At 41.1% G+C, this 65,085-nt stretch overlaps 1 protein-coding gene, 1 long non-coding RNA gene and 1 other non-coding gene across 6 annotated transcripts; 1 reads left to right on the forward strand and 2 right to left on the reverse strand.

Annotated features, from left to right (window-relative positions):
• Positions 1–3,296: 3,296 nt before the first annotated feature.
• On the reverse strand, positions 3,297–6,115 carry LOC101932065 (uncharacterized). The gene is made up of 4 exons (XR_256126.4): positions 5,973–6,115; positions 4,738–4,809; positions 4,172–4,244; positions 3,297–3,615 (listed from the first exon to the last, which is right to left on the reverse strand). It is a non-coding gene; the product is annotated as an uncharacterized LOC101932065 (long non-coding RNA).
• LOC112059145 (small nucleolar RNA SNORA26) lies at positions 4,447–4,564 on the reverse strand. Its single transcript, XR_002888365.1, has one exon. It is a non-coding gene; the product is annotated as a small nucleolar RNA SNORA26 (small nucleolar RNA).
• Positions 6,116–22,804: 16,689 nt separating the features above from the next.
• On the forward strand, positions 22,805–56,561 carry USP46 (ubiquitin specific peptidase 46). 4 transcript variants are annotated; one of them, XM_065596894.1, is made up of 11 exons: positions 22,805–22,924; positions 23,252–23,321; positions 24,468–24,589; positions 36,380–36,460; positions 37,363–37,576; positions 38,884–39,113; positions 44,347–44,423; positions 49,951–50,034; positions 50,687–50,884; positions 52,399–52,477; positions 53,970–56,561. In XM_065596894.1, exons 3-11 carry the CDS (start codon positions 24,509–24,511, stop codon positions 54,069–54,071), a joined length of 1,146 nt encoding a protein of 381 aa, XP_065452966.1. In that variant the 5' UTR covers positions 22,805–22,924; positions 23,252–23,321; positions 24,468–24,508; the 3' UTR covers positions 54,072–56,561. The 4 variants fall into 4 exon arrangements, with proteins under 4 accessions (XP_065452966.1, XP_023957249.2, XP_005299144.2 ...); XM_024101481.3 differs by lacking the exon at positions 24,468–24,589 and having other exon boundaries at positions 22,807–22,924; XM_005299087.5 differs by lacking the exon at positions 22,805–22,924 and having other exon boundaries at positions 23,065–23,321.
• Positions 56,562–65,085: the final 8,524 nt, after the last annotated feature.

Here is a 65,085-nt window from a genome sequence, read left to right on the forward strand (position 1 = left end):
TTTGTATTTTTCTTGTTGATCAAAAGGCAATATCAAGTATACTGCCAGATTAAGCAAAAACCTCTGGCATGGATGAACTACCATTTAGGGTACCTCCTTTAAAAAGTTCTTTTTTAAAGATTAAGAGCATTGTTAATGAGGCTAAAGAAATGCAATTCCTTAATCTACCCTTTTTGTTTTTGATCAGTGATTCTCAAACTGGTGGTAACAACCACTGATTTAAAGAAAGTGGGCCAGCTGACAGTGGCTTTCATTCATTAGTGGGCTGCCAGCACACACAAAAATTAATGGATGTTAAACTATCATTTTCTCAATGTCTATTTGATTGACAATTAGCTCCTAAAACTGGACTTGGAGAAACACCTGCTAAATAAATTTCACAGCAATCTTGTATGTTTAGTCAATTCCACTCAAAGCAGGAGCTGATGCTTGAGCAGTCAGTCAGTGCTAACCTAAATTTGCAGTTACCAACCAGATTCAAAACAGGAGACAAGCAGAGTGCAGAGGAAAGAGGGGGAGGTGCAGTAATGACCTCAGGTGCACAAACTATACTTACTGGCTGTTTTCAAAATCTGATACCTGCACATCAACTGGTCACTGGTGCACTATACAGCTGCAAGGATCTGCCTGCAGAATCACAGCCTACATAGTCCAACAGTTTTTATGTTTCCTCTCATTGATTGCATTTGCTCCAGCTACTTATTCCTGGATGTCACAATATCTGTGTAATATAATACTTTGTTGCACTACATGTTAAAGGTGCCATAAAAATATAATTAATCCCAATTAGTTAATCACAGGGGGGTTATAATTTTTTTTTTTTTAATAGGAATAAGTGATTGACTCCTTTTGTTTGTGTAAATGTACCTAAAAATAAAATAAAAAGTGTGTTCATTCCATTATTTTTAATACAATATTTTTGGCAGCTTTCCATGAATCTCAATTACTCCAAGATTAAATGAGTAAATTGTCTAAGACACTGGCTGTTCACTGAAGTCATCTGTTTTTTCCAATCAATTTGTATTATACTTTTAAACATCACCACTTCAAAACCTCAATCTATGCAGAGCACTTCTTACAAAATATAAACCTTATGGATGTAACATGGAAGGGGGCCTCTAACTACTTTATACCATAATTCTATTAATTTATTGTAAAGTAATAATTTTCCAGAACACTAAAAGTGCTCACTATATAATTGACATTTCTATTTGATGTTTAAAATCTAAAACTAATTTTGGTTTTACTTCAAAATACTGTACAACTTGTCAACCATTTCTAAAAGCTGTGAATTAAAAAACTAGTTTCCATGTAAACTAATGTATTGCAGTTGGCAGATATTTTCTGTGTATATAGAAAGTAGCCAGTTTCATTTAACTTACATGTGCATTAGTTCCAAGAATAGGTAGTCAATACTACATTTGCACTTATGATTTTGGAGCAACAAAGTTGTAGGTGACTACATTCTCTGAATAGTTCTCTGGGTTAAAAAGGAATATTTGTCTACTCTTATCCTTACAATCCCCTGTAGAAGGAATATGCTTTGAAACAAAGGTTTGCCTTGAATCTGCAATATTACTATTCCTCTGCACACCCTTCTCATGCCACATCATCTGCATTTGACATTAGTAATTACAGAAAAGTTAAGGGTTAGCTAGCAATAGAGTGGAGCTTACTGAGAAACACTGGTTATAAGTATTCCATTAGTGTATAGAAATTTGTACATTAGTGCAGTAGCAATAAAGTCCTATAGCAAGAGCAGAAAAGGTTCAAAGGAGGCAGATAACTGGGGGGGAAATGCTTTCACCACAGTAAAAGAATAAACATTTGTAAAAGGTGAAGACTGTGGTCTTGGTAGGTAAATAAAGGGAGAGGAATATATGTTTTAAAATACTTGCATTTTAAATCTATATACATTCAGTTAGTATCTTAGAGTTTAACATTTAAAGGCATTTTTTCCAAAGTCCAACTCCTTGCATGATTATTGGATCTTATGCTATAAAAGACACTAATCCAAACTGGTAAAACCCAATATTAGATCTTCTAGAGCTCCTTTTTTAGTTCTCATTATAGCACAATATGACAGCACTAGCTAACATGCTGAAGACTTGCTCCAAAAAGCTGCCAGCAATGCTGTAGGGAAGAGGTCTGGATTTTGGGCCCACAAACTTAAAAATTAAACTTATTTTTTGAGCATTTAGGTCTTAATTCTCAAGTGTTAGTTTGGTGATTCTACTCCACTGCTTTCAACAGTTTAGATCTTTTTCTAGTATGGTCTCCATCTACTAATTGTCCTATTTTTCACATGAAAAAACATTTTATGTACTATTCAAGATAATTTCATCTTTTCTTTTTGCATATAATCTAGGATGTAATGTAGACTTGAAAAAAAGATGCACTATCCCCTCTTTAAGAGTTTATTCATCAGGTGCAGACTCATCTCAAACAAATACCATATAAGTTAAAGTGAAACACATGCCCAATAGAAAAAAAGTATATAATCTAGCCAAGTCCTCAAACTGTACTGCACACAACACATCTGAGATGAATTTTTTTATGCATCATTGTCCACTGAATTACCTAGATTGGGTAGTATAATTGCAAGGCCCTGAGATGAAGGCAGAATACAATCACATGCTCCACCCACTTCTTCATACAGTGGGAGAGTAGGCTTGTAACACACTGTTCTATTGCCTGCCACTACAAAGAACAGCTGGATTGAAGTAAGGAAGTTCTTCAGCTGGTGATTGGAATAAGTTTAAGGACAGCACTATGCAAATATTTCTCTATTTTTGACTTCAATTATTTCTGTAATCTAACTATGTACAAGTCTGTACGAAACCACTCTTATGAAAACATTATGGTGGCTTCAGTTTTAGAAAACTAACTGCACAGAAGGCAACTAAGGTTTGTGTGTCTTTCTACCCTGAAACCAAGTGTAGTTTTATTGTCTTATGGTAAATTATGCTTTTTTGTAAATTGTTTTATGTTGACTAAATGGGATCTCCCACGTCATTAATTGGTGGAGTCTGCCCCACCTGATAAATGACTCCTGCTTCAATCTGTAGACCACAAGTGACCTGTTTGTCTCAGTGTGTAAGCAGCCTATTGACTGGATTGTGACCCAGATATGCAAGGCATAAGCAGAAGTACTCATGCCTCAGAAGGTCTGTGTCATCTGCAATGACGTGTAGGGATAGGAATTGTATCTCCTAATGTTTCAGATTCATCCACTTCCTCCTCTTCATGCTTCAAATCCTCTGCTGCATTTGCATGCAAAAAAAGGGCCAGGTACATTGTACTACAAAATTCTTTATTAGTTGAATATAGTATAAAAATTCCCCAAATATGTTATTCAAAGTAAATTCAAAGATGAATGACACTAGTTTTATTCCATTTCAGAACTTAAACATAAACTGGGTCAAAACTTTAACCATGCAAACTGAAGCTACCAACTGTTGTGCTGTCCTAGCCATTACTTATCTTATTGTTTTGAGACATGATACATTACAGAAAACAATTAAATGACCATGGATGAAATCAGTAATCACTACTACACTTTCATCAAAGCAGGAGCTGCAAGTTTGAATCTTATGTTTTGTTCATTTTTTCCCCCTGTTAAAAAAAAGAAAAGAAGAGTTTCATCACCAGCAAAATAATAAATGCAATATATTTGTCATGCCTCCAATATGCCTCAAGCTTTCCTCAGCCATTTCCAATTAAAGTTGGTCAGCTAAATCACTGTAAGCCAGGTTTCAATTTTAGTGTCCACACTAGGATTTAAACTATAAAAGGCATGTTAAAGTTGAGCTAAATCAGCAAAACTTGTAATGTAGATGACAACCAGAACCAAGAATGAAAGTCAAGCTATTAAGTTTATAGCTTATTTTATGCCAATAAATTGAATTGAGTAGTCATGTGTCACTAATTCACTTCAGACCTATAATTCCACTATCAGCTATTACTAGTAAACATTCATTGCAGAAGAAAGTTATTATGCAGAGGACTCCCAGACAATTTTACACTGAAATGTTTATTCTCTTGACACAGTTAAGTTTCCATGGAAGCCCCTTGGAAGGTCAGCTAGGTACACAAATTTAGAATTTACTTCAACTGGTGAAAAATATGTACCCACCCACCTCAGTCTGATGCTCCTATTTATATTACATACCTGGGAATTTGTCACTCTTCAAGGAGATTCATGTCAAAGTGTCTTGCAAGTTCTATGAAGTACATCTAGGCATCTGATAATTATAAATACATTCTTGAGGACTCTGAAACCAGGAAAAGCTTCATGTGATCACAAGTAATTCCCTAACACCATAAAGTAAAACTAAGTATGGTAATCTGATGCTAGCACCAATGGTTCAAGTCAATGAACCTGAAGAAAACATACAATTCCCTTTTTGAATAAATTTGTAACACATTAAATTGATTTCCTCATGAGTTTGTTCCTCCCGACAGGATCCAGAGAAGAGTTTTAATCTCACCTCTGGGTTTGAGAGAGAATTACTATACCCCTCTGTGTTGGCCACTTAAAGCACAGTCTGCCTTAAGAGGGCAAAGCAAAAAAGGGGAAATATTACTGATCACAAAATTCCTTTAACATATTATTCTCAAACTCACTGTAATTTAGTGATTTGTAGGTAATTCATAAAAATTCCTCTAATTTATCATCCAACTACCACAAAGTTGGAATCAAGGCAAACTAACTTTCATTCAATTAGAATTGCTTACTTCTCAGCAGAGGCACTTCTTCATTCCTAAGAGGTGTCTTCATGAGCATTTCAGTCAGGTGTGACCATTTATCTGCACAATATTTTTAAAGGACATGTTACTATGCAATGTTTAAAAAAATACTTAAAATTCAACATTTTCAATAGACAAGCAACATAAGATCACTTAAATTAGTGAGATCAAGTGGCCATAATTTGGGGTTTTATTCTATAAAATCCCTTGTATACAATCCAACTACTAATAATCAAGTCAGATTCTAAAGCAAAAAAGTCAATGGTTCAAGTTTAGGGAAATAAATATTTGCTTTCCTAAACTGGCAGCCATTTAACCCATGGTCGGCCCTAGTAAGTTAAATAAATATAATATAAAAAGCCATGTTTCTGCAATAGATTATTATTAAAAATACTAATAAAATAAGCAAAGATGATAGTTTTGTATTTATCTCACTTAATATGGCTATTTAATATCTAAAAAGTGAAAGTTCACCTTTAAAAAACATAGTAACTTTTCACTGGATTCTTAGATACATATTGTAACAGTATACATGAGGTACTCAAGCAGTGTAAAGATTAAAGCACATGGCAACAGTTACACACAATCAACACTATTAAACGTGACACGATTTTAAACTAGTAAAAAAAATCTAGTAGAAATGTTTCCAACTTTTAAAAGAGTTCCAATAGCGAGCTTTGCCTAAGAATGTCTCTGCAGTGGGATGTTTAAGACACAGCCTTTGGGCAAATGGACAAGAACCAGTAAATGAAACGGGTTACTCCATTTTCATTGTCCACATGGAGACAAATGCCATTTGTTAAACAAACATTACTTGTGCAAGTTGCTCCCCCGCCCCCACATGATTTTCGAGGATTTGCAACATAGTAATTTAACGCACGTTGAGCAATGTATGGATCAAAAGAGACAGGATTAGACCTCATTAAAAATGCCAAATACTTTGCCAAAGCAGTTGCTCCGCAACGTGTTAAATGAATTGTTCGAGGAGCCAAGTGCGGGGCTAGATCAGTCTATGAAGATTTTGAGTTGGTTACGTTACTATCGCCAGTGCTGACGAAGCGAAGACAGCGGACCTGCGGTGCCAAGCAGGGCCGTTACCCCCCCCCCCCCGAGCGATCAGAGGCGCGCGCAGGTACAGGCCGCAGCGGCCAGCCCGGAGCGGAGCCCTCTAGGTAACGGCCGTGTCACCCGTCAGCCCCTCACGCGAGCGGACCCGCCTCTACCTGCACAAAGCTCCTTATTTCTGCTGCCACGTCGGACATGCTCCCGGAGCGGCCACCCGCGGGGCCAGCCTCACCCGGCTCCCGCATCTACCGGCGATCCGGGGCCGCGGCGGGGCGCAGCAGAAGGGCACAGCGGGAGAGGCGCGAGAGCCGCCGGCGCAGCGACCCGCCCCCCCGCCACCCCACACCCTGCGCGGGCCCAGCTCCCCATGGAGGAGTCAGGCCGCACCGTCCCTGCTGCCCACGCGGCCCGCCGCAACCAGGACCGAGGAACCACCTCCCCCACCAGGGAGGGAAGAGAGGACAGAGAGCGAGTCCCGGCCTCCTCGGAGCTTAAATACCGGCGGGCAGTTACCGCGAGATCTCGCACGCTAGTCCTCGCTCTAGCCTCTCCGCGCGTTGGGGGCGGGGCAACCTTTAGGGGAACAGTCGGTGGCGCGGGGCGACTCCCTGTCCGCGAGTGCGCAACTATTGGTGGGGAGGAGGCACGTGACCTAAGCCAACCAGCGGGGTGATGGGGAGCTGCCGAGTGTTGTTCTCCCTTCAGAGGAAAGTATTTTGAGGTGTCTGCAGCCATGGTGCAGTCTCTTGTGATTGAAGTTTTCACATCCACAATTGCTCAGTTTAGTCCATGGTCAGGTGTATTCGTGGATTTGCTGAAGCTGAGCTCTCACGTTGCAACAGCCACAAGTAACACTTTCTACCATCTCCAGTTAGCTAGGAGACTCCATCTCTTCCTGGCGGACAAGGATCTGGCCTCTGTTGTTCATGCTGTCACTTCTCAGCTGGACTACAACAATGCAATAGATGTGGGCATGAAACCTTTAGCACTTAGAAAACTCAAACTTGCACAACTACGACTAGCCCAAAATGCTGCAGCGCATCTCTTCAGCAACACAGGCTACCATGAGCATATCACACCTGTCCTCCACTCTCTACATAGGCTTCCCATAGAATTTTGAATCAACTTTAAGGTCTCAGTCCTTATCTTCAAAGCACTCTGTGGCCTGGGCCCAGGATGCCTCAAAGGTTATTTAAAGCTCTGAGATGAAGACGGTTGAAAATGTTGTTCCTCTGGCACAAAAGAATAATAAGTAAGGATATGATTTAGGCACAGAGGTCAGGGATTCCATAACTAACGAACCTCCATGACTTCTTTGGCTTCGGCCCCCATCGCAATGGCAGGGCTGGAGCTGTTAGTGGCTGCAGCGGGGGCTGGAGTCCCCTGCGGGTGGTGGGGCTCGGGCTGTCAGTCCTATCCCCCCTGCAGGGCTCGGGCTTCAGTCCTGTCCCCCGGGCGGCAGTCCCTCCCCTGTTATTTTTAGTAAAAGTCATGGACAGGTTGTGGGCTTCCATGAATTTTTGTTTATTGCCCGTGACCTGTCCATGACTTTTACTAAAAATAACTATGACAAAATCTTAACCTTAGTAATAAGAGTAAAGCTTTTCTGTGGGAAACAACCTTCTTCCCTGGGAATTAAGGACTATCATAAAGTGCATCACTTTCTGCTCCATGTGCAAAGCACATTTCTTTGACCTCTAATATAAACACATAGAAACAGGTGTATTAAAAAAAAAAAAACGACACTCTACTCCACACACTTCTCCCTCTGGGGAGAGGATAAGAGAACAAACAACGTGACAGATTTGCAGTCATGTAGCTTAATGCAGTACTGGAAGGCACTCAGATATTACAGTGCTGGTATAAAAACCTAGATAGATTAGAAAGTTACCCATATATGTCCTAATTGCTGACATGAAATGATGACTACAAAGTGCTGCAGAGTTTTATGTATTTTAAAAAAAGTCTTTCAGGTGAGTTGGAACCACCAAGTTGTGCAAGAACTATGTCACTATTTGATATTATTTTCATTATCTCTCCACTTCCTTACTTTGTGATGGTCATTTGTTGCATCTTTTTTCAAATTAGGCCTAGTCGTGGCAGGTGCACCATGTGAGCAAACCTTATGCCCAGATAGATGACTACACCCACATGGATTTACCCACATGGAATAATTTGTAGGACTGGGACATTTAGTTGTAGGAACCTAGTCTATTACATATGTTTGTACAGTATCTAGCACAATGGGACCTGATTTTGATTTGAACCCTTAGATGCTACTGTAATAAAAATATTTCATGAATTTATATCACAATTTGCATGCAACTACAGGGTTATTTTAAAATCATGCTGAAAATAGATCAGGTTCCATTTACAGCCCACATACTGTCAATATATCCTCTTAATTTTGTTTCCAGAATTTATATTCCCTATAATTAGCACATGTAGATTAGAGTTTAAAAAAAAAAACTCTGGAGGAGGAGAAGAGTGCAAACAACATCAGTATGTCCTTTCCAGAGACAAACAGCATTTTGCAGTTTTGTTACAAACTTTAATTTTATGTTATTTTGTTCTTTTCTTGTTTGGTAAATTGCATATTTTGGACTTTGAAGGGTTTGGCTCATCTTTTTGTGCAAAATGCCTAATAATTAGCACTTATAAAGCACATTTTGCATATCTAAGAAACAAACTTGTAAAATTCACCAGTGCTTTTTCTTGCTGAATAAACTACCTGGTGAAGAGACTGTTTTTGCAACAATATGCAAGCTTCCACCTGGTAGAAGCCAGGGAATATTTTTAACTGAGTAGAGGATCACTAAAGATAAATATTATGCAAACAGATGAAGCTGTAGTTCCATATGCGAAAGCTGCCTTGTTGTTATGTTTTGTACAAAATTACTAATTTACATAAGGAACAAAGCTTTATGAAATGTAATTAAGCAGAAAGGTAGAAGCAGAAGTAGGTATATTATGAGATAATCACACCCCTAGGGTATTGCATCAAACTGATTGCAAAGGCTGTTCAAAACAGAATAAACCCAATAACTGCTACTGCCATAAAAATATAAACCCACTTTATTGATTTAGCCAGGCCTGGTTATATTTGATGTTAATATATATGCATCGATTTCATTTTGTAGTATTTCATTTTTTTTAAACCTTGTTATATTTTAACTACAAAAAACTAAGGTGCTTCAGCTTTGTTTTGTTTTCTTACTGAAATATCAGTCTCAATGGGAAAGAATAAAAAGAACAGTTATTTCAAAAGGCTGTCAATATTTCCTAACTACCAGCCAGTGTAATTTTTATGGCACCAGTTAACCAAGGTGGCCATATTCAGAGATGAATTTGGGCCAATATTTCTAACAGTAGAGTTTAATTCCCTGTGCATCATATTCAGCTGTAACTTAGAGATGGTGGTAAGACTTGCTAATTTTTTGTAGCAGTAGCTGGAGAGACACTAGCAGATAACCACCTTTTGTATCTATTCTCTTTTCAGAAAGGCAGTTGAGATTAGGGACTGTCATAAAGTTGACCCTATCTTCCACTGGATTCCCGGTCTGCTCCATGGTGGGACTAAACTCCCAAAAACAATCTGTTGGAAACATCTTATATTTTTCTATCTGCTGTGCCTTTTCTCTTTGTTTTGTCACAGGTGAGGGCAGTTCCTCTGTTTTTATATTAGCCTTTACTCAAATTCCCACTGACTTCAGGAGGACTCAGAACTGAGTAGTATGAGCTATATTATACCAATGATTTTTAAGTAGTCTTTCCCATTGAAATTAATGATGAAATGTATTTAAAAACTGATGGCATAATACAGCCCTGAATAAGGGGCAGTAAAGGATTTGGTCCAGTATTTATATAACATATAAGTTTTCATTTTGATTGTTTTAATTTGGACTAGTAAGAGACTATTAGATACTTCTCTATTTCAAGACAAAAATCTAGTTTTGAGGAAATAAGTGAATGGCTTGTGTTGCTGAAGTGTGCCTCTCCCCCTTCCCTCAACTGATGCTCTGAGTGGTAGGAGCCACACCCAACTTTGGCACAAATTTTGTGAACATTAGTGGTAAAATAATAGGTGGATTTTGGAAAAATCTCACCGAGCAAAAAAAGTCAGCCTCCAATATAAATAACCTTTGTATTCCAAAGAATTCATCTTATGTATGTATTCTTAGTCCTTCTGGTACTTCAGTTAGTATATGTTTCTACGAGGCACTGCATTCCATTCTAGGTGCGGCCGCCACCACTACCCCACCACTGACCGTGGACTCTGAGGATGGGATATTGTCGACGGCCACTTCCTCAGAGATGTTAGCAGACGGGGAAGATGAGGAAGGAGATGAGGATGAGGCAGTCAACAGCGCTTACAACACTGATTTCCCCGACAGCCAGGATCTCTTCATCACCCTCACAGAGATCCCCCCAAAAACCCTGACTATTTTAACTGAAATTACATTGATGTGCCATGCAAGATATGAAACCTGAAAAATTTAAAAAATCCAAACACACATTCAGTGTTGTTAGTGTACTGAGTCAACGTCCACTTTCTCTTACTCTTAAATTTGTAAATATTGTACATCATTTTGGCTGCTAACTCCCAATGAAATGCTCTTTTAACAGCTTGAAAAACAAATCCTTTAGTATGAAAGGGGCTAATTTTGCTTCTTGTTTAGCACACATTTTTAGCCAGGCCAGCTGACCCATTTCTGAACCATGTTTTGTTGTAATAAAAATAAAAACAAATCCTTCTGTGGAAGATTCTACTACTTCTAGAGGAGTGGTTTTCAACCTGTGGTCCACGGACCACTGTGGGGGTCTGCAGACTATGTCCAAGGGGTCCACAAAAGGATGTCGTTACCATGGAACCGTGGTTTTCAACCTGTGGTCTGCAGACCCCTGGGACTATGTCTGAGATTTCCAAAGGTTGAAAACCACTGTTCTAGAGGATAAAGATAGTCTTGTGACTGTAGCACAGGATGAAATCTGGGTTCTTTTCCTGCCATCATCACAGACTTTACTGTGTGATCTTGGACAAGTCATAATCTCTCTGTTCCACACTTTCCCTTGTTGTAAAATAGACTAATATTTGCTACACATGGGTGTTGTGAGATTAATGTAATGTTTGTAAAACACACCTTCCAAATGTCATCTGGAAAGTGTTACATTAGTCCAAAGCATTGTTAGCCCAGTGGGATATTTGCTATTGGCATTTATTTTCATACAGAAAAGAGGCTTCAAGTAGCATTTTTGTTAGTAGTTTTGTAACCAAATGACCAAGATTGATCTAAAGGAAATGCAGAGGTTCATAAATTATATAAGCACTATTGGGTTATAAATAGTTCTTTGTTTTACTACAGAAAGGAAACACAGTTAGTTGTTCGTTATGAAGAGATAGAGCAGTTTGTACTTTGATTTTTAATACAGTGGAAACAGTTGTTCACTGTTCTTTATTTGTACTGTTCCTATACTGTTAAGGAACTAGTTTTGGCTGCTTTCCACACATCACTTTTTTATCATTAAAAAGCCACAAGAATAAATTTTTCTAGATCTGCCAGAAAAAGACCATTCTAGCTGCTATATTGTCTTGCTTTTTTCTTGTTTAAAATTATCTCTAGCTGAAAAGCAATAAAGTCAATGATACCCTGCAGCTAAAGTGGAGCAAGAGCATCTGCATTATTCTCTTATTTTCTTAAATCCACCAATACATAAATAAATAAATAAATACCCTACACTCTGAAATGAGTGTGGGCTGAAATGTCTGTTTACAATTTTTGAGATAGTCAACTAAATCACAATTCTCTCTGAATCATATTACACATGTTGCTATTTAATTTGTCTGCTTATATTTTGTCCATAGGACTCCCTTTGATGTCACTGCAAGTTTGGTGCACAGAATGATTATAGAATATCCAATAGAGATGTGCAATGCAGATAAAAATATACCTTGTAGATTGGAAAGGGGAATTTGATTGGAAGCCTTGGTTTGAGAGGAATTTACAGATATAATGAGGACTTCCATTTTGTGGTATCACTTCTTAGTAAATGATAAACATTTCACTAATTCCTTTCACAGTCGTGCCACCCCATGATTTTTTCTCTGGTACCATCTACAGTCCTATAAATCATTTTTAGATTATCTTTTCATATTTCATTCAAGCCTTCTAGTCCCCTCACCCCATTATTTCTGTTATATAAAGTTTTAAAGGTTGACTTCTTTCATGTTTCTTGCTTTACCTTCGGATAAAACTGGCCCTATCTCAATATAATATCTTTTATTTTGAAATGTTTCATATTAATTTCCATCTTAATTCCTGTTCCTGAAAAGCACCCCTCAGCTGAACACTTCTGATTGGGACGGGAGAAACATGAGGCAGGCTTTGGATTTTTCTTTTGAATGTTAAAAGCTAAATCAAGAGTTGTGCAATGCTGTTTTTCAGGTTTTGCTTTGTTTTTTTAAAGTAGAAAATAAGAGTAAACTAAGGGTATGTCTACACTACGAGAGTAGTTCGATTTTACTTAAATCGAATTTGTGAAACCGATATTACAAAGTCGAACGTGTGTATCCACACTAAGGACAGTAATTCGACTTTGTGAGTCCACACTAATGGGGTAAGCGTCGACATTGGAAGCGGTGCACTGTGGGTAGCTATCCCACAGTTCCCGCAGTCCCTGCTGTCCATTGGAATTCTGGGATGAGCCCCCAATGCCTGCTGGGGCAAAAAATGTGTCGAGGGTGGTTTTGGGTAACTGTCGTCATCCAACCGTCACTCCTGCCCTCCCTCCCTGAAAGCGCCGGCGGGAAATCGCGCACTTTTCTGGTGAGTGACAGTGCAGACACCACAGCACTGCGAGCATGGAGCCCGCTGCCACCATCGCTGCAGTTATGGCCATTGTCAACACCTCGCACCTTATCATCCACCTTTTCCAGAGGCAGATGCTGAGAAATCAGGCGAGGAGGCTACGGCAGCGCGGTGAGGACATTAAGTCTGAGAGGGGCACAGACCTCTCACAAAGCACGGGACCCCGCGCCTTGAACATCATGGTGGCAATGGGTCATGTTGATGCTGTGGAACGGCGATTCTGGGCCCGGGAAACAAGCACGGACTGGTGGGACCGCATAGTGCTGCAGGTCTGGGATGAATCACAGTGGCTGCGAAACTTTTGGATGCGGAAGGGAACTTTCCTGGAACTTTGTGAGTTGCTGTCCCCTGCCCTGAAGCGCAAGGACACCCGGATGCGAGCAGCCCTGACTGTCCAGAAGCGAGTGGCCATAGCCCTCTGGAAGCTTGCAACGCCAGACAGCTACCGGTCAGTTGCGAACCACTTTGGCGTGGGGAAATCTACCATGGGGGTTGCTGTGATGCAAGTAGCCAACACAATCGTTGAGCTACTGCTGTTAAAGGTAGTGACCCTTGGAAACGTGCAGGCCATCATAGATGGCTTCGCCACGATGGGATTCCCAAACTGCGGTGGGGCTATAGATGGAACTCACATCCCTATCCTGGGACCAGACCACCAGGCCAGCCAGTACATTAACAGAAAGGGCTACTTTTCAATGGTGCTGAAAGCACTGGTGGACCATAGGGGACGTTTTACCAACATCAACATCAGATGGCTGGGCAAGGTTTATGACGCTCATGTTTTTAGGAACTCTGGTCTGTTTAGATGGCTGCAGGAAGGTATTTACTTCCCGGACCAGAAAATAACAGTTGGGGATGTGGAGATGCCTATAGTGATCCTCAGGGACCCAGCCTACCCGCTAATGCCCTGGCTCATGAAGCCCTATACAGGCGCCCTGGACACTGAAAAAGAACTCTTCAACTACCGGCTGAGCAAGTGCAGAATGGTGGTGGAGTGTGCTTTTGGACGTCTCAAGGGGAGATGAAGAAGCTTACTGATTCGCTTGGATCTCAGCGAAACCAATATCCCCATTGTTATTGCAGCTTGCTGTGTGCTCCACAATCTCTGTGAGAGCAAGGGGGAGACCTTTATGGCGGGGTGGGAGGTTGAGGCAAATAGCCTGGCTGCTGATTACGCCCAGCGAGACAGCCGTGTGATTAGAAGAGCCCAGCGGGACGCGCTGTGCATCCGGGAGGCTTTGAAAGCTAGGTTCCTCAGTGAGCAGGGTAACCTGTGACTATTAAGTTTGTTTAAAGAGAAGCTGAACCTGCCCCCGTTTCTTTACCCAGTTAATGTTGACTATCCTCTCCAGTTACATACCCCGTTCACCCCGTTCACCCCCTTCCAACACACGTTTAAAAATAAAATAAATGGAACTTTGTTAATGAACACCGTTTTCTTTATTACTTTTTGGGACTCTGTGTGTGGGGGCTATGTGACTTTGTGGTGGGGGAGGACGGTGACAGATCCCCTGCTGCGTGGCTCTGTGATCCAGGCTAAGGACCGCTGCATAAGATCTCTAACCGCCCTCCCATTTCACAAAGTCACATAGGCACCCCCCCACAGAACTTGAAAACCACCTCCCAGACTGACCAGGATGCCTAGTGACTGCAATGTGTGTGTGACCTTCTGCTGAACCTGCCCCCGTGTCTGTACCCTGGTAAAGGTGACTGTCCTCTCCAATTACCAACCCCCTTCCCCGCCTTCAAACACACTTTCCTCTAAAAGAACATGACGGAAACAGTAATTAACAGAAACGTATTTTTTATTAGCAACTACACAGTTAGGGGATGACACTGGGACGGGGGCTTGGGTGAGGTGCTTTTGGAGTGAAGGAAAGGACTTATCAAAACATTGGGAATGAGAGCCGTCTGGTACTTGAGCGGTCTGCAGGGGTGGAGTGACAGTTTTCACGGCCCCTGCCGCCCCTCCTTCTTGGGACTTTGGGTGAGGGGGGAATGGACTTTCTGGCGGGGGAGGGCGGTTAGAGATAGACTGCAGTGGGGCTCTGTCCTCCTGCCTCCGGTCATGCAGAACATCCACAAGGCGCCGGAGCATGTCCGTTTGCTCATTAGTCCAAGCAGCGTTTGAGTCGCCTGCTGGTCTTCCTGCCGCCACCTCTCCTCCCGTTCACTGTGTGATCGCTGGTATTGCGACATGTTCTCCCTCCACTGGGTCTGCTGGCCCGCCTCGGCTCGGGAGCAGCCCATAACATGTCGTCCCGTGTCCTTTTCTTTCTCCGCCTAATCTGCGTCAGCCTCTGGGAGAGGGATGCCGGGGTAGGTCGGGAGACAGTCGCAGCTGTGGGATGGAAAAAAGGGAGTGAATTCCTCACAAAGATAAATTTTTGTGAACAATGAACATAGTCTTTCTCTGTGAACAAGACCATGCACAGCACCTATCACATGCGCACTCAGGACAAGGTCGAATTTTCGGCCTTCGCATTCAGTGCCTGGGGTCTTGCAGTGGAGATCAGACAAGCGGGGCAGGACAGCGGAATTCGGGTAGCAGGCTGACCTGGTAAGTCATAGACTTTTGGCTGCTTAAAACTTAAATTATAGAAGTGCCCTCCTTTCACTTTCAAAGCAATGCTCCTAGCGTTGGCCAGTTCCTGCTGCCGGCAATCCGGCAAGCATGAACTCTGCCCCTGTCGCACCCCCTCGCGGCTGTCCCTGGGAAAGATCCCGCTATGCTGCCCCTCTCTCGTCTCCACCGCGTGGCTGTAAACCGCCGGTTACAGTTATGTAAAGGAGCAGGCAAGCAGTCCCAATACTAACATTCCCCTAATTCAAAGCAGGTCACCATGAGCGACATCACTCTGCTGAGGATTTCTGAAACAGAGAAAGAGCACATGCTGCATGAAAGCCAGCAAAAACCAGGGCCATATGCCGCCATGCTCTGCAAGGCAATGATCCCAGAGTACTTGATGATAGCCTGGCGTGGAAAAGTTTCCTACCACGGAGGACACAATAAGGCCGCTCTCCCCAGGAACTTCATGCAAAGGCTTTCCAATTACCTACAGGACAGCTTCGTGGAGATGTCCCATGAGGATTTCAGCTCTATCCCCGGACATATAGACCTTATTTTCCAGTAGCTGCACTGGCAAGGACTAAAAAGTAGAGCGCCTAGGGCAAAGTAATCATGATAAACCGGACATTGTTAGATTCTTTTGCAGTAGTTGCACTGCCAGGGACTAAAACGTTAAGCGCCTAGGGCAAACTAATCATGAAAAACCCATTGTTAATGTTCCTGTTCTGTTCAAAATAAATGTTTACATGTTTAACACACTTACCGACTGATCCTTCCCCTGATTCAGGGTCCGGGTTAACGCATGGGGAGGGTTGGTAGGGGATCTCTGTGAGGGTGATGAAGAGATCCTAGCTGTCGGGGAAATCAACATTGTAAGCGCTGTCGACTGCCTCGTCCTCCTCATCTCCTTCCTCATCTTCCCTGTCCGCTAACATCTCCGAGGTAGTGGTGGTGGCCGCACCTAGAATGGAATGCAGTGCCTCGTAGAAACGGCATGTCTGGGGCTGGGATCCGGAGCTTCCGTTTGACTCTTTGGTCTTCTGGTACCCTTGTCTCAGCTCCTTGATTTTCACGCGGCACTGCGTTGCATCCCGGCTGTATCCTCTCTCTGTCATGGCTTTTGAGATCTTCTCGTAGATCTTCACATTCCGTTTCTTGGAGCGCAGCTCCGAAAGCACGGACTCATCGCCCCATACAGCGATCAGATCCAAGACTTCCCAATCAGTCCATGCTGGGGCCCTCTTTCTATTCTCAGATTGCATGGTCACCTCTGCTGGAGAGCTCTGCATCGTTGCCAGTGCTGCTGAGCTCGCCACGATGTCCAAACAGGAAATGAGATTCAAACTGGCCAGACAGGAAAAGGAATTCAAATTTTCCCGGGGCTTTTCCTGTGTGGCTGGTCAGAGCATCCAAGCTCGGACTGCTGTCCAGAGCGTCAACAGAGTGGTGCACTGTGGGATAGCTCCTGGAGCTATTAGCGTCAAATTCCATCCACACCTACCCTAATTCAACATAGCCATGTCAAATTTAGCGCTACTCCCCTCCTCGGGGAGGAGTACAGAAATCGAAATTAAGCGACCTCTATGTCGAACTAAATAGCTTAGTTGTGTGGACGGGTGCAGGGTTAATTCGATTTAACGCTGCTAAATTCGACATAACCTCCTAGTGTAGACCAGGCCTAAGCTCAATATGACTGTAATTGCACAGTATCTAGTAGTTTCTGTTCTTAAAGATGTTTGTGGCAATCAGCACTTTATTTGCATGGGTGTGTGTAATAGGGTGCTCCTTTGCTCCTGTCATCTTGCCCCACAGAAATTGCACAGACTCCACTGATTGTGCATTCACAGTACCACTTATTTGAGTTCCCTCCACCAACACCACTACACCATACAACAGTGTATTTATAATAGCCTATGTGCTTTTGGCCCACACATCAGGACTTGAGACTAGCTAGCCCTGTTCCTCTCACTCAGCACTCCCTTCCTGTGTCTCTTGATCCTTCTGAGCGGATGGGCTAATTATTCTTTGTCTCACCCTGCTTTCAAGCCTGACTATCTAATTACCTCAGTCAGCTTGGGGGCAGAGGGGGTTGGGGGAGGAAGGCATGGCCAAAGCATAGAGCATGCAAATGTTCCTGGGCTGCTGAAATGACCCCTAGGTAGCTAGTATGTATTAGAACAGGGGTCGGCAACCTTTCAGAAGTGGTGTGCCGAGTCTTCATTTATTCACTCTAATTTAAGGTTTTGCGTGCCAGTAATACATTTTAACATTTTTAGAAGGTCTCTTTCTATAAGTCTATAATATATAACTAAACTATTGTTGTATGTAAAGTAAATAAGGTTTTTAAAAGGTTGCCTACCCCTGTATTAGAACTTCCCACTGGCTGCTCTAATGTGAGTTGGAGGCTAACTCAGGCCTCAACTGCCCTAGGATTGAGGTGTGGGTGTAGAATGCTACCTCTGCTTCTCCTCCACTTCCCCGTAGCTGTGCCAAGCAGAGCCTGGTGCAACTGAGAATCCAGCCCTCAAAGTTTAATAGACTTCAAGACATGGGGCGAAATTCATCAGTAGTGTAACTCCATGAAGTCAATGGAATTACACTTAAGATGAGTTTGTTTCAGTGTTTCTTTATGGGACGTTCTTTTATAAGGTTAATTTAGTGCTTGTGGAAGGAGGTGGCCTGAAAACCTTGGCCCTTTATCCACAGAGTGGACATTAGAAGCGCAGGTTTCCTCACGCTCACGGATGAAAGGTAGTTCTGTCTCCACAATAACTCAATCCTTGGCCTGGGCTAAGACTGCCAATTTGTGCCAGTTTTGATGGTGACATTTGTAATGTGGGCCCTGTCCACTAGGAACTGGACTAAGGCCAACAACTTATTTTACTTAGGCCACCTAACGGCATTCTGATGGCAAGATTTCATCTTTCAGTCACTATTGACTGGTGTCAGATTTTAATTACAGTACAGACCCATTTATGCGCGGATGTCGGGAGTCACGCCATCACGACCGCAGGTTAACGGACTGCGGGTTAAGAGGGCCATGCTGAAATATCTTAAGATATCTATATATACATTTATAATTATCTAGGATTACATATATATTCACAACATCCCAAATACTGCAGGCCTATCTGTTAACGGTGCTTTGCAAGAATATAAATTCAAATGTGTAATCTAATAAAAACATTATTATTAGTACACAGGGGTGAAAGTAACTCAGGACACTTATGGGGTGGAGGCGGCTCTGGCCCCCTGAAAGGGGCAGGGCCTCGGCCAGAAGGGGTGGGGCTAGGGGTCAGCATCCCCCAGCCAGTCCTTGCAGGCCATCTGGTCCATGCCGCCCGAGGTTCCCGTGATTTAAAGTGCCCGGGGCTCTGGACGCCGCTGCTGCGGTAGCGGCGTCCAGAGCCCTGGGCCCTTTTAAATTGCTGGCCCTTGGGCAGCTGCTCCCTTTGCCCTCCCCCCCCCGCCCGTCGGTGGCTAGGGGGGCAAAAGAGGCAGGGACCTTAAAGCGCTGCAGGGTCCTTTGCCACGGCAGTGCTTTAACGTTGCTGCCCCCTTCTCCCCCTCCCCCGCATCGGCGGTAAAGATGTACAACACGTTTCCGATCCGCACTTCCTGTCGATTTCTATGTCAGTGAGTTAGTGAGCAAATCTGTAGCACTACATAGCAAGTACCTGTACCATGTGTTAATGAGTCTCGCGTGTTAAATAGGTGGCACTGGGAGGCATGGCACTACCGTGCATTAAACAGATTCGCACGTAAATGGGTCGCAAATAAACAGGTCTGTACTGTAATGATCTAAGGTCTGATCTTGCTATGCTTGCAAAGCAAGATCTGGAAAAACTCCTTTTGACTTCAGGGTGTTTTGCCGAAGCAAGGTCTGCAGGGTTTAGGCCTCTACAGATTGAAGGTGCGATACTCCAGTATCAAGCTGTGGTCGAAAAGGCACCCAAGTGCAAATTTGCCATATTTAACTTCCTGATTTTTATTTATTTATCATTGAGGATGAGGTCATAGGAAAAAACACGTCCTCACATCTGCACAGTGATGTTTGCAGTGTATGGTTTCTTTTTTAAAGTTCTCTTTCTTCATTTGAACTACTCCCTCGACAGAGAGGAGGAACAATAAGTTGGCAATAAATTTCTGGTGATAGTTTATACAATGTGTGTTAATTTAAAAAATGGAGAGGAAGGACTATCAGAGTTAAAGCCCAAGATGTGGAGTCTGTATAACTGAATTCCATTCTTGCTTCTCCTACAGACTTAATGTGCGGACTTAGGCAAGTAATTTAGCATCCTGTACCTGTTATCTCATCTGCAATGTTGTTATACCAGTGCTAATCTCCCTCACAGTGTGTTGTGAGCCTTAATTTATTGATGCTTGTAAAGTGATCTGAGATCCTTGGATAGAAGGTGCTATAAAGCATGTGAGTCTGTATATTAGTACTCATATATATATGAATGTGTGTATACATACATGCTCACCAAATGTTAAAATTTGTAAAAGTAAATGTTATAAAAATAGTACAATGAATGTATAATTATTAGGGCTGTCAAGAGAATTAAAAAATCGATCGCGATAAATCGCACGATTAAAAAAATTAATCACGATTAATTGCACTGTTAAACAATAATAGAATACCATTTATTTAAATATTTTTGGATGTTTTCTACATTTTCAAATATATTGATTTCAGTTACAGCACAGAACACAAAGTGTACAGTGCTCATTTTATATTTATTTTTCATTACAAATATTTGTGCTATAAAAAACAAAAGAAATGGTATTTTTCAATTCACCTCATACAAGTGCTGTAATACAATCTCTTTATCATGAAAATTGAACTTATTCTTCTAACAGTGGCCAGTGCCAGGTGCCTCAGAGGGAATGAACAGAACAGGTAATCATTAAGTGATCCATCCTCTGTTGCTCATTCCCAGCTTCTGGGAAACAGAGGCTAGGGACACCTTTCCTGCCCATCCTGGCTAATAGCCATTGATGGACCTACCCTCCATGAATTTATCTAGTTCTTTTTTGAACCCTATTATGGTCTTGGCCTTCACAACATCCTCTGGCAAGGAGTTCCACAGGTTGACTGTGCATTGTATATAGAATTCTGTACAAAAAAACCTGCATTCAAAAATAAAACAATGTAAAACATTAGAGCTTACAAGTCTACTCAGTCCTACTTCTTGTTCACTCAGTCAGTCAAACAAGTTTGTTTACATTTGCAGGAGATAATGCTGCCCGCTTTGTTTACAATGTCACCTGAAACTGAGAATGGGTGTTCACATGGCATTGTTGTAGCCTGCATTGCAAGATATTTATATGCCAGATGCGTTAAAGATTCATATGTCCCTTCACGCTTCAACCACCATTCTAGATGACATACATCCATGCTAATGAGGGGCTCTGCTCGATAACGATCCAAAGCAGTGCAGACCGACGCATGTTCACTTTCATCATCTGAGTCAGATGCCACCAGCAGAGAGGTTGATTTTCTTTTTTGGTGGTTCAGGTTCTGTAGTTTCCACATTGGAGTGTTGCTCTTGTAAAACTTCTGAAAGCATGCTCCACACCTCATCCCTCTCAGATTATGGAAGGCACTTCAGATTCGTAAACCTTGTGTTGAGTGCTGTAGCTATCTTTAGAAATTTCACATTGGTACCTTCTTTGCATTTTGTGAAATCTGCAATTAAAGTGTTCTTAAAACGAACTACCTGTGCTGGGTCATCATCCGAGACTGCTATAACATGAAATATATGGCAGAATGTGGGTAAAACAGAAGACATACTATTCTCCCCCCAAGGAGTTCAGTCACAAATTTAATTAATGCATTATTTTTTAATGAGCATCATCAGCATGGAAGCATGTGCTCTGGAATGGTGGCCGAAGCATGAAGGGGCATATGGATGTTTAGCATATCTGGCATGTAAATACCTTGCAATGCTAGCTACGAAAGTGCCCTGTGAATGCCTGTTCTCACTTTTAGGTGACATTGTAAATAAGAAGCCAGCAGCATTATCTCCCATAAATGTAAACAAACTTGTTTGGCTTAGCGATTGGCTAAACAAGAAGGAGGACTGAATGGACTTGTAGGCTCTAAAGTTTTACATTGTTTTGTTTTTGAGTGCAGTTATGTAACAAAAAAAATCTCCATTTGTATATTGCACTTTCATGATCAAGAGATTGCATTACGGTATTGTATGAGGTGAATTGAAAAATACTATTTGTTTTGTTTATAATTCTTACAGTTCAAATATTTGCAATAAAAATAATAATATAAAGTGAGCACTGTACACTTTGCATTCTGTGTTTCAATTGAAATCAATATATTTAAAAATGTAGAAAACATCCAAAAATATGTAATATATTTCAACTGGTATTCTATTGTTTAGCAGTGCGATTAAAACTGCGATTAATATTTTTGCGTTAATGGCGTGAGTTAACTGCGATTGACAGCCCTAATAATTATCATTATACATCTATATATTGCAATCTGTACATTTCCCCCCTAATCCTTCAAAACATCAGTACATATTACTGTCTCACACACTGTCCAATATCTGTGGACTGTATAGGTCAGCTAAATAGGCTTGGATTGTATTTTCTAAATAGACAGCCAACCTAATTCTCAAATACTGAGGGACAATCTCCACTCATTGATATATTTTGCTTTCCACAACCAAATCTCTGTACAACTTTTCATGAGTGATGTACCAGAGTATTCAGATTCTAATATCTAAATTGTATTGTTAAATATATTCACCTAAAGTTGCATTATTGCTGATTATGTACTCTATGTATCGTATGACTTTTAAAAACTAACTTTATAGTTGTAGATAATCTAAGCACTATACCCAGATGTACAGACACTCTTTTCCCAACCTATGTATTACATATTTTTTTAACATTAGCTTTAATAACATTTTTATTTCTCTTAGCACACATCACAGACAACTCAACTGAAGCAGCAAATAAATCTAAAAAAACCCGACCTTTCCCCAACTATCACCCCTCAGCAGATCTGCCTTGTGCTTTTATGTTGTTACATCATAGATACAAATGGGGACTGGGGCGCTCTTCCCTTTCCTGGGGCTCCCAGCCAGATCTTTTGGTCCCTTTAAATCCAGGGAGAGTTTTGTTTTGCATTTCTCAGAACTAAAGGATCTGGGCAGGGGCGCTGGAACAGTTTGTATAGTGGGGTTGCTGTGAGTCATTGAACCAAACTGTAAATTCTGTATGTGATGGAAACCCCTTCAAGCAGGGGGTGCTGCAGCACCCCTAGTTCCAGCACCTATGGATCTGGGCTCAGGTCCCCTTCAGCCTGTGGCGTGCAGAACGCCCGGAAGCCCCACCTGACCCGCGGACACCCAGCACACAACCGGCGGGGGTAGCCGAGAAGAGAGCGGGGAGCGATCGCCTTCTCCTCCCATGCACCGTATTGGCTGCGGCACCAGCAGCCTCCGCGGGACAAGCGCTGCCGGTTGGTGCCGGTGCACGCCAATTACCAGCGCTGACCTGCCCTTCCCCGGCGCTGTCAAAGTTGATCACCGGGCGCTGGGCTGCAATGGAGCGAAGAGCAGCGACAGCGGCCGCCAGGGAAGGCGGAGGAAGGGGGAGATTAACACGGCCCTGGCTGGCACAGCGGCGCGGCTGATCTCCCCATGCAGTAAAGGGGGAGCGAGCGGAGAGAGGCGGGAGAGGGGGAGGGAGAGATGCTGCTGCAGCAGCTGCCAGTGCAGCGCTGTTAAATCTGCTGGTCAGCCCTTCCGAGGAGCAGCCGCCGCCCGCCGGCGGCTCTTGGGCTTTGAGGCAGGAGCGGGAGGAGTCGAGGCGCTTTCTGCTAGTTGCCTCCTGCTGCAGAGGGGGATTTAGTGGCTGTTTACCCCCCTCCGCGGACTTTTCTCCCAGCCCCCCAGCATAACCTCGGACCCTCCTCCTCCTCCCCTCCCCGCGATCTTCCAACCATGAGCATGTCTGTTTTTACCTTATAAAGATGGCGGTGTGGGATCACTGCAACCTTTAGACTAATGACTGTCAGAAACATCGCCTCCATCTGTAATATGGTAAGTACTTGCTGACCTGCAGGCTGGCTTCAGGGGCGGGGGACACAACTCAACAACCCCCAATGGTGCAACATCAGAATGGGTGGAGGGGAGGGGAGGAGACTCCTTTCCAGGTGCACCGGGGAGTAAAGTTATGGCTATTCCTGTCTAATCCCCTCGCTGGAGGCTGGTGAGATCTGGAAGTGGGTGAAGGCCATGTAAAGATAAGCAAGAGATTTAATTCAAAACAGGGCAGTCGATGGCTTGAAGAGCTTCTACTGATTCCTTGCATTGAATGTAGACATTCATTGTCTCCCCAAGAAGGGAGAGTTCAGAGCTCAGCTGTCCAACCACCGGGCTGCATCTAGGTATGGGAAGGAGTTCAGAACAGTGGAGGGTCTCATCTTTTGTACGTGACACTTAAGCAGGCTGACAAGTTTGCAGTTTGTGTCCCCACCTTGTGGCCCCAATTAAACACTTGAGCCAATATTTCTAAAACTGGATTCCTAAAAGTAGGTTCCTAAATCCATACTGAGGCTCCAAAATAAGTGGCCTGATTTTAAAAGCCACTGAGCACCCAAAGACTCTGACTGAAGTCAGTAGGAGCAGTTGGTGCTCATCTGTTTTGAAAATCAAGCCACTTATTTAGGCTTATAACTGTTGACTTAGGAGCCTAGCCTTAGGCACCCATTTTTGAAAATGGCCAGAGGATCAGAATCTGTGCTGATGGGTATGGTAAGGGATATCCAGTAAATGAGAACTGGCTTTAGCCCAAGATGTTTCTATTATATTTTTGAAACACCCCTCCTCCCCAGGATAGTCTAAAAGTTTAGAAAAATAAATTTAAAACATTAATGTTTCATTTCAGTTTGTGTTGGGTCTTGCTGTTTTCAGCCCCAATAAGATATGACAGGAAGATTTCTTTACACATTTGAATATGGTTTTCATTTTGACTCTACAGACTTTGGGATTTGCTTATTAGACCACATTGCCTTTGGATTTTTAAGATTTGTTTGGTTATAGTTTAAGGGCTCAAAGGTTTTAATGGACCTGCTGCAAAAGAAAGCAATTTATGGGGTAGGTTATAAATGCCCAAAATAAATAGGGTAAGAACACATTTCAACACCCTTTGTTGTTGTAGTTTATGTTTTCCCCCCTTGTTTTCAGGTTCTGCAAGAACAGTTACATGCAGTTGCCAGCTTCCTTCCATGTGGTGCCCCAGCATGCCCTTTGCAGGTGATGTCACACCCACCATTCATCAGCACTGGAGAACGGAGCCTGCCTGTAGGGTAAGGCAGTGGTTCTCAACCTGTGATTCATGATTCCCTTGGGGGTCACAAGCAGTTGTCCAAGGGGGTGAGGGTTGTGAGTCTGCTCCCATTCAGTGTCTCCAGTCTTATGCTGAAGTCGGTTTGATAAGTCACTTGCAACCACTCATTCTCGGATGCTAGGAATGCCCCCCCCCACTTGTTCCAAGGTCCTCATTGCCACCTTTGAAACATCTGTTCTGAGGTGCATTACTGGAGGATTGAATTTAGGTGTCACATTATGAAAAAAGGTTGAGAATCCCTAGGGTAAGATAATCTGAGTTCTTGCCTCCCCTCCCCAATGTGGTTTCCTAAAGTTTTCATTGTTCTTATTTTTTTAACCCTGTGGAATAGGAGGCAAGTATACTGCAAAGACATATATAGGAAACAATACAGTATTTGGGGAGAAAACCTGGAGTTACTTACCTTACCCTATAGGCAGGCTTCAGTTTTCAGTGTTTGATGAATGGTGGGTGCGATCACGCCTAGATTGCATGCTACAGCACTGCATGAAATAAAGCTGGAGATTGTTAGAGGGCTACAAGAGTTTAACATTGACATGATGTCTTAAGAATCCTATGTTTCCCCCCACACCACCTATCCCAATTATTTTAGAGGGATGTATTTGTGCTTTCCCCAAGGTCCAGAAGAACCACAGAGCAAAACCAACTAGGCTTGCATCAGTTTTACTTTGCTATTGCCGCTCTTGTCACTATCAATAGGCAGCTGCACAAGTAACATCTTACGAATGTAGAACTTAAGAGGAAAGGGACACAAGAACAGAAGAAGGGAATGGTCTAGTGAAGCCTCATGTTCAGGACCAAGTTTGGTTTCTTGCTCCCTTCATGATACTGGGGTGGCAACAATGCTTTGTTTCTCCAAGACAACTTTCAGCTGAACAAAGGAGCTCTATCAATGGACTCCAGAGGAAGCTATGTCAACCCCATATGGGAGGGCTGCTGCAATGCGTGGCCTGTTGCAGGGGGAGGCAAGTGGATCATAAAAGGCTTCCAAAAAGAAGGGACAAGAGAAGCAAGAAGTAGGGAGGAGAGAGACTGACACAAATAAAATGGGGGGAAGACAAGAACAAAATGCATTAAATCCAAAGGAGAGAAAAAGGCACTAAGAGTGGGATTGGAGAAGGGTGAATGAAGATTGATTTAAGTCGACCCTAGAAATAGGTTATTATAAATTCCAGCCAGAACTATTAATCCCAGACCATGTCTCAGTGCTTGACACCAAATGGCTCAATTCTTCTTTGGCCTAAGAATTAACCAGTTAAAGGAGAAATATATATGGAGTTCATTTCCTAGTTGAAATGAATTTTAAAAGCTCACTCTGTTCTTTTCCTTTTATCCTTCTAGTTCCCCTTCCATTTGAAGGTGTGTGCACGGACTGCACGGAATGATTACATAAAAACCCTTGCTTAGTTGGTGTTTGCTCACCTACACTGCTATAAATATTTGTCATGTAATGATGGATTATAGGTTTTGGATTGTAGTCCTCTATTGAACAAGGATTTTTTGTTTGGAAATTTGTACGTGCTCATCTCTAGATTAAATGAATACAGTGAGAATTAACAGGTTGAAATTGGCCTGATTTAACTGGGTTAGTCAGAGTCGCAGGAAGAATGCTTGTTATGATTTAGTTGACTGCCTGAGGGTATAGTACAGGGGTCGGCAACGTTCGGCATGCGGCTCGCCAGGGTAAGCACCCTGGCAGGCCGGGCCAGTTTTATTTACCTGCTGACGTGGCAGGTTCGGCCGATCGCGGCCCCCACTGGCCGCAGTTTGCTGTCCCGGGCCAATGGAGGCGGCGAGAAGCCGCAGCCAGCACATCGCTCGCCCGCGCCGCTTCTCGCCGCCCCCATTGGCCCGGGACGGCGAACCGCGGCCAGTGGGGGCCGCGATCGGCCGAACCTGCCACATCAGCAGGTAAATAAAACTGGCCCGGCCCTCCAGGGTGCTTACCCTGGCGAGGCGCGTGCCAACGTTGCCGACCCCTGGTATAGTATGTCAAATTGTAAGTCTGGTCTCCTAGTTATGGCAAGGCATTGTCCTCTTCCAGGAAGGCCAAAACAGGTGTAGGGAAACAAGTGTGTGAAGGAAAATGTTTTAACTTGTTTGAAAAAAATCAAAATCTAGTACTGCATATTCAATAGACAGATGAATCCTCATTTACTGAGCCCAAAGCAAAAAAGTTAGCAACAGTAACTGAGCAGAAGTGACCCAGTGAAAGAACTTAGCAGATATCCCTGTCCACGTGTTAAACAAATAAACCCACAATTTCCAAAACAGACCAATCAAGGCCATGTCCTTTCTCTTTGTCCTGTCCCCACAATTAGAAAAAAAAAATGGTCATCAGTGGTAGGTGAGGTCTTACACCCTGATTTTGCAACTTGTTCTGCACAGGTATACCCCTGCATTCATGTGGGGCTCCAGTGAAGTGAATGGGACTCTTGTGTGACTGGTGGGGTCCAGCTGCTCAGCTCAGTTGTATTGTAGGGGAGTCCAACTCTCTCTTCTTACATGCCTGACAGATGCTGTGAGAAGTTGTTAGTCAAATATGTGTACAATGCTCTAATCATGTTAGGTGATATAAAAGTGTTTATTAGCTATATTGCTTGAGGAAGAATGGTATGATATATTTGAAAAACTCGGTTCTAGGGAATGTCCATGCCTTAATGTTACCCCAGCTGAAGGGAGTCCAGGTAAAATTAGGGACTTTTATTTTTAGTACCTGTATTTACTCATATTGTACCCATATTAAACTTGCATTGTAATCCTCTTCTGTAAAGCTCCTTGAAGGCAGCCAGTGTGACTACAGCATAGAATGTTTGGTCCAAAGGTGAATAAGCATGTTGTAATTTTTAGACTGTTACTGAAATCCACTGCAGTGCGTTTCTCTGTTGATGGCCTTCTGATTCAGCCTGGGACTCTTGAGTTAAGCTCAGACTGCAGTGTAGAGAATGTTACTGTCTTGTGTAAGAACTACATCTAATCATTTATTAAATGTATATATTTATTTATTTTTGTATAGAGTGACCTGACAAGCTCTCTTGTGCTCTCAACAAGAGAAATACACCTTTATGTTGTCCTGCTAAAAGCAGGTTTTATATTTCCTTCCCAACATTTTTCAATAGTGTTTGAAATCACCTGATCTCCATTGAAAGATGATATGTGTCAGTTTAATGCACAGTGATAACATGACACAACTTGTGAGGATCTCTTGTTATACAGCGTATCACAGACATCACATACATTGTAGTTACAGTAGACTCTGACATGTTTGTTTGGTAATCCTATACAATGTATACATATGACTTCAATAACAAGTTACAGTACAAAAAAACCCTTCAAGTTAATTTGGTTCTCTACTCTATATAAGCATGGCTTTAGTTTTTCCAACTCAAGATTTTATCAAGTCTCACAATAACTGGTGTTTTTCTTAAAGTTCCAGGCCAGCTCCAGGAGTTATGTGAACACATGAGAATCTCAGTTTTCATTAAAAAACTAAGCTTCTAGCCCTTGTGGTTGTAGAGAAAAGCTTGAAAACATGAAAAGCTCAAAACCCAGAAGTCAAATTAAAAAAAGAACTCAACATTTTATTATTTTTAAAAGTCTCAGGATTGTTTGAATGATGGGAGTTAGCAATATCAGGATCTTAGCTACAGAGACAAATTTGAAAAATGTTAGATGCTGGAACTATGTACATTCTAGTTATTTCTATAAACACAGGTTCTGAGACAGATTCTGCTCTTTGCAACACAAGTATACTTGAGGTGCAGAAGTTAGCACCATGAGTTTTAAATTGACATCATACTTGATAGTGGTTAAAATTATTATAAAACAAATTATATGATCATTTTAATTTTGGAAATTTCTTCTAACAAGAAAAACTTTGGGCAGTCTGTCACTGTCTAGGCAATAAACTAGCCATCTGAAATTATTTATGGGTAGATTAATGAAGCACTGTAAATATTTAGGTGTGAAAATATAGTTGCAGGCACAATTTAGATTCCAATCTTTAGAAATGTGGTCTCAAATGTGCATAATTTTTATACATATGACTTGTTTCTTCTGATGATCTTTGATCAGCCAAAAGAAATTACATTATTTTTGGTTAGTTGTTTTGCTGCTGCAACTATTATAATACATGCATTTTTATGGCACTTATTATAACATTAGAAAAAAGCAGGATGATATACTTTTAAGGTTGATTAACTTCTTTTCACTATCAGCTATATTCTTTTCTGGATTGTAAATAATATAGTCCACTTTACTCTGTCATGAATTCTGATTCTGAGATAGAAAAACTCCTCATATACTTAGTCTACTGTCACTATTCTGAATTCCATCTCTATAAATGAGAGTACAAATAATTAAGCATCTTTTCTTTCATGCCCAGTTTTCTGGTCTCTCTCATTTTCTCTCTCTCTCTCTCTCTCTCACACACACACACACACACACACACCTTTAAATTAAAGCAATTATTACTTTAAAAGTTTTAATTAATTGAAATATGTATTGACTTCAATAAGAGCTGCATCTGTTCATCATCTATGAGAAATCAAATCACATATTTGCCTCATTTTAGGCAACCACATTTAGAAACTTTGGCCTCAATCTTGACACAACTTTATTTTAAAAACTTACTTTTCCCTCTCCAGCCCCTTCATTTTAGGTAGAGATGTAGTTTGGAGATACTGAAAGGAAAAAAATTGGTAAGTTTTTGAAGGATGCTGGTGAGGAAAAAAATAAGAGACCTTGTATAATTCCATGTTAATAATTTTCACTATCCATACTGGGGGACATGGATCAGCGTTCATGTCACACTCCTTGTCAGTACCCAGCCCAGGCTGGGAATGCTAATGATCCAACCAGTGGATCAAATTTGGTGATGAATCCTTGGTCATGTGCCACCTGAGGCACATTGCGCATATGCTAAGACTGTCCATACTTTTCCTGTGCAGTAGTTCTATGTTGTTCCTGATCAGTTAGTTTAAAATACGGGTGTCAAACTCATTGGGTGACAAGGGCTGAATTACCTTGTCAGTCAGTCTGTCTATTAACTTACCTTTCTGTGCAAGTGCATTCCCACTATGACCACCTTCCCTCCCTGCCCTGTCTTTTGTGAATTTCTTGCCTTTTCCTTATGGACACTTACACTCCTCTTCTTTCTCCACCCCTTTTCCCCACCCAGTTTTGGGGAAGTTGGCTTTCCTCTCTGAGCTTGCTTGCTACCTATCCTCTAGGGTTCTGATGCTGCAGGCTCAGCAGTGGCAGTCGGCAGTGGAGAAGGAGACTCTCCTCTGATCTCAGAGCAGCAGGAAGCAGTGATTGGTAGCTGAGCTCTGATTTTACACATAATCGCTTTCTCCTCCCTATTACATTGCACTGCCATTAGCTGGCAAGGCTGGCTAGCTACACACAGAAAGAAAGGTCTACATCTCTTTCTTTCTTTCTTTTTCTTTCTCCTCCCCTTTTATAGGCTACTGTTTTCAAAATTCTGGGATGAGGGCTGCCTGACCCTGCAGCCATTTCTAGTTTTATTCTCATTTCTCTTTTACCAGTTCTAGTGTCACCCTTCATTTGTTTTAAGCTTTCATGTTCTTCCCCAGGGAAATTCTTGACTTCTAACATGTTTTGCTCACTTTCCCTAGTGAACACTAAGACAAAAAAGTGTCGTTTAGTTCCCAGCCATGTCTGACCCTTAGTTCCTCTCAGTGGCAGTTTCTTTTCATGAATCTCTTGCTCCTTATATATTTATTTGTTAAATGTTTGTTTTCACAGTTCACTTTCATCTGTGTCTTTCATGATCATTTTCTTTTACTTTTCATTTCTCTTGCAGTAGCAACCCTATTACTATTTCTCGTCTTTTCTTTTATTTCTCCATGGTCATTAATATTGAGTTTACAGTTCTAATGTATTATTTTCTCAGAAGAATATCTATTTGTTGGGCTCCCTGAAGTTAACATTAAAAAAAACTTCTAATTTTCCTCTGGATTGACTTCGGTAGAACTATTCATGTCCTTACAGCAAACATGCATGTGCTTAACTTTATCACACTGCAATATCATATCTAATTTGCATCCTCTGTTATCCCTAGTTTCTTTCAGATTCACCGGTTTCCATTTTTTATTTCCCAAAAATATCTGGGTTTTAATTATTTTACCCAAGATATATTAGTTTATATTTTTCAAAAACAAATATTTTGTTATATTTTTAATATCAGATTCTTTATATCATTTTTCTGTCATGACTGGTATTACTCTATTTTAAATGATTCATGAAGAAATCAGACCAGACATAACACAGATCTTACAGTATCTCCGTAGACAGCTGTTCTTTGCCATTTAAGTCAGTGGGAGCTCTGCACATACTTCCATGATCAGAATTCAGTTTTTAGTCTTGTTCTTGAGATTCTCAACTAATTGGCCTCTTGTACTTATGTACAGTAATCACCTAGACTACATTGTCCAAAAGGCTGTATTTTGTGCCTTGGAGATAGCTGATAAAGGTACCCAAAGAGTACATATCAAAAATTTGCCATACTTGGATAGTGTTCCATGGTAGTCTATAAAATAAGGAGTAGAATGAGAAGACTCATAATCAAAATAGGAGGCAACGTAATTACAACTAAATAACTATACAGTTATCCTCAAAAAGAATGGGAGTACTTGTGGCACCTTAGAGACTAACAAATTTATTAGAGCATAAGCTTTCGTGGACTACAGCCCACTTCTTCGGATGCCGAAGAAGTGGGCTGTAGTCCACGAAAGCTTATGCTCTAATAAATTTGTTAGTCTCTAAGGTGCCACAAGTACTCCTGTTCTTTTTGCGGATACAGACTAACACGGCTGCTACTCTGAAACCTGTCCTTATACAGTTATCAAAACTATGCTAGGTATTTGCAAACAAATAAGAAGATTCTCTCTTTGCCTTGCAGAGTTTACAGTCTAATCTGATTTAATCATGATAATCTCTTTGGGTTTTTTGGGGCTGTTGGTTAATGTATGCAATAAACTAAATATTGGTCTTTGCTTCATTATTTCCACAATAATTTTGAGAATGAACAATCATAATTTAGTTAATCTGCTATTCTTTCTTGTTTCATGTGGCCCTCCAGTGCAAAAATCATTATCAGCCATTTGAGTTGAGATGATGATCAGCAAATTCAAGTGCAATAGGGCCAGAGAGAACAACAAACAAGAGAAAAGATTATCAGAAGCTCAGGTTTGAACCACAAGCACAGTCATTGGCTATGGTTCTATTGCAGAAGTCTTGGTTTATACCAAACTGACACAAACTTGGCAAAAGTCTCTAGCTGTGTTCCTTCCATGCTGGTTAATGAGCAGTACATTTCAAAATGCTAAAGGTGAACTCCTGACTCTAGTAAAGTCAATGGCAAAACTCCTATTGACTTCAGTGGGGCCAGGATTTCACCCAGACTACAAACTATAAGGGTACTTCCTCTGTTTCCCAAGAGCTCCACAGCCTGTGTTCTGGTCACCACAGCCCCCTTTAGCATTTCCTTTTGTAACATACTCTTCTTTTAAGCTGTTGAGCCTAAATAGGCTCTGCTCACCAAATCTGTTGCCTCTGAATCCTGTCTGGGAATTAACATCCTAAAATCCAAGTCCAGTGTCTGTCTCTGTAGGGCCTCCTCAGTGCAGGACCCTTGTCTATAATTAGGACTCCCACCATTGCTACTTCTGATGGAACTGAATTAGCATTAGCAATGTTAGGAAAACTTTGTCAAAATTCCTGGTGGAGATACAGCATAGGATTATGTTTACAATGGGAAAATGTATTAGGCATTTTAATTAGTATATTAATAAATATGCTTTTGCTTTGATTATAACCATAGGGTTGCCAACCCTCCCGGATTTTCCTTTAATTAAAGATAAATCTTTAATTAAAGAAATCTCCATGAATTTGTCCAACCAAAGTTGACAACCCTATGTAACCAGGACAGTAATGTTTTAAAAACTTATTAATTGGTCATGGATAACTCTAGGGTAGGTTAAGCACAATGGCTAACATGTTTTTTTAAACATGACTTGTCTATTTCTACACTGGGGTGAAATTATGTTTAACATCATGTTAGTTAAAACATTGGTTAAATGCTTGTAACATGATACATGTTCCTAGTGTAGACATGGCCTAGGTGGGATATGTCAAAACTTTTCCCTTCTTCTCTGAGCTCCATTGCTTATTGGGGAGCCTTCCTATACTGAACATTTACAATGTAAAGTCAGTAAAGTATACTGTTTAGATCTTTCTTCCTCTGTGTGGGAAATGCATCTGCTGTTAAAAATCAGCTCTCTAGACTTTTCAGCAGTTTACAGCCTCCAATCTCTCCATGTAATTTTGATGGTACCTTCTTTGACACCGTAAAGTAATAGCTACCAAGCTGAATTCACCCTTGATGTAAGCTGGCACAACTCTCTGTGAAATCAGTGGATGTTGTGTCAGCTTACCTAACCACTGAATTTGGCCCTCCCTGTTTTATTTTCTCCAAAGATGATATAGAGTATAGTGTATAATTGCTATGTCCAAGGCCTACTTTTGAAATAGAAGGGGGAGCTCCGTGATGAGTGACAAGCTATTACTAAGCCTATGTTGTTTCTGTGAAGTGTGCTTCAGCAACTTCAATGCAAAGAGTTGACATTCGCATCACTCCCCATATTGAAAAGCAATTAGAGTCCAGAGTTTTAAATACAGATTGCACGATACACAGATGGATAGTGCACATTATGGACTTCTTTGGTTTTCAGTGGTGGTTCATCTATTAAATCCTGATTCTTGCAGTTTCTCACAATGTTTAGGAGATATTTTAAATAATAGAAAAGATCTGTCCAAGCCTTTTGGCATTCTCTCAAATAAGAAACCATGGAGTCAGGTCTTTGAGAATTCACAAGTGGTCACTGCACGAGTAATTTATAAGCATAGCATTGGCCCTCCACAGGTTTAATGACACACCCACCATCTTTACACAGTGGGTTACAAAAAAGTGGAATATTACAGGTCATTATTTCCTAAGGCCTTTAGATTTTTTTTATAGGTCAAGAAACTTCCTACAAAGCTAAAAAAATGCCCAGAACTGTCTTTGTCCAGGGGTGATTTGAATGCTAGTCACATAATAAAAGAAAGTCTATTGGACAATTAGCTGAACTTAAACTGCCATTTTTTTCTGAGTCCTTATACCTGTGCTTTGATCTGAGTAACTTATCAACCCAAAGACAGTTTAGTTCCGAAAGAAACAACATTACACTTCTGTATTTGCTCATGAGAACTTTTTTTTTTAAATCAGGCAAAGTTTTAAGACCAACAATGATGGCAGTTTACTTTCCTACTAGCCTTTTGAATATCTTAGATTAATACCTTTTCCTCCCTCTCAGCAACAGCTGTTTTGTGCTTTGCTGTATCAGTGTGTCTTTGGTGAGTAATAGCTCAGAAATGGAGGCTGTCATTCCCAGCAAATACATTAATCCTCACATGGAGTTTGTAATGTATGCAGCATGTCATATTTTCATCTGCCTTGAGATGCAGCCAATAACAATTTCATATGGATGCTTCTTTTGTGTGTTTGTGTGTGTGTGTGTGTGTGTGTGTGTGTGTGTGGTTAAATGTGAGTTTCTGATAGGAGCCTGTCTCGACAGTGAATACGCTGCAGCTACTTCATTCATTTTGATATTTCCTGTGCCAGCTTCTCTTAACACCCCCCAGTATAGGGGGAATACAAAAGCATGTGTGGAATGGGGGGTGGACAAAAGAGGGCCACTTCTCTTGGTCCTCTACTGGTGTAATGTGACTGCATGCTAGTGGCAGAAGTTGGAGTACACCCCCTATTGCTCTAACTTCTGCTGGGACAAGGTGGCTGAAAATCAAGGAACCACAATTGGCTCCCTGTTCCCCCACCCACACACCCTCTACATCTGAGCTCTGCTAGAACGAACTGGAGAACTGAGCCCTATTGTGGCTTGACAAAAATGAAGTAAAGTACTTGGTTTACAGGTGACACATTTGGGAAATATTTACATACTCAAACATGTACTTGCCCCCCGGGAGTTAAGATGAACGGTGTGGGGGGTGGAAGGGTCTGAAAAAGGGATATGAAATGCAAGATATTTGAAACTGTATTGGAAGCTACTAACTTCAAGCAAGTCATTTTACTTGGAAGGTTTCAGGGTCACCAACAGCATCTGTGTCAATTTTAAGACAGCTGATTCATCTGAAAAGAAACAGCTTCTTTCAGTGAATGACAGGAGATGATAATCTAGCATGACAAGGAATTGGCTGATGATGGGAGTAGTAAGAAAATTTAAATCAGACTTAGAAAAAAAAAAGTAACATTAAAAAAATCACTGAAACCTATAACCAGCATATTTAAAGATATTGGCTGAAGAGCTCTCTGAGGCAGTAATATTTATATCGAACAAATCTTGGAACCCTGGGGAAGTTCCAGAGGCCTGGAAAAAAGCTAATGTTGTGCCAGCATTTAAAAAGGGTAAAATGAATGACCCGGATAAATATAGGCTGATTAGCCTGACACTGATCCCAGGCAAAATAGATCCATGTATGTCAGCCTTACAGAATCAGGGTCTGTACTTTGCAAAGCAGTGACTCTGAAAGTAACTTGGGAACCATGGTGGATAACTAGTTGAACATGAGCTCCAAATGCCGTGCAGTGGTTAAGAGACCTAACATAATCCTTGGATTTATAAACCTGGGAATATCGAATAGAAAAAGGGAGATGACATTAATAAGATCACTGCTGGAATAACTGTGTCCAGTTCTGGTGTCCACACTTTCAAAAAAGATGGTGACAAATTAGAAAGGGTTCAGAAAAGAACTACAATCTTAATTAAAAAAATCTGCCTTATAGAGAGACTAGTTTAACTATGAGAGGGTTGAGAAGTGACTGATCAGAATCTTTAAGTGCCTGATATTAGAGGACTGTATCTAATAAAGGATGCTTAATCTAGCAGAAAAAGACACAGTGAGATCTAATGGCTGGAAGCTGAAACTAGACAAATTCAGACTAGAAATAAGGTGCAATTTTTAAACAGTGAGGGTTATGATGTGTTGCAGCAGGTTGCCTAAGGATGGGGTGGATTCTCCATCACTTGAAGCCTAGATGTCAAGACTGGATGTCTTTCTTAAAGATATGCTGTAGTTATGGGCTTGATGCGGATTCACTTGGTGAAATTCCATGGCCTGTGCTATGCAGGTAGAAGAGGCGGTCATAGTGGTTCCTCCTGGCCTTAAAATATTGGCATGTTATATACAGCAGGGAAACAGACTGGGCTTTTTGGATGATAGAATTATCAGTAGATAATGGTAGAGGGAACTATGTGGTTGTCAGTTCCAACTCCCTGTCTCAGAAAGGAAGGATCCTGCACTCTGCTTTTCATTTACTTATCTCAGTTGGAATACAACTAATGAACACTGTTTCCTCTGCCTCTCCCCAAACCACATGAACTCCTTTATGCAGGGAAGGTATGGTGGGGAGGCTATCAATAGAGTGTCCTGCTCACCTTAAATCAACCATTACTTGAGACTACAGGATCAGGCCAGCCAGGCAATTATCTAGAAATGCAAATATCTTTATTGGCCTAAGCAGCTCCCAGGTTGTCCATTCCTAAGGCCAGCTTTAGCTTGATTAATTTTTCCCAAGAAAGGGGAAATGGTTTCCATCTGATGATTATTCATGACTTTATTTTGGAATCTGAAATGGAGGATAATTGGCTTTTTCCCCCCCTTTTAGGGCACCAATGCCTCTGCTCTGGAAAAAGACATTGGTCCAGAGCAGTTTCCAATCAATGAACACTACTTTGGGTTGGTCAATGTAAGTACCATTTCTGTAAGGTGAACCGTATACTATTTTATATTGAGCAATTGTAATGAGAACCATATAGACTCTTTCATGGTTTGATGCTGCTTTAATTTCAATGGCCTCCAGTGCAACACTGATTTAAGGCTAGAATTTGGGAGGGTGCTCCTAGTGTTCCAGGGGAAATTTTAGGTAATATGTTGAAAGTTGACTTAGCTGCAACCAAACATTTTAGGACATCTACCATTTGAGGAGAACAGCTTAGTGAAATCTGAGTAGTTTTAACATTTTATAAACCACTTCTTTCCCTGACCCCAAGTAAAATTAAATAATATCTTTTTCTAGCTATAAAAACCCCACTTTGATATTTACCTTTTTAAATCAGGATGCATGAAGTCAATGGGAATGCAGTATTTACATGGTTAAAATTTGGCATATGCTTAGATGTATCTGTCAAAAAGCGTTATTCACCTTATGGAGAGCGGATGAGCGAAAGCATCCAGTCTAAAGGGTGTTTTTCATGTCCCGAATGAAACCAATTTAAGTTCTGCTCCTATTGCAGTCAACGGGAGTTCTACCATTGATTTCAGTGGGAACAGGAGTGGGCCATTCCAGAGCATATTCGTTTATAGGAACTCTTATCAAAGATACTCTCATTGCAGTGAACACCTTTTAAATAATGCCCTACATTTGGAGCTTTTATTTTTAGTCCTAGTCAGTTAAGAAATTTTAATATTTATACTTTTTTTTTGCTGTGTGACAATCAGTAAATGGCACTGAACCTATATTCAGTCAACAGCTGTGTGGTAATTGATGGGGTATTCTACTGGGGATGCAGATTGCAGAGGCTGTATGAAGTGATTAGTTTATATTACCTTGCACAGTGATTCAGGGCATTTTTGCTTTTACATTTGCAGTTTGGGAACACCTGCTACTGTAACTCTGTGCTGCAGGCATTGTATTTTTGCTGGCCATTTCGGGAGAATGTGTTGGCATACAAGGCCCAACAGAAAAAGAAGGAAAACCTCTTGACATGCCTGGCAGACCTTTTCCACAGTATTGCTACTCAGAAGAAAAAAGTTGGAGTGATTCCACCAAAGAAGTTCATTTCAAGGTTACGAAAGGAGAATGGTGAGTGCAAACTCTGATTCCTTTCAGAGACTCATGTAATGCCTAGGAAAGTAAAAACATTGAACAGTGTGGTCAAATTAATCAAACAATCAGGTTAGATTTGTAATAAGCTTTTAATGCTTTGTTTCCTAAATATTAATTATTTAGTGTATACATATATGTGTGTGTGTTGTAGTTGGCAATAACTATACTAGGATTTGCAGTTAAGGGCCAAATCTTCCATGGGTGCACAGCGGCTCTATTGATATTTCCACTGCATGGAGGGGCAGGCTGTAGAAAGCCAGCAGCAGGCAGTTGGGTCTGGATGAGGGGCTCTGCACATTGCAGAGGAGTGCTCTGCAGTGGCTTTCTATACAGTACCATGGAGATGGATATTTTGGGCAGCTGGAAGAGTGAATGAGGTGTGACCAGTAGGTTTGTGGATAATACAGATCCATTAGCTCAAAACATCCTGGGGTTCAGTATGTGCATGCATGCAGTGAGCTACATCTGCTGCTCCTCCCATTCCCAGAAATAGAGACTTCACAGGAGCAACGGTGCCCACTCCATCTGGGGAGATTCCCCTCTAAGGGCATCAGAAGAGGAGGCAGTCTTGGTAACACAGTTTCATTCTGCATAGGAGCCATATCAGTGGGTGTGGCTCAAGAGACAATGCAAAGGGTCTACATACAGATAGCCCTGTGCCTCTGGTGGAACCCCCTGGGAAGGGATTCACATGTATCTTGGCTGGAGGGGGTTGTAGGAGATAAAAATACATGTATTTGGGGAACAGAAGTTCCTGCTTCTTTGACAGAGAGCGGGATAGGGGCAAACCAAGCTGCTGATGGAAAAATTCAAAGGAAATTCTGAAATGGGAGCATCTCATATAACATCACCACAGAGATGCCTCCCATGAGTTTCCTTCTGGTTTGTGACTGTGCATGTGTGCGCACCATCTGGCCCATTATTTATTGAGCTTTATTGACAGAAACAAAAATTCAGGAAATGTTTTCAGGAGCAATGCACTTACCAAATTACTGTGGGAAAACAATATCCCTTTGAAAAAAAAACCCACATCTTTTTGTGTCAGACTCTCCCACCCTCGATCCTCACCCATGTTTTTTATTGCCCCAATTAAGCACATTCTTAACCTAGTGCACATAGTCAGTGGGATTACTCACAAGCTTAAATTAGGCAGGTTTTAAAGTATGTTCCTGAATTGGGGCTTGTAATTGTATTTGGGAGCAAAACCTGAATTTAGATAAATCCTTTCCTGCATGGAGCAAAGGAACTTTAGAAAGAGACAATTCTTCTTCTCTCCTTTGCAGATCTCTTTGACAACTACATGCAGCAAGATGCACATGAATTTTTAAATTACTTGCTAAACACCATTGCAGACATCCTGCAGGAAGAGAAGAAGCAGGAAAAGCAAAATGGGAAACTAAAAAATGGCAACATGAATGAAGCTGAAGAAAACAATAAACAAGAACTCACCTGGGTGCATGAGATTTTTCAGGGAACACTGACTAACGAAACTAGATGTTTGAACTGTGAAACCGTAAGCATTGGGGTGGTTGATATTTTTACACACTAATAGATATGTATAAATATGTGAATCTATTCTGCCACCTGAGAAATGTGGATATTCCTGTATAACTTCACTTCTTGAAGTGAGTATATTATTTTCCAAAAATACATTTTTGTAAACATAACTTGACTAACCTGTCCCAAACTTTGCAGTTATAATATATGGTTAGATACCTCATCAACTAATCTGATATACCCTTTTCATTCAAGCCATCTTATTTATAAACAGTTAAGTATATATAGATGCTGCTGCAACTGTGGACAACGAATTTGCCTCATTATTCCATGAGTTAGGGATAACTACATAACTCACAAGTGGCAAAGTTAAGATCAAATTGTGCTAATTCATCCCTAAGAATGTCATTAAAATTCAAAGTATTTGCTAACAACACACTGTACATTATCAGGTTCTTTTTCAGTATTTTAAAAGAATGTCAACTTGAAAACTATTCATTTTGAAAAATGAGTACGAGTAGTTCCACCTAGTATACCTGAGAGAGTTCCCTGCCAATTTTTGTTGTTTTTCAATCACACTTTCCTATTTAAAAAATGTTTTTCTCTCCCTTGTTGCTGTGTGAAAGACCCCTGCAAACAACAGGGAAACTGGCTATTCTGGGAGAACAGTTGAAATTGATATAAAGTGCTGTCAAATGCATAGAGGACCAGATTCAGTTGCCCCTGCTCATATAGAGTAGCATTGTACTCCACAAAAAGTCTCCTTGATCTAAATAAGACTACTTGCAGAGTAACAATATCAGAATCTTGCCCAAAGTGAAAAAACAATGGGAAAAATTGAAAAGCAGTGTTTTGTCTAATGTATTTCAGTTATAATAACCCTTGTAACAAACAATAGTAGGTTAAAAAATACCAAAGGCTGGTTTTTAAATTGACAATGTCCCTTTAAACTTTTGAGATGAAATCCTAAATTTATATTCAGTGTTTGTTTACTCAGGGAAATTCCCACTGAAGCCAGGATTTTACCCTAGCTAGCTGAGCAGAACTACTAAATACCTTATTTGTAAAATCTTACAGTGGGTCAGGCCATTGAGAGAAATTTGGGGCCCTGGAACATCATGTTCACTGGGGTCCCACCCCCTCCCATTTCATTTTATTTACACAGATGTTACAGATGTTTTGAAGGGCCCCCTGAGCTTGGGATCCTGGTACAATTGTCCCCCTTACCCTCATCCCTGTTGTCAGCCCTGCAGTTGGTTCTAGGTTTGATGGAAAAATTAAGTTCTGAAGATTCCTGTTGTTGTTATAGGAAGGTTGATCTTATAGCTTCCTATGACTGCAGGAAAAATATATTCATACACTTTTCTAGTTTGTATTATGTAATTTTTTATTTATTTATTGTTTCTCATACTTTTTGGAAAGCAATAGAATGGATTAAAAGATGTGGTACAAGTATATAATCTACAAAGAGTTATTCAGATACAGGCAGTCTTATTCTTATTTATGAATGCAGATTTAATCCACTCTTCCAGTTAATTTTAGTACAGTATACATCACTCTACTTCCAGATCAACAGGTTCCTCCCCCTCTCCCCCCAGTCTCTCTGATGGTTTGAAACTGTACCCATTGAAACCAATGGCAAAATTCCCAGTGACTTCAGTGGTAACAGAATCAAGCCAAAAGACTGAGTATCTATGTGCATTTTTAAAATTTGATAAGCCAGACAGAATTTAGTTTGTTCTTAGTTCCAGCAGCAGAGACAAAATGTTCTCTGAAATTTTGTTCCTCTGTCTTTTGAATTCTAGCTCCGTGTTTATACTACAGGCAATTGTTGAAAAGTCCTGTGGTTTCCTGTCATTTTGCATGGAGTTATGTCACAGAGGGGATTTTTGTTTGAAGAGTTGCTATTAGTTTTATTTGGACATATTTTATGGCTACCCACATCTTTGAGAATATCAAAATTCATCCCCAAACAGTTTCCTATGGGTTCAGGGCTGGCATCAACTGGATTCACCATGTCAGCTGGGTTGGTGGTTACTTTAAAGATGGGCCCAAACCAGAACATTGATTCCAGAACCCCTTGAATTTTGTGGATCTGAATCCGAGCTCAGATCCAACTCTGTGATATGGCTCCACAGCAGAATACAAGCTCCAACCCTCTCCAACTTTGGAGTATTTAATCAGTGTGCACTACTTTTTTTTTTTTTTTTAAATAAACAGGATTTGATTTTCATGAAGTTGGCCAAAATCAGTTCATGTGGCAATCTTGCTTCAAACTCAGTTTCTTTCAGAGCTGCCTAATACATGGCTGCATTTCTGGATTTTGAAGATTTCCCTCAGCCACCAGCCTAAACCTTTTGTACTTATAATGAAATAAGAGGCTAAAGCATGAATATTGGAGACCAATTGAAAAGAGCATATTTTCAATCTTAAACATGTGATATGTGTTTACATACAGAAGAACCTCTGTGGTTGCTGATCTGGGATAAATCAAAGGCCCGGGGGGTCTTTTTCTTATTGCAATAAACTTAGATCCTAGGAAGATTTATTCATGTCTGTCATTCTCAAGACTCTTCTAAGACATATTCTGTGTTAATTAGTGATGGGTCCCAATTAAAACCTAAGGCCTGAACATTCCTGAATTTTGGAGAAGTCTGGGATCTCAATTCAGATTTCTCAGCTGGCAATTCTAAAATAGAATTCTAAAATAGGCTAAACTAAAACCATGGCCCTAAACACCTCCCACTCCAACAATTTCCCCAAATTTGAATCCTGTAATTGACTGAAATCCTTTAAGGTGGCCTATAAGGGACATGAGTAGAGCAGGGCAGAGAACAGAAATTCCATTTTGCAGAGCATTGTGAGATTTCAATTTTTGTTTTCATTTGGCTGGAATGAAAACTGAACATGTAAAATTAAGCGTGAAAGAAAATTACAGGGGAAAAATTGTTTGAGCTTGATCAAAAATGTTAGAGCAATTACAGGATTAATTTCATTTTAATTTTAATTTCACTGTATGGTATAATGCAACATTTAAAAAATTCAAAACAAAGTTGTTTTAAAGGAAAAATTGAAATTTTTCATTAAAAATATTGAAATTAAATGGGACATTTCAATATTATTAGAGCTCCCTCCCTCCCCTTTTTTGTCTGAAATAAAATTTTGATGATATGGACATGATTTTGCAAAGCATTTCACTTTCTATGGAACTGCATTCTCTGAGGGAAAACTATTCTATTGCATTTTTTCCAACCAGATCTAGATGCAAGGCTAAAGATAAAAAATTTGGTACAAAACTAAAAATTTGGTACAAAAGTGCTATGCTTACCTCCCTGATTGTCCCTGAAGATGAAAGAACACAAAACCAAATGGTATCCATTTTGGCGAATATGATATTTCTCCATGCATGCCCATTCTTGATTTATACCAACCACTGCACTTTCATTGCAGTCCTGTCCACAGGGGTGAATATAATTATGTAGATCTTTAGCTGTGTGCATATAATGCGGTATATTATATGTAAAAGACGCAAGTAAACTCTGGTACAATGTGCACTTAAAAAATTTAAAACGGGCAAAACTATTTTCATATTGTTTTAAAATTCACCATAGAACAATGTGTATAAATTATAGGCTCATCTCAAGGGGAAAGAGGTGCAACACCTCAGGCTGGTCTACACTACACAATTAGGTCGACGTAAGGCACTTATGTCGACCTAATTATGTCAGTGTCTACACTACAGCCTTGCTCTCACCAAATGTAAGTGCCCTACTACACTGACATCATAACTCCACCTCCACAAGAGGCATAAGGCTTATGTCAATGTAGTTAGAGCAACACAATGTCTGCGTAGACACTGTGTCCCTTACATGGGCTTGTCAATTTCACGGCAGGAAAACCCCAGGTGGCTTCCCTCAGCTCCCAGTGGGGAATGGGGGCGGGGGGGAGGGGTGGAGCGAGAAGTCCTGGGCAGCTTCCCCCATGCTCTGTGCAGGGAATGGGGGGCAGGATGGGATCCCAGTGGGAGCCTGTGGGGCTGGTCTCTCAGCTCCCGACACTGCCCCTCTTAGGTTGGTGAAAGCGCGCCTGGTGAGCATGCATACCACTGACCCAAGGAGGGTAGTGTAGACATGCACCACCACAGTAATTACTAATATAGGTCGACTTAGGCCTTGGCTACACTTGCAGCTGTACAGCGCTGTGAGGTAAACCTGTCTTCGTACAGCTGAGTAGGGAAAAGCGCTGCAGTCTTTCCACACTGACAGCTGACAGCGCAGTGGTGTGGCCACACTTGCAACATTTGCAGCTGTGTTGGGAGCGGTGCATTATGGGCAGCTATCCCAGCATTCATGTGACTGCAATGTGCTTTTCAAAACGGGGGTGGGGGTGGGGTGGATTGTGACAGGAAGTGTGGAGGGAGAGAGAGTGCTTTTTGGAGAATGTCAGCTCTCTATTTTGCAAGTTCCGAACTCCCAGCCCCCTGCTCATTCATTCACTCACTCAAAGCAAGCTGCAAACTGTTTGCTTTTCTCTGTGGTACGAGCTTTGAAACCGGCACTTCCGCATTCCTGCAGCCAGTCACAACAATGGAGAGGATTGGCCACTTGACAAGGTGATTAGTACAGCGCTGCAAGCGTTTACACTCACACCCGTGAGTCGTAGCCACTCCGCTGCAGCTGTTATTCCTCTTGGAGATGTGGAGTACCTGCAGCGGTGTACCCAGGGAGATACAGCGCTGTAAGTGCCCTGCCAGTTTGGACGGGGAGTGAGTTACAGCTCTGGGGGAGGCTTTACAGCGCTGTAACTTGCAAGTGTAGCCAAGGCCTTAGGTTTGTTGTGTAGACATACCCTTATTCTTTATATTTACATCAGTTATTTTTCACTCTCCTGCTTCTATCACAAGCATCTGAAAACCACAAATGAATTAAAATTTGGCTGCTCCAAAAATATGGTGGTGAAAAGCCAGGCCATTTTAAGGACTAGAGATAGATGGTCACTTGGTCATTGTCAGTGAGTTGGGATAAGTGCCAGAAACAGAACTGAAATGGTGTGAAAGGTTGATTAATGGACTTGCTGACTGACACGGGAACCTATTTATACAAAGCCAGAAATCTGTCTAGAAAATATTAAAAGTAGTTATTTTGTACAATTTGTATTTGTAGTAATTGTTTCAAGTGCAAAATTTGTATATGGGTTTCAGGTGCATTTAGACGTGTGTTTATCTTTTACATATGTATTTTTTGCTACAGGTTAGTAGCAAAGATGAGGATTTTCTTGACCTTTCTGTTGACGTGGAGCAGAACACATCCATTACACACTGTCTGAGGTAAATGAATGGAAGATTCATAAATGCATCTGTTTGGGAAACACTTCTACCCCACTCTTCTAAATCGTGTTTTCTTTCTGATTCTCTCAGTCCAGTAAAGGTTGAAAGTAAAGGTTCTAGGAACATCCCTGAGTGATGAGATGCAAGACAAACTGTGCAGTGTTAACTGAGGTTTTGCTGAGCAAAAGAAAAAGGGAATAATTTGGATGTTCATGATGCAATGGAACCTTTAATAAGAAATATACTTTAAATTCATTTTGTTTGTGTGTGTGTGTGTGTGTGTGTGAGAGAGAGAATACGGTTCCCTATTGGGGTAAGAAATTGATCATCTGGTTCACCTGGAAGAGTTGTTGCTGAATACGAGTTTGCTTCAGTGGGATTTAAGTATGTGTTTAACTTTAAGCCCATGCTCAAGTGCTTTGCTGATTAGGATTTATATACATACTAAAAGTTAAGCATATGGTTTGCTGAATTGGGCCCAGAGACCTTAGAAACAAGGGATTTTAAAAATCTAATTTTCTGCTTTGTAAATTGCAATCTGCTACTCTGCTTGTAATCCTAACATTATAGCGGGAGAGGAATCTTGACTTTTATTTTGCAAGTTCCAATTGTGTAGGGAAGCTGCAGTGCAGCAGAAACTGACAACTTTTTAACCATTATCCCTGAAAGATTTTTAAAAAAATACCATTTCCAGGTTCACATAGACTGACTGTACTGGATGGATTTAAAATATCATGAGTCCTGGCACTGACTACGGTAGATAGGGTATCTATGTTCAAAACAATATGTTATTTTAATTAAATAATATCAGAAGGCCAAAATAGTCTTTCAAGGTCCGAAGTTACTTAGAAGTTTTAAAAATACATTTTAAATGAAGCTTCAGAATCTCAGAGAGACCTCCTTACATAGCACACTACACCTAAAAACACACAGAAAGAGCAGCAACTAGGATATAAACAGCTTCCTGAATCAGATGCAAGTGAACCATTCCACAGAGTACTGGAGATGGGGGATTATTATTGCATTTTGGAATGTTACTTATGCTGTATGTCACGGTTTTGCTCAGTAACTACCATTTCATTTCAAAACTCTGGATTCAGGAGAATTCTCCTTTTCAGTTTCAGGCCAGTTTATTTTAGGGTTTTGTACTGATGCTCACCAACATAATATGTCTGTATCAGTGGAGCTAGTTTGTGACCATAAAGGACTTTGCCTTGGAACACAGGATGTCTTTTTTTCTATTCTTTTAGAACAGTGTTCTTGACCACGAGTAATCACACTGGTATTGGTACTTCAGTCTTTTGTCACTGATACTTTAGGCTCCTGACCTTAGTCACTGGTTTGGGCCCAAATGTGCCACATTGATCATCTCTCTTTCAGCTGTATGCTTTCAAATTCCAATGGCAGTTAGGATTCTCCAAATAGAAGGGTATACAAAGACTGTAAATAGGAGGCAGGCAGCATTGACTTTTGCAGCCAAAATCTGGAAAACTTGTTAGGAACTGTTGTTCTAGAAAACTATCTAATACCTGTATGTGAAAGTACCCTAAACTATACTTCTGAGTGCCTGCCTGTTAGATTTAAACAGAAAATTGTATCACAATCAACCATATGTAAAAAACAAATTGCACAAATCAGTTATACTAGATATTCTAAACAGAGCTTAATATTTTATCTAACCTCTTGGTTGTTAAACTCATAAGAAATGTATTGTTTAAAAGGACCCCTCTTCTTCAAGGCTACATAGTTCTTCAATAAAGGGTACAGTCTGGAACGGAGAGCTTTCCTAATACTGTGATTTGAATCTGCAATCCATTCCTTTCCTCCTACACTTTGCCAGTATCATATGTCTTTCAGCTAGAACAGAAGCTAGGAAGTTTAGTAGCCTGGCTGGACAACCTCCCATACACATACAGTAGTTTACAGTACTGACATAACTAAAACCTTGGCAGCGTACAGTATAACAGCCACATGCTTTAAGTAGCCTTTCCATCCTCCATTGCAGGAACATAATAGCATGAAAATACTCCAAATCTTTTTTGAGAAGGTGGCTACAGATTGTTACCTACAAAACACACAAGGCAGAGAATCCACAATTGTCATCCTTTGTGATGGCCTTTTAGAATCATAGAATCATAGAATATCAGAGTTGGAAGGGACCTCAAGAGGTCATCTAGTCCAACCCCCTGCTCAAAGCAGGACCAATTCCCAGCTAAATCATCCCAGCCAGGGCTTTGTCAAGCCGGGCCTTAAAAACCTCCAAGGAAGGAGACTCCACCACCTCCCTAGGTAACGCATTCCAGTGTTTCACCACCCTCCTAGTGAAATAGTTTTTCCTGATATCCAACCTGGACCTCCCCCACTGCAACTTGAGACCATTGCTCCTTGTTCTGTCATCTGCCACCACTGAGAACAGCCGAGCTCCATCCTCTTTGGAACCCCCCTTCAGGTAGTTGAAGGCTGCTATCAAATCCCCCCTCATTCTTCTCTTCTGGAGACTAAACAATCCCAGTTCCCTCAGCCTCTCCTCATAAGTCATGTGCTCCAGACCCCTAATCATTTTTGTTGCCCTCCGCTGGACTCTTTCCAATTTTTCCACATCCTTCTTGTAGTGTGGGGACCAAAACTGGACACAGTATTCCAGATGAGGACTCACCCATGTCGAATAAAGGGGAACGATCACGTTCCTCGATCTGCTGGCAATGCCCCTACTTATACAGCCCAAAATGCCATTAGCCTTCTTGGCAACAAGAGCACACTGTTGACTCATATCCAGCTTCTCATCCACTGTGACCCCTAGGTCCTTTTCTGCAGAACTGCTACCTAGCCATTCGGTCCCTAGTCTGTAGCAGTGCATGGGATTCTTCCGTCCTAAGTGCAGGACTCTGCACTTGTCCTTGTTGAACCTCATCAGGTTTTTTTCGGCCCAATCCTCTAATTTGTCTAGGTCCCTCTGTATCCGATCCCTACCCTCTAGTGTATCTACCACGCCTCCTAGTTTAGTGTCATCTGCAAACTTGCTGAGAGTGCAGTCCTTCTCCTTGCTGAGAAGGAGCACAACTCCCTCCTTGAGAATAAGAAATAAGAGAAACTCTCTTTTAATTAAACATTTGTAAAGCTAGAACACGGGCCTTCCATAGCTGCATTATTATTCTGTATCACTCATGATAAAATGGACAAATGCCTCTGCAGCCTTTTTCAGCAGGGAACATCAAATTATATTACTAAATTTCACTGCCTGTTTTCTAGGACAATAATTGCTTTTGCTGCATCTTCATGATGTAAATACTGTAATGTTGAAAAGAGGAACAAGTAAATAAGAATTATTCAGTATTTCAATAAAATGTATTTCTTCACCAGTATAGATGAAACTTTTCTAGTTATTTCTGTCTTTGGTCAGATGAAAAGGTCTTTATGTGTTTAAGTGCTCCAAAAAATACATGCCTCCAGCATAATCTTTCTCTCCTGAGTATGAGGTCTGGCAAAGAGCAGGAGAGGAATTCATCTAAGAACAAAATGAATTATGTATCAATTATTTTTATTTCCATTCCAAGTTATAAAGGCCCGTTGACTCAGTCCATTCGATCTCAACTTTCAACTCCAGTCTCTTTGTTATATATTTTTATCCCATTAAAAGATATTATTTATATTGGTTACATGACTAAATAACACCAACACACTTTCTATTTTAGAAGGCACCTTTCTGACCATTGGGTAAATCTTGCAGAGAGACCTATAGGGTTTTTTTAAAAATAATCCAGATGGGCTAATCCAGAAATAGTTTGGGATGGGGTGTGTGTAAGTATCTAAAAATTCCCCTCTGCTCCCAATTAAAACCACACAAACAGAATTCAAAGTCTTTTTTGGGATCAGTGACATGGGGGAGAATTAGGAGTGTCTTGAGTGCTGCAGCTGTTGGGAATACCTTACCCAGTCCTGAAGCTCTTTACTCCTGGGGGAATTCTGCACCACTGTGCACATGCAGAATTCATGTCCCCTGCAGATTTATTTGCTTTCCTGCAGAAAAATGACTTTCTGATGGGGAAGCAAAGGAAAGCCACAAGAGCGGTCACATATCCTTCCCCAGCAGTGTGGGTGCATCGTTTTGGGCACCCAGAGTAGTCAGTAGAGAGGTAAATCACCAAGGGGTGGGGGCTGGGGATGCCCTGGCTTGTGGCTCCTACCCTGCACCAGGCTCAGCTACTAGTCCCAGCTGGGTTGGGAGTGTGGGAGGACAGGACTTCCTCTTTCCGTGCAAGGAGCAGCCTGGCTGGGTCAAACCCACCCCTAGAAACCTCCCCTGGCTGCAGGAAGTTCTGCCTACCCACTTCCTGCCCCCATCTCTCCTCCGCAGAGGGAGGGGTCACTGTATGGGGAGTTGCTCCCCCATCAACCAACCCCACCCCCGACCACCTGCATTGGAACCTTCCTGCACCCAGACCTTTCCACTGAGCCCCACCCTCCTACATCTGGACCCCCACACCCAAACTACCATCCACTGAGCCCCCTGCACTGAGCCCCCACCCCGATGAGCCCCCCACACCTGGACTCCCACCACACAGCCCCACTTTCCCAGATGCCCCCCACCAAGCCCCATCCCCCCATACCCATCCCCTTGCCCTGCTGAACCACCTTCACCTGGACCCCCCGGCAACCTGAAACCCCCACAACAAACTCCTGTGCATCCAGATGCCCCCGCACTCGGACCCCCCACTGAGCTGCCCACACCCAGATTGCCCCACACAGAACCTTTTCAGCCCATACCTGGATCCCCCCACACATTAAGCCCCTCCACAGTTAGATCCTTCCTGCCCACACCTGGTACGCCTGGTGCAGAGGGGCAGTGCCCTGGGGTGTTTCTGGGGCAGGTCCAGCCCTTGCGCTGTCTCAGGGTCCTTGTCCATGTTCCAGGGTGGGGGGAGAGGCAGAGGGTGATCTCCCACCTTGCACAGCCACTGGCCTGTGCTCCCCATTGCCATGCTGTAGCCTCCACATTTATTTATTGACAAATAAAATTTGTGTGCAGAATTTTTACTTTTTTTGGAAGAGAATTCCCTCAGTAGTACCTTATGCACACACATCTTGCATGAACTTCAGTGTGAGTTATATGCACGGGATGGAAGCATGCATGTTGAATTTAATACTGTTGAAAAGTCTTGCTTGGTGAAGTAATTGCCAGAGTGAAGCAAGTAGCAGCACAAAACTCTTAGTACTCACAAAGAAAAGTAATTCTTAACATTCCCCCAGCAAAGCACTTCAACACATGCTCAAGTTTAAGCACCAGTAGTCACACTGAAGTCAATGGGACTACTCAGGTATTTAAGTGCTTTGCTGGGTCAGGGCCTTTATAAGTCTAAGCTGTGATGTAAATAGCATGTTTTAGAAATTGGATGAAACTCCTGTTGATTTCAGTGGGGCCAGTGTTTCACCCATTGTGTCTTATTGGCTTTTCAGTTCATCAGTCCAAGTGTGATATTGGGGGAAGTTTCAAGGAACATTAAGAATTGATAATTATATTTATTTACAGAGACTTCAGCAACACAGAAACATTATGTAGTGAACAGAAGTACTACTGTGAAACTTGCTGCAGTAAACAAGAGGCACAGAAAAGGTGGGTAAAGAACAGTGCAATTCAATCCCTGTTCAGGTAAATTGAGCTCTTAAGGTACGTCTACCCTGCGATAAAAGACCTGTGGCATGGACACAGCTGGCCCAGGTCAGCTGACTTGGGCTCATAGGGCTATAAAATTGCAATGTAGCCATTTGGGCTTGGGCTGGAGCCTGGGCTCTGAAATCCCACAAGGGGGAGGGTCTGAGACTTTGGGGCATGTTTTTTTTTAACCATAGTGTAGACATATCGTTAGTAGAAATTTAAATCACTGCTGAAGTGTAGCGTCACTCACTCTGTTACTGATACGTTAAACTACGGTCCAGTCCTCCAACTTCTGTGTTTGTACAACGTTCCCAGTCTCCTGCCTGTGATACCTTTGTGGCTGCAGTGAACCCCCTCCTGAACTTGTTTGCAGCTTCTTGGCCTCTAGTGGCTGCAAGCCTCTCCAACACACGTACACTCCACATGGCCCTTGAAACCAAGAGGTGGAGCCACAGCTGCTGCACACATCTCTTAGGTCTCCAGTTACTGCTGATGGAATACCTCTGTTTACAAAGTGCATTTATAATGTGCAGGCATAGGATTGCAAGAAAAGAATAACACTGAACTGAGCAGTGCTTCATAATATACACCCTTATTCATGATTTCACAGGATGAGAGTAAAAAAGCTGCCAATGATCCTTGCATTGCACCTCAAGAGATTCAAGTACATGGAGCAGTTACACAGGTACACCAAACTCTCTTATCGTGTGGTATTTCCTCTGGAGCTACGTCTCTTCAACACATCCAGTGATGCAGTCAACTTGGATCGCATGTATGACTTGGTGGCTGTTGTCGTTCACTGTGGCAGGTAAAGTGCATTCAGGTGTACCCAACCTATTATTAGATCAGTAGTATTGCCAATTCCAAACATTCAAAAATCATGTGTCAGGCCTCAAAATATATTGAGATTGGTTTAAAAATCATAAGATTTTAAAAATGCATTTTGGGTTCTTTTGTCTTTGGAGTTTTTTTCCCAGGCTCCTCAGTAGCCAGTCTGCCTGGTGAAGAGTTTACAAACTACTGTAGAGGTGGGGCCCCCGGGAGCCAGGAAGTATACTTGTTTGGGAAACACCAAAAAGGTTCCTGGGAACATTTCATTGTTTCCAAAACAAGATTTAACAGAATTTCAATTCTGCAAAAAAATTTCAACATTTTTACTTTTTGCCCTAATTTAAGACCAAACAATTTCCGAAAACCTCAAATTGTTCATGGATGTCAAATTCCGTTTCCTGACCAGCTCTACTTGAAACAGGTATCATAGGACTACAGAAATGAGACATGGAAAAGGATCAATCAAACTGTCTAATTCAGCTATCTGCCAACACATGTATATCTAGAATGCAGACTCTGGGCCTGATCTTGCAACAAATTTGAACAAACAGACCTTTACTACTGTGCAAAGTCACATTGAAGTCAATGGGATAGCATATGAAAGCCAGGGTCTGCCTGTGCCAAGTTGTTTACATAGTTGAGACCAACTTTAGGTAACCTAAAATTGGATTATTCTAAAATATCTTTTTACAAAAAATATGTATAATTATAGGCCAGCCCAGAATCACAGCAGGAATATCCTGCATTGCCATATGAAATACCTATATCTCAGTCAGATTTTTGTAAATGAAGATGGTGTAAATCCAAGTAATTTAAATTGAGTTACTCTGTTTATATACCAATGTAACAAAGATTAGAATCTGGCCCTCTGTGTCTTACTTCTGTTGGGCTGGAGATATGTGGAGACAGCATATTCAGACTCTAGCAGCAGGCAGTGGTTGTATTTTCTTTTCTTACTAAATGGTGATTGCTTCAGCTGGCTGATTTTAAGGACTGATAATGATTGGTTAGAATGAAGAATCGTAGCTATAATAGGAGTTCTTGGATGTGATGGATTGTCAAGCATGGAAAAAACTGGAAGAATTCTTAAAGCTCAAAAGGAATGTGAACTAATTGTTCTCCCCACCCAGAAGAAGATACATAATTGCATTTCCATGTTTAATATCAGCCTGTTTTCTTCCTATTTAAATTCCATTGAGCAATTTTGAAAATATTTGTCATAGTTTATGTCTGCCACCAACTAATTGTCAATTACCTTTTAGCTAGATTTATAAACTACCATAATGCAGATAATGAGAGGGCATTCAATTTTCAGTTGACCAACTCATTTTAGATAACCCAGTATAGGAGAAAGAAAAATGCACATGTCTACTTAACACTGCAAGCTGGCTTACAAGGGCTTCAGTGGAAATATAATATCCATGTAACATATGACTTATCAAAACCAGCCCATTTATATCTCTGATACTTTTTAATTACTTTTTTTTCTAGTGGACCTAATCGTGGGCATTATATTACCATTGTGAAAAGTCATGGATTTTGGCTTTTGTTTGATGATGACATTGTAGAGGTCAGTATGCGGACGATCATGAAAAGATTACTGGTGTGTAAGTTCCTATGTCCATTTGGTGTGGCATACCATTCAGAGACCATCAGCTTTTGATGGTGACTTGATTTCCCCCTTCCCTTTCCCCTCAATTTAAGAAAAGATAAACAAGCCAATCTCTTTGTCTCCTCTCATAAGCTAGGCCCTTCAGTCCCCTATCATCCTAATAGCTCTTCTCTGCACCTGTTCCAGTTTGAATTAATCTTTCTTGAACATGGCTTACAGACCTGTGCACAGTATTCCAAATGAGGTCTGACCAGTGCCTTGTACAATGGCATTAATACTTCTGCAAAAAGAACAGGAGTACTTGTGGCACCTCAGAGACTAACAAATTGTTAGTCTCTAAGGTGCCACAAGTACTCCTGTTCTTTTTGTGGATACAGACTAACATGGCTGCTACTTTGAAATTTGTCATTAATACTTCTCTATCTCTATTGGAAATGCCTCCCCTGATGCATCCTAGAATCATATTTGCCCTTTTTCACAGCTGCATCACATTGGTGGCTAATAGTTATCCAATGATTGACCTGCACACCCAGTTCTCTCTCATCCTCTGTCACTTCCAACTGATGAACCCCTGGTTTGTAGCAGAAATTCTTATTATTAGACCCTAATTGTATGACTTTGCTCTTTGTACTATTGAATTTTATCCCATTTGTTATTCCAATCTTCAGGGTCATCCAGATCCTCCTGTACAATATTTTGATCCTCCTCTGTGTTAACAGTGTCTCACAACTCCATTAGTAACCTCCCTCCAGTCTGATAGTTCACCTTTCAGCACAGCCTCTATAAATCAGAGCAGAATCTGGCCTACAGTTGGTGCAGATGCAGTCTGCTCATAGTGCAGTAGTGTCTCAAGCAGACACTAAAAATCGCTGCAGTATGTTGCCAAGACTAGGGGCTGGTTCTGGTCTCACTCTAGTGTAAGTCAGGAGCAAATTCATTGCAGTTATAGTAGAGTAAAACTGGTGCGAGATCAGAATCAGGCCCATTGTTTGGAAGGAGAGAGCGTGGTACTGCACTACTTAAATATAAGGGTAGCAGAATCTGTCCCAAAAGACGCAGTGATGAGGAAAATAAAAGGAGGAAAGTAGAGGACCTCTGGGGGAAGGCAAAAGTTAAATGCAGTATCTACCATTACATTTGTAGAAACCTTAAATCACAATTTACCTGTTTGCTATTATGTAACAGAGAAAAGATTCTCTCCATTTAGCTATGGCAAATCCTGCTTGGATTACTCAGAGTAGTAGTCCTATTGATCTCAATGAGTGAAGCAAGCAGGATTTGGCTCCTAAACTATTAAACTGCCCATTCACTTCTTGAATCGCTAACAAAACTTGCTAATCATTACCCTGAGGCAAATAACTACATACATGCTTTTGCATTTTTATATTCATTTAATCCAAGCTTCTTTTTTTTTAGCAAACATTTTAAACAACTCTGTTTATTTTTGCAGAAAATAGATGCTCAAGCTATTGAAGAATTCTATGGTCTGACCTCTGATATATCAAAAAATTCAGAATCTGGTTATATTTTATTCTATCAGTCAAGAGAGTGACTTGGAGAACTGTGAAATGCTGCAAGTGGAGAAAACTGATCAGCACTGTCAACTGACTTTTACACAGAGCACATTCTGAATAGTCGAACAATGATCTATCTTATCTTCTACTAAATGGTTTATGTGTTCTTGACTATAACCCTTCATTTCTGACATACAGCACTTTTTTTTTTTTTTAGTATGACTCAGAATGAATTGCAGTCAGCACTTAGTAAAATTTATATGGACTAACATTTACAGATAATAGGATTTGGGGTCATCTGTTAAATCCAGCTGAGCTAGAATAGTATTTTCTATGGAAGTGTGCATTACATTTAGGGCAAATTGTTTAAACTTTCTAAATAGCTTTGGGATATCATTTTATGAAGCATTCCTTTAAATATGTACTAATATGTATTGTTATCCATTTTAAGTGTAGAAAAAAGTATATTTCATAACCATTGGAATTGTGGTTGCATAGGGGATTTTGTCACATGTTACTCTCCACCACTAGAAAGATATTCTTCCCAAATCCTTTGAGCTTTGGGTTATTAAAAACTTTAAATGGGTAACTTCAAGACTACAATTCACATAAAGAGATTTAAATGACATTGGAGCAAAATGATACAATGTGTCCAGTCTTCCTGTTTATCCTGATGAGAGAGCACAGATAAGATGAGCTTGTCATTTTGATTCTAAAACAACAGAGGCACTGAGGGTTTTGTGGGGAAAAGTGGAGGGAGAGGTTCCTCATATGAAGTACTTTTCTAAGGAATGATCTTATGTTTCTGCCAAAAAGAATAACAGAATGTGTGTTTGCTTATTGAGTTCGCAGATATTCCAATATTGAGCATACAAAACATCTCCTTCATCAGGGCTAGTATTACACAGTCTAGTTAAGTAATGTTATTGATACAATATCTATCATTGGGCTCAATCTCACAATGTGCTGAGCACCCACAGCTCCAAATGACATCAGTGGCAACTGTAGGTACTTGGCACCTAGGACAAGGCCCATTGCTTATCAATGTAGAACACCTGTTATGTAATAATCCGTAGTTTACACCTGCAGTATGTATTGACCATACTCCCAATCAGTAGTCATGTTTGTCAACATCTCAATCACTGTGGTATCAGAAAGGTTCAAGAGTACATGGTTCTAGAGATATCAAAAGGCATAATGTGACTGTTTATGTTTTACTTTTCAAACCTGGTTGGCACTGGTCATGTTCTAGCTAATAAATTGCTATACAAGTAATACTGGAAGTACTTGGCAAGAAAGGAGGGTAGAAGGAAGTATCAATAGGGCATGAGAAGGGATTGATTGTGTGTTGAGAGTAATTTTCTGTCTGACAGCTAACTTGGTAGATTTAACAATAATATTTCACCATTTAGTGTATGGACTTTAAGGATCGAATCCTGATCTCACTGAAGACAATTGGTAAAACTACCTTTATCTTCAATAAAACCATGATTTGGCCCTATTAGGGGGGAGAGGAGAGAAAGAGAGGGGGAGGAATTCTAGAAAGAAGCATCATCATCTCACAGTATTTACTGTTATGTGTTTTTAACTTTGTATATTTATTAGAAAGTGTCACCTTCAGTACTTTTTTAGAAGTTCAACTGTAGTTTTGTCGCTGAGCTTTTTATTTCAACAAATATTGTTTAAAACCAGTGTTGAATCTGATTGCTCTGTTTCTCTTGGGAGAGTGGGAAAAAAAACTTACTTGTGTTACAATCTGCTGTGAAATTGTTTTTGTTACATTTTAGTGAGCGTGCAATGTTAGCCTCTGGTATAACATGGTTTGAAGTTTATTTGGAATTATAAGTGGCCATTTTATACCAGTGGCCATATACTAAGAAGTATAGCACTTTAACTTGGAAGAAAAACAAAACTGGATTTTTCATCTTCAAAGATTTGTGAATTATTTATTATGCTGGTGTATTGATCCAACAGATCAGACACAGGATCTAATCCTACAACTCTTCTTATGCAAGTAGTCCAAGTGTTCTAATGGAACCATTCACATGAGTAAAAGTTGGAGGATTGAGTCCAAACAAGGGCACTTTTTTCTTTTACTCACAGTGGGATGGAAGTTTTACCATAGAGGACTATGATGTTTCTTAATTTTAGACTGGCCTAATAAGAGGCTTCAACGATCTCTGAAGTCCATTGACTTTAATGGAACTGGATCAGGCCCTAAATTCAATAAAATAACTTGTCTTCTTTAATGGAATATTTCTGAACATTCACATCTTTCCATTTAATAAATGTGGCCATCTTTTGCCTGGCAAGTGAGACTGTATTCTGGTTGTGAATAAATGCACTTTTTAGATCAAAGTTACCCAAGGTCAGACAAACATTCTGTACTTTGCAATTTGCTGCCATATATTTTTAGGATGTGTGTGAAACTTTACAACAAAACAAAAAGAAATAGCAATGTATGTGTTGTGTTCGGGACTGATGTGTGTATAAAGAACAATTGTACATAAAGAAATTATTTTAAAATGTGTCGGATTCTAGGAAATGGTTTTTGTGTTAATAAGGTTTGGGTATTGCAGCAATAGTTAAACACTAACATCTAAGATTCAGCATATGCAAATTTTTGTTTTTCCCAGGCTGCAAGACAAGACTTTACGTTGGATAATAAATTCAGATAATTACAATTTGTTCCTTGATACTTTATGGGTTAAAAAAAAATGTCCATCAACATTTCTGTGATACATTAGAGGGACCCAGAGGAGTTATATGAAAGTGCTGCAGGGTTGTTAAATAAGAGGGTTTTGCTAACTCAAGAAAAGATTTACAGGAATGATGTAACACGAGTAGAAAATCAGTGGCTAGATTTCAACTTTGAAGAAATCATGGAAATACTACAAAGTAATATCAGCATGAACTTTATTTTAGCACCAGTTAAATTACTCTGTATTTGTTTGGTCTGTCAATCAAAAAAATTTTAATCGTGATACAGTCCTAATCATCAGTTAAGGCTCCATCCACCAACCTGTCTCCAGGCCAGCAAAACTCAATCATGTGCTCAACTTTAAAATGTGAGTTGCCCCACTGAAGCCCATAAAGCTATACACTTGGTTAAAGTTAAGCTCATTTGTAAGTGCTTTGCTGGATTGAGGCCAGGGTGATCAGCGCCTTGCAAGATGATGTACATTTATTTATCTGGATTTTTAATATATGCATGGTACATTTTTCAGATATTTTATATACTTATATTTTTCACTTCCAGTGCATCATGAAAAGAGTGGAGAAAATCTGGGACAATCAAAACTTTTCTAGCCAGCAATTTTAGAAAAAAATTGCAGTAGATTTTCTGTGCTCTTGTATAATGTGATTTTTAGTTTATAGAGCTAACTGGATTAGTCCCAAGAATAATTTAAGTTCATTAGTTGTTTTGTGTGCCATTGCATGAGATGTATTTTCTGTATAACGTTGTTACTTGTTCATCTCCACATTTTATTACATGCTCTTATTTATAGAAAAGAGCATTTTTACTCTCTGTTGGTATTCCGCTAAACCCAAGGAAGTGTTACCGTGCACTGTGTAAATTAGCTATCTTGGAGGACAAGTTCAGACCCAAATTTACGTATCACAAAACAAGCTGTCAGCATATTATACATTTTCTATTTTTGGAACATAGTAGATGGGGACAAAAGAAGGGATCAGTGAAGAAGGAGGATCAATGAAAGCAGAAAATCTAGTTGAAAATAAGATGTGCACAACCACCCCAATATTCATCCAATTTCAATAGGGTACAGATGTGGTTCAATAGACTAACATTTTAAAGTCTGACTCCTTTAGCAGTTAAAATTAAAAAGCAGCAGATGTTTCCTATGCATTGAATTTAGCAAAGACATTAAGGGCTTGTCTATGCTGCTGCGCTGCAGTGCAGCCTACAGGGGTGTGAATTGCAGAGTGCACCAAAATGTTACAGTCTAACTGCCCTGTGTGGACTCTATAGGCACAAACTAAAAGGCTAGTTTGCATTAATGTAGTCCTGTTTGAAAGAGGACTAAGTTTATGCAAACTCGGTACCTTTTAGTTTGCGTCAGCAGTGTCCACATGGACCAGCTGATTGCATCCAAATGCTATACTCTTACAATTCATATCCTCATAGACCATCCTCCGGTGCGGTGTAGCCATAGCCTAAGACTTGAACGAAGATGTAACTGGAATTTATGCAACGTTACCATGGATTCTAGCATTTTATTACACATGGCTTTTATCTTCAAATAGTACATTTCATATACATTTGCACCCATATGTGTTATACTGTGCACCGGGGGCCTGATCCTGAGCAGCGCGGACTACTTGCAACTTCCAGCTACCCGGCACCACTTGGCAACAGGTCCTTAATGTTTTGTCTCTTGTTTTCTGTTTTATGGCCAAGGAGTTTGAGCACTCCCTTTTACAGTTTAATGTGTATTAGAATTTTAGGGGATTCTTTATTTATACCTATTTTACTCTAGTACCTTTTATCAGTGTTGTTTTAATTTCTATTTCTATTTCTCAGTAACTGTACTATTTACTGTATTTCTATAATTATTTAATTGTATAGCTAATATTGCTTAGCCTTATGTTTTAATTATGTACTTTGATTTTTTAATTGATTCATGCACTTTAAGCAATAATGTTAAACTGATTGAAATTTCACAAGATTAACACTTTGCCTCTAAAATAAAGTTTTCAGAACAAACACACACAAAAACCTATCTAGAGAATTGTCTATGGAATATTGTATACAAAGAGACACGGTGAGTGAGGTAATATCTGTTGTTGGACCAACATCTCTTGGGGAGGGCAAGTCTACACTATGGCAGGGATCAATGCTCTGAGATCGATCCACTGGCGATTGATTTAGCAGGTCTAGTAATGACCTGCCAAATCGACTGCAGATTGCTCTCCAGTCAACCCCTGTACTCTACCCCCGATGGGAAGAGTAAGGTAAGTCAACGGGAGAAAATCAGTGTAGACCCACCGTGCAGTAACTCAACCTAACTTCGACTCCAGCTATGTTATTCATGTAGCTGGAGTTGCATAGCGTAGGTTGACTTACCACGGTAGTGTAGACATAGCCTCAGAAAGACAAGCTTTTGAGCCACACACAGCTCTTCTTCAGGTCTGGGAAAGGTACTCCCAGCATCACAGCAAAATGCAAAGTGGAAAAGATTGTTTAGCATAAGCACTGAGCACATATTGTAAGGGAGCATTCAAGGTAGAGTGGCCTGTTAACCTCTCTGCAGTCACAGGACACAAAGAGGGAGTCGGTAGGTTACAAATTATAGTAATAAACCAAAATCCACTGTTTCTGTTCAATCCATAATTCGACTAGCAGAGTAACAAATTTTAGGTCCTAGACTTGTCTTTTGAAAGTGTTGTGCAGGTTTCCTTTGAGTAAGAGGACTGAGAGGTCAGATATAGAATGATCGCTTTGTGAAAACAGTTCACCCACAGGTGATAGGTTTTTTTTGGTCTTTTATCATTTTCCTGTGTGAGTTCATTTGAGAGCATAGTGATTGCCTAGTTTCAACCACATAGTTGTTATTGGGGCATTTAGTGCACCAGATGAGTACACCATATGTTGTGACAGGTATGTGTAGGACCCCTGGATCTTGAAAGGTGTGTTGTGGGGGATGGTGATCATTGTAGCAGTGGAGATACGTCTGCAGGTTTTGCATCTGTTGTTCTGGCAGGATCTGGTGCTGCTTTGAGTTGATGTGTCCTAGGTCAGCTGTGTAGTTCAAAAGCTTGTTTCGCTCACCAAAAGATATTCCTCACCCAACTTGTCTCTCTAATCGCCTGGGCTGAACACAGCTACAACTACACTGCAAAGAGATTTGAGTTTTTGAGATATGGCTTACTATAGTTTGCTTAGCCAATCAAAAACTGATTTCATGTCTAAAATTTAAATTAATAATACATACAATAGAAATCACATATGTGGTGGTAGCATCTACACAAAAAATTGTATTTGTCATACACATTTGACAGCTTCTTCTGCTTACTGGTCCATCTGGGAGTACAAATGACCACCATATAAAAATACACCTGCTACAGAAACGTTTCCTTCTTTTCCCCAAATGGAGGATTACCTCTTCCCTCTGCCATGTCCACTCCCCCAATTACACTGGTCCCTGTACTCCCCTATCAGTCAGTCATACTTCCAAGCACTTCACAATCTTTAATGTACTCAAGCTCAGGAGCTACAATTATCCCTGGCCCTTATGTTGTGGGGGAGGGGAGGAGAATAAGTCCCTTTGCTCCTTCCTTCCCAACCCCTGTGCCCATATAAAGGGAAGAGATAACTGGGTAGGATAAGTCTTGTAATCATCTTACATTTCTTCTAGGTCAGTGCCCATGGCATCTCTGGGTTATTGTAACATGCCTCTACCGAGCTTGTCAAGAAAGTTCTTCTTGTATGGGCATGCACTTATTGTATATACCAGTGCTGAGAATAACCTTGTCATCATTTTAGACAGTCCTCTTTGTGGTCAGTAAAAAAAACCAGGCTATTTCTCAATTGCAAAAGATTTAAGTAAATTCTTCTTGTGATGTTTTTTCTTCACAATTTAAGGGCATGGCTACACTTGCAGATGTAGAGCACTTTGAGTTAAACCGTAGAGTGCAGTAGGGAAAGCACTGCAGTCTGTCCACACTGACAGCTTCAAGCGCACTGGCGTGGCTACATTTGTGGTACTTGCAGCGGCGTTGGGAATGGTGCATTATGAGCAGCTATCCCAGCATGCAAGTGACTGCAACGTGCTTTTCAAATGAGGGGTGGGGTGGAATGTGACAGGGAGTGTGTTGTGTGTATGTGGGGGGAGAGAGCATGTCAGCATGCTGTCTTGTAAGTTCAGACAGCAGCAGACCTCCCCCTCTCCCCCGCCTCTCTCTCTCACACACACAGCATTCCATACTAATGATTGCTTTGTCTCAGAGCAGCTAAGCAGCCAGCTCTCAGAAATGGAGCTTTCAAAGGGCATATCTGCATTCCTACAGTGATTCAAACAATGACAAGAGTGGCCACTTGATTTAAGGGGATTATGGGACATTTCCGGAGGCTGATCAGAGCGCAGTAATGCAACACCTTGTCCACACTGATGCCCGGGCATTGTAGCCAAGGCACAGCAAACGTTATTCATCTTGCCGAGGTGGAGTACCAGGAGCGTTCTCGCTGCGTTGTCAGAGCGCTCTACGTGCCTTGCCAGTGTGGACGGGAAGTGAGCTAGTGCACCCGGGGCTGCTTTAATGCGCACTAACTCGCAAGTGTAGCCAAGCCCTAAGATAGCAGTCAATAGCTAAATGATGCTCAGAAAGCTTTGACAAACAGACTTTTAATATCCTTCCTATTAACAAGTGGTACTTCAAAGGAATTATTTGAACTTGGCTACAGGAACCAGTTAGATAAACATATCCCTTTTGCATATAAGGTCAGATAATACCTAGAAGGCGTTCACCTGCCTGGTATGGCCATCTGGGCTAATCTTGAGTCTTCTTACAAGTTAGTGATTCTTTTCCCCCAGGAGGTTTGCTTGCTGACTTTGCCTGAGTGCTTACACATGAGACCAAACTTGACTTCCTTTTTTAACAGTCTTAGTTACTATAATTCTTTAATCATTCCACTTCATTGGACTATCAGGGCTTAGATGATCACACACAGTGTAAAATAACATCTGTGGGCCAATCACAGTTGTCAATTTAATAGCCTAACACTTCTTTTCAGATGAAGGATTCTTGGAGGTGGCCACTCCAGGACATGTAATAATGTTAAAAAGAGAGTAAGTGATTTATCCATGGTAACTCAGCATGTCTGGGGCAGGACCTGGAACTCAGGGCTCTGACCCAAAACTTCTACCCCGAATAAGACCTATACTCTAACCAATAGGCAATGCGTCCTATGTATTCCATTAGGGGACTCCCAAGAGGTAGAAGCAAGTTCTTTAGGAAGGTACCTGCAGTCCTCCAATGAACAACTTGTCAGCTACAATAAAGAATTTAGAAGTACTTTCAAAATTCCTAAGTGCAGTGCCCTGTCAACACTACTACTTTGTTATGGTTTGCTCTAAATATGGTTTGTGTTCACACACCATACAGCTTACTAGTATTCTCCTAGTAATAGGTGACGGCTTCTCTTCCCCAATAGTCAGGGGTGAAAGTAAGGTGGTATGGGCCGATACGGCGTACCGATAAAAAGTGGCCACTGGTACCACAGCAGCCCTTTAAGTGCTTTATCATTGCTGCCCCTTTCCACCCCCCCACCCCCCGGTTGCCAATGGGGGGGAGGGGATGAGTAAAAGAAACAGCTGCCCTTGGCCAGCTATTTAAAAGGGCCTGGGGCTCTGGCTGCTGCTGCGATAGCAGAAGCGGCGGCCGGAGCCCCGGGCCCTTTAAATCGCCGCTGGAGCCCCGGGCGGTGTGGGCCAGGCAGCCTGGAAGGGCTGGCTAGGGGATGCTGACCCCCCCAGCCCCTCCCCTTCTGCCCGAGGCCCCACCCCTTCTGGGGGGGCGGAGTCGGCCCCCATACCTGTAAGTTTTCAATTTTACTTTCATCCCTGCCAATAGTGCATCAGTATGAGGTCTGCATATTGTAGCCCCAAGTGATTTTTCTCATGGAGTCACTCTTTCAGTTCTAGTGGCTTTCATTAGAGAATACTGACCAATGGAAATTACGTAACTCAAACTTGCTTTGTTAGCTGGTCTTGAGAGTTCAGTCACTGTATGTATACAGAGAGAGAAGGGAGGTAGGACAAGGGTATTGGTGACTGAAGGCTATAAAATGGTATGTGTATGCTGCCCCCTACCCCAAAATCATTCACATAGGTGGGGCATGAGGAAAATGAGTTTAAAATGTTGGAAACCTCTAGTCAAATCTTCTGTGGTGAACGTGAGCATTACTATGTGTTAAACTATAAAGACAAACTAAAAAATGTTAACAATGGAAATATACCAAACTTAGAGTGTACAGTAGAAAACTGTACACTCTGGGGCATTGAACATATTTGTGATATGTTAGGATTAATTATAAAATTCAGCATCTCAAACTTAATTCTGAAAAGTATTTTTTCTCTTTAACTATTTCAAGGATGTCGAATGTTTAGTTTTTATAATCCAGATGAATCCTTAATGGAGATACACAACAATAGATAATTTCCCTCATGAGAATATTCACTGCTGCTTCAAAGACTGATCTTGCTTCACTTCTTTATGTTTCATAATTGTCTTTGTTTTATTAATTATATTTTCCACAAAAGGGAAGTATTAATTTGGGAATGATCCAGACTGGCCAAAGACAAGAAAGTAGCAGGGATGAAACTGTGTTATTTACCTCTGGGGCTTTCCTTTCTTTTAAAAAGAAAAGTAACCATAATGAGTTATTACAATACTTTTGATGTGCTATAGCTTTCTTATTGACTAATTTATACATGGACTATGAAGGATTAAAGTACTATCATGTAGTCAAGATCCACTTTAAAAATAGTATGGTGAGACCTCGTGTATGGGTATATCATCTATAGAGCATCCATAACACAAACATGGCCTACTCGATAGAGCACTAGACTGGGACTCAGGACAGGCAGGTTCTATTTCTGGCTCTTTGCTGGGTGACCATGGACAAGTCACTTTACCTCTCTGTGCCTTTTCAATAAAGCACGTTGAGATCTACTGATAAAAAATGCTATATAAGAGGTAGGTATTATTAGGAGGAGGATGTGACCCAGGGACTTCTTGATGTCAAATGTCAAAAAGTACAGGGGTGCATAGGGTTTTACAGGGATCCCTGGGACGGATATCTGCATAATAGTTCACTGAAGGGTGACATGTGAGGTCTCTACTGAGAGCAAGTAGCCTACTGATTGTCATAATCCCTGCAAAATATATATATGGATAATATTTGAGGAGTTATGTATCTATTCTGAAAATTATGCTCTTAAGGTCTTGGAATTAAGGCAGGTCACCAGAAGGTGACATACTTTAGAGATGTTCCTTTCAGGCAGGCAGTAACTGACACCTAACTCCCAGTCTGGCCATTTGTGTATTGTCCACCTCATGCTGTATGCCTATTTGCACACTGAGCCAGGTGCAGATTGCAAAAATCTATAAGAGAGGAAATCCACAGGCCCAAACAAAGGGCGGCGGGGGGAGGTGGTGTCCTGTTTATGAATAAAAATGAAGAATTGGTCCCATGTATATGGAGTGCAAAGACACATTGAATCCTTCACCTTGGAGACTAGCTAACAGCATGCATGTGTCATGAAAGAAGAAGCTGTAGAGTGCTGCAAGGATTCTGGGTGAGCAATACCCTACTAGACATGAGTGTATCATGTTAATTAAATCCAGGCTCTAGAATGTGTTATGATTTTTTATATCCATTTGTTGCCAATATTTCTACTTGCTGTCACTTGAATCTCTGTGCTTTGTTAAATAAACTTATATTTGATTCACTATAAACAAATCTAAGTGCTGTGAGTTACGCAGCGCGGCGGTCTGAGGTGGAGCCAGTAAGCTGGGTTGTCCTGTTCCTTTGGACTATGAGTTTCCAGTGGACATGAGGGTGGACACCCCAGGGGGACACTTGGAGAGCTTGAGAGCTGATGGGTGCCTATCGTTAACCTGCAGAGTAACAGCAGGGCCTGCAAGGCCTAGAGGGGAGCGCTTGTGTTGCCAGTGGGGTTGGGGAGCTGATGCATGGCAGACACAGACAAAGCTTTCTCACACTAAGGGCAGGTGGCAGCAAGGTGTACCCCTCAACTCAGGGTAATCCTGGGAAGCATTACAGGGAGTAACAATTAGAGTTATAATTCTGATGTAACATTAATGTTTTGTATCTGTTCGCTCTAGTTATTCACATGTGTCACAAACCTGCAATATCCCCAGAGGTGTGATGTACTTGTCGGTTTGATATCAAAATAGTAACACAGGAAAACAGGCTTTTTCTGTTTGCTAACTGTATTTACATTTGTAAATAAAAAGAACGCCCTAAATTGATTATCTTGGCTTGTTTTGCTTGGACTTTTGCATGTA

The sequence above is a fragment of the Chrysemys picta genome, chromosome 5, assembly GCF_011386835.1.
Source record: "Chrysemys picta bellii isolate R12L10 chromosome 5, ASM1138683v2, whole genome shotgun sequence".
Lineage (NCBI taxonomy): Eukaryota > Metazoa > Chordata > Testudines > Emydidae > Chrysemys > Chrysemys picta.

What these genes read in the sequence shown, in the direction of transcription:
- USP46 (XM_065596894.1), top strand. Translation starts at nt 24,509, where the DNA reads ATGTGGTGCCCCAGCATGCCCTTTGCAGGTGATGTCACACCCACCATT. An exon ending in ACTACTTTGGGTTGGTCAAT is followed by an intron (nt 36,461 to 37,362) that starts GTAAGTACCATT and finishes TTACATTTGCAG; the next exon opens with TTTGGGAACACCTGCTACTG. An exon ending in TCCATTACACACTGTCTGAG is followed by an intron (nt 44,424 to 49,950) that starts GTAAATGAATGG and finishes ATTTATTTACAG; the next exon opens with AGACTTCAGCAACACAGAAA.